Below are 72,089 nucleotides of genomic sequence, written 5' to 3' on the forward strand. Positions count from 1 at the left end.
TGGAGTCAGCCAAGAAACAATTTCTACAGATGCTACCCTTGTGGAAATTAGACTTGGATTTCTGAAGAAGGATGCTGTCAGCTAGGTCTTTATCCCCTATTATTGTGGGAAAACATTGTTTTTAAAGAAGCAGATGGCTGCCAGATAATACATATAGTTTGTTTCTAATAAAAGTCCAAACCATCAAGACCCTAAATGCTGGCTACATGCTGCACCATGAAGAACACTTAGAGATTATAAAGCAACTGAACAAGCCTTAGTTTTCTGCTTCTTGACATCATTCTCTGCACGGTGCATCCCTATCTTAGTTATGTCCCCAAAAGCAAATTCATTGTTTCAGACAATTTTCATAAACTCTGTAATAATTACCAACAAATATGTGCCAAGAGTTGGAGTTATTGTATATTTTATTCAGAAAAATGGCTGAAAATGTGACACACCTTCATCCTGCATAAGCACAAGAAAAAGCAGCAAGGAGTAACTAATTCTGGTATTTCCTAATTCAAAAGTCTAATCATGAAACTGCAGCAAATAACACTTTCCTAGTAAAAAGTGCAGCAGTCAATGCACTGAGCTTTTCCATGCAGTTATCCATCTGACCAGTCTAAAACCCTGGCAAGGTCACAGCTCTGTTACACTAGGCTGGCCTAGTCAGCACTCTGCCCAGAGGGGGTGATTCGGATTACAACTCAGTGATTTATTACCCAAACAACTTTACCTCCAGGCCCTTTAGGACTCAGGTCTGCCCACTTTTTTCCATTCCTCTCAGCTGGTAAGTTCATGCCCTGGAAATAGGCATCAAGAATACACTCCTTTCTTGCATATTCTCTCTTTGGTACCTTTTGCACTCTCTCCAAGGGGAAGCAGAGAATCCACAATCTGAGTTTTAAGACTTCCAATAAAGCAAAACAAAAATAAAATCGCATATGCAAATAGCTAAGCTATGCTAAACAATTCTAATTTGCTTATGTAAGTCTATCCCTACCCCTCTCCAAACAAAAAATTCCAGTCCTTTCTACACACTCCTGACCAGCTAGCACAGACATGCGTACACATCACTATTTTTGATTCCATGAGAAAGAAGACAGAAAGCATACAAGAAACTTTTATTCAAAGCATTACTTGTATCCTTCTAATTTTTAACCTTTACAATCAAATCTGACACTCTCACAGAAAGTACCTGAGCCACCACGAGCAAGATGCGCTTTCCCATTGTGATTGAAGTTCTCCTTATAAAGAAGGACACACATTTACATTACTATCACAACAATTCCCATAAACATATCTGAACTCCTTCTATTCTTCCCAGCTCCAGTGTCACTAGTAGGACAACCACCGAAACTGCAAACTCTAAGCACGTACCAAAAGCTTCCTTGAAGGCTACGTAAACAGCCTTCACAGCTGAGCCTAACTAGGCTGAGCTGTAGTTAATTAGCAGCATGGCAGAAGTGGAGGAGAGAGAAGAGAAGCTGACCTTGTGAGATTATTGAGCAGTTGCTTGGTCTGTTATTTGGCTTCTTTTGGGGATTTTAAAAGCTTGGCATTATTAGTGCCTCATGGAAAAACATTGTTCACCACTTTGCAGGCCAACACGGATGCATTTTTATGGTTGTGCTATCCTTGATCTCCCAGGCAGCCATGAGAGTGTCTTTTGAGCAGATACTACTAACAAGTAGCAGCTGCAGTTGATACAGATGTGACATGCTTAAGAGATACACTGAGCAGTTGGATTTTTTTACAAAGTGCTTAAAATTCCTTTATTTATTGGTACGCACCATAAACATTCCTTTAAACAGCTCAGAACAATGAGTTTTTGCAGATAGACATGTCTTTAAAGGAGGGCAGTGGAGGGCAGTGGAGATATCAAGCAGTGAGGTTCAAGGCAAGGCTTAAATATACAAATAGTAACATGACTGGAAAAACACACTCTGTCTTGGAAAAACTGTCGTGAAACTTACAATGTTCTGTGAAGGAGTCTAAGGCTAGTATGGAAGGAACATGGGGAAAAACCCACCAAACAAATCAGTGAAAGTTTTAGTCAGAACTCAATTAACAAAATTAGTTAGTTTGGTTTTTTAAATCACTATCTTCCTATTATAGCTGAGAAATTAAGACTTCTCAGTTAGATACTTTAAATGCAACAGGGTATGTTGTCGTGAAAGGGTGTATTCCTGGCCTATACTCCCACTGAGGACACCCTCCCTGGCAGACTCCTGTAATCTTCAACAGCTGCATCTGGGCTCATGTTAGGGAGCCACATTAAACAGCATTATATATTATGCTGTGCTTCATAGTATGTGCTGTAGTTCTTTCCTCCTCCTATTTCTTTACTGTTTGGTCTGAGAATTTAAATACGTCAAGGGGAAAAGTGGAAGCGGGAGTATGGCTTTACTGCAGAGGACAGAGCATTATTTGACTCTTAAGTGTAGGTGGGAGTTGAAAAAAAAAATCCTTTTAAGTTTACTTGGTTTTGTATCACCACCCATTTTGACATGTCTGCACTCACTCTAGCATAGCCACAGGCAAAAAGTTATAAGAACAGCTCACCAGAGATTGGCTGAGATTACTGCAATGTGTTCAATTCTACTTAAAAACCCCAGTGTTTCAAACAAAAGCTTACACTTCCTTGGTTGTTACTGTTCAAGGAATTGATACTTCTGCATTAGTCTACAGAATGTTACTACGGAATGATAAATAATGTGATGTTCTCCAGATGGAGAAGTTTCGGGGACTTAATCTTCAGTGAAGTTTGCGAGACCTACACCCAGAAATCATGTTTGCACCTAAGGCAATGACATCTACAGAGATGTCACATACACAGGTATGTGATACCCACAAACACATATAAGGATGATTTTTAGACAATAGATAGAAAACTGTATTCTTAGAAACCAATAGCTTCTCTTCAAATTTTGACCACTGGATAATGGAAAACTATTAGCTGAGGCTACCAGTCTTTTCTTGTGTTTCTAACATGGCTTTACAAGTATTTCTAAAGAATACTCTGAAGCTTTCTCCCCACTCTTTTTCCTTCCTGACAACTATTGCTCTATCCAGAGACTTGCCATGGTTGAGTCAAACCATTGCTATATTTATTGTGCTCAACTTTCCTATTGAGAGATGGAGTAAAATGACAGAATGAAGATTTTAAACTTATGTCAAGGTTTTCAGAGACAATTTGGCCTTGTCTTCTAGGATGTTCTTGGCTTGATCTTGGCCTTTATTGTTTATAAAGAGTTCTACATTCATAAAGAAATCTCAGAGGATACACAAGCTCATACACATGAATGCAGCTGAAATCTTGCTCAGCAAATTATGTCTTTGTGACATAAAGAAAGGACTAAATTACTCACTATTAGTTACTATTCTCTCTTACCATTTTTAAAGGCAGCTTGTCTCTTTATTATGTACTGAAGATGAGGAAAAATAAGTTATCCCCAAGCATCTATGTTTTTTTCTGGTTGCAGTATTTTCACATAAGAAATGATACAAGAATGAATGCTCCCTAATCCTTCTGTTCTAAGATTCTGCAAATTGCAGAGAATATAGAAATAAATAATCCTACATACTATCAGTTAATGTAAAAACAACAACAAAACCAAAATCATGAAAATAATTGAAAAAAGCCAACATAACTCCCTTTCTCCCACTCCCTCTTTTTGTTGTCAGTTGGGTTAGTTCATCTCCTAGGACACCTGGTCTCTACTTCTTCCAGAAAATCTAGATGCTTCCAGATCAGAAATACATTTATAACCAAAATAATTAAGGCAGAAATTGAAAAGTACCTGAAATCTGCTGGAAGTCCTAAAACCAAAGAAATTTTACAGTTGAATCAGCTTTATAGCCTTCTTTAAAAAGAGTTCAGCTAATTTGGTCTAAACAGTAAAATAGCTATCTGCCATGATTTTATGGTGAGGTAAAAACAAGTATTTCAATATCACTAAAAAGCAAACAAGTAAAATGCTTTGCAGGAAACCTCTCACTGGCATTGGAAACTGCTTTTTGATCACCTTGTATGAAGGAAATGTGAAACATTTGCTAACCTTTTAGGGAAATCCAGGTAAAGTTGTAAAGTTTTCAGCATTTAGGTCATGTTTGGCCCCCAGATTTGAGTGTCAGTACCTTTTGGAAAATTCCTACTGGTGCCATATCATTGACATTTCTTATCCGAAGCATATTTTGTGCTCTGAAACACTAATTTCTGAGCTTTGTTTTTCCAGCTGCATGTGTACATCATCTGCTCTAAAAAGTCCTTTTTTTCTTTGATGTCTCCCCACCTGGGTCTGACTTGCTGCATTCATAATTTTTCTTCTGTGCACAGGCAAGTGTGTAACTCTCTTCCACTTTGAAAGTGCCCTAGCCACTCCCAGAAAACTCACTAGAAAGCTTAATAACAATAAAAATCTCCAATAAATTGTTGCACTTCCTTGCTTGCAGTTAGAGGCGTTTATGGTTCCCCATGCAGGCATACTAAATTAGCCTGTATTTATGTATTTTCCATGTAAGATCTGAGCTTGCCTTCCTGTCAACATGTTAAGTGTGAAAAAGCTAGTGAAGCAGTACTAATAGCTGAGCTTCAGAACACGGCAGGCTGGAGTGAAGCGTGAATTAAATGTGTGTTTGTCCACATATGGTTAATGGTTAATTGTTAACGGTTAAAAGGCTTTTAGATTAGAGTTCCTAAGAAAATGCCTTATATTTGCAGGCTACAAAGAAAGGTGGGAAGGGTGGGAATGGTCTAAGTAATATAACAAGAAGATGGATGAGACAGAAAAACAGAAGAGAAGCAACTTGAGTAGACAAAGTAGGAGACTTTCTCTGCAAACTCCTTCCATTCTGTTGGATTTGTTTTAAAGATTGCCAAGACATAGCAAGATTTTCATGTAAGAAAAGTAAAGTAGCAGTACAGGTCTTCAACAGAACTTTCCTTCTTGTGACCTGAGGAGAAGTGAGGCAAAGTCAATTTTCATAATTTTGAACTCTCTTGCCCAGCTGCCAAGGACATCACTGTGCCTGTTTGGCCTGTCTGTAACTTAACAGCCCTGAGGGACACAAACACTGCAGACTTTGTGGCTGGTGTAGAGCAGCCCAGGCAGGCAGAGATAGCAAAGACACAAACAGGGATCCTGCTGTTGACTGCTCCTGACTTTGCCATTTCTTGTAACACCTTTGTCTTCTTGAATAGGTGATAGCTCTGAGAAGAATAATATTGGGTGGATTTGGAATAATACAGGATATCTACTTAGTTGCAGATTTCTTCAGTCCAGTCAAGGAAAATTCTACTTTGTGCAGCATTTATATGATTTGGGAGAACTGTTATTTTTCTCAAAGTAGTTTTGACAATAGCTTTTAACAAAGTTAAGCATCTTTGTCAAGGCACTGCAATGCCATGTACCTTAGATATCCCCTGTATCTCTTGCTTAATTATCCTATAATAATTTAGAATACACCCATAGATGTAACAAAACACTGCTTTGTTTTTCTGCTGGTGTTAGATGAAGATTTACCTTCTATATTAAACCTTTCATATGTTTAATATATCTGTCTTACAGATATATTGAATGATGAGTCCCACTACAATGCAGGGGTTAAAGCTTTAGGTCATTAGAAAGGATGAGGAGCAGATGGTGTGGTCATGGAAAAGAAGCAAGGTCTAATGTTTGTCAGTTGTCCATATTCTGGGTTGATGATGGCTTGGGACACCCTTGACAAGGGGACACCATGGGATGCAGCAGAAAGCACAATGTAGAAACTTTTTATGAATATCAGAGGTAAGCATAAATAAATGTCTGACTCATTTTCTAAAGAGATAGTGACAGAAGTGACTCCTGAAAATTGGTAAGAATGCAAAGTTACAACCTAGGGAGTAAAGTAGTGTATTTGCTTAGCCCATATCCAGGGCTAAACTGAAGCAGTTTACTCTCTCACTAGATGACCCCTCCCCAGATGAGGGCAATCCGAATGGAAGGAGGCACCATGGGTTGAAATACAAACAGATTCAATGAAATACCAGAATCAATACAAACATCAAGAACAAAAGCTTATGCTCAGCCTGGTGCTTGAGGCTGCAGAGGGAACAGCAGGCCAAGAGGGAGGAGCCTCAGGAAACAGAACTGCCTCCCTCAGCCCAGCTCCCCCTTTATAACCAGCATGAGGTGAGTGGTTTGGGACCCTCCTGTGAGGGATCAGAGGGACAGCTGCCCTGGCTGGAGTCACTGGCTCTCTTGGGGTGACTGATGAATGTCCTGCCTGTCACAGCTGGCCTGTGGGGCTGTCCCACTGAAACCAGGACAATTACAGTTCAAGAGGGTCAGGGATTTACTTGAGAGAGTCCAATGGCGGGCTGGCTACAAGGATGATTAAGGGACTGGAACACCTGTCTTACGAGGAAAGGCTGAGAGACCTGGGGCTGTTTATTCTACAGAAGCAAAAGCAAAGGTAAAAAAGCAAAGGTAAAAAGAAAACAGCTAGAACTTGGCACAGGAGCCATCTTAAAATTAGTGGCAAATTGCATTAAATAGGTGGCAGATTGGAAATATGGGATTAAGTGAAGCCATCAAAATAGGAGGTGAGGGAATGAAAGTTAAGAACTCTAGGCACAAAAAAAAAATTCTCTTATGAAATAATACAGGAGAAAGGGGTAAAATCTCAAAGCTGGGTGGAGCAGAGCTTGCAGTTTTGTATCATGGAGGCTGCTGGTCTTATATGGTGGCAGGAGTCAAGGCAGTGAGAATATTTTAAGAGAAATTAAGTAATTAAGTTTGGACTAGTGAAAAAGTATTTAAGAAATGAGGGGGAGAAAGGCAGACATGAACTTGGGTAATGAAAGATCATGGAGAAGTAGCATCTGTTAGTGAGGATAAACAACAAAGCTGGCAACTGTTTTATTTATATTGCATAATGATATAAAACTGAGAAATACTGTAGTATGGTAGTTAATAGTTAATAGCTACTGACTTTTGAAGATTTCTGCAATGCTTAAGCTATACTTTTATTTAAGTCTCTTTTTAGATAAGCCAGACCTTGAATATTTCTATGATCACTTTTGTTAATTACTGACTTTTTATGAAGCTGCAGATGACTGGGGGAAATAATAATGAACCTAGGTCAATTATAAAATGAAAATATTTAAATATTTTCAAGACAACTCTTTCTACCAACTTTAATGAACAAATGCTGCAAATGTGGAAAAAACTATGCAGCTGCTTCACTGAAAAACACTGCACTGGGTCCAAGCGAGTTTACAAGCAGCTAATGTGATTCCAGAAACTGCATGTATACATTAACAAGGGTTATGAAAAAGCTAATGAAACCTCCCTCCTATTGTCTTTATTCTGTGGGTACAGTCCTGCTCTGACATAGCCAAATGGCTTTCAGATCAAAGCTCTCATGTTATTCTGCTCAAAACACTATAATCTGAACTGGCAAGCCACTCTATGTGCCTAAGCGCACAGCCATGCCAGCCAAAAGGATATGGAGAAGGGGAGGACAGCCCAAAGGACTGCCCAGAGAGGTTGGGTGACATTTCAAAAGCAAACAGAACTACCAATTTTAAGCAGAAGAGCTTCATGAATAATACTGGATGAATAAAAGGTTGAGGACCTCTGTAGGGACAGACTAGGATTAAATCCTGGGGTGGAAAGCTGTGTGTGTGCATGTTTGTGTGCAGCAGAGAAAGGAGATGCAAATTAACAGCAATTATTATGAACAGCCTGCTGAGGAAAGGAGAGGAGGCTGCAGTTAGAGGAGACAGAGAGAAGATGGAGCAGTGTGAAAGCTACTGCTTTCACAGCTTCTGCACACTGGGCCTTGTGGAGCTGGATGTTCACCACCATGTTTGGGCAGTTAGGGCTCCACAGAAGTGAGCAGTGGCCTTGGTGATGCACCAGTGCAGCACAGAAGACTGTAGCACACACACCGCCTGGGCATCTTGGAGCACAAAGCAGGGCTTTGTGTTCTCTTCTATAAACTAGAATGGCTCCTTTGTTTTATTTCTTCATTTTTCTTGTGCCTGTCAAGCTTGAGCTTGAGCTGTCTTGTGAACTACTGGACCACTTTACCCTTTGACTTTCATCACTTTTCCTCTCTCTGGCAAGGCAAAATACTTTCCTGCCTCAGTTTTCAAGGCCACTGGAGTATATAATAAGCCTTTCTACTGATACAAGATGTACCAGTGAGAGCTTATATATATATATGCATATGGCATACAGAGTACTGAAGTACTCCTGAAGTACTGAAACCTACAAATCATCACAGGGGAACTCTGCTAAGCAGAAATACACCCCAGAGTTCTGCATGTCTTACGGTTATCTACATTTACTATAGCAGTCCATCAATGAGTGGTATTTAAATTACTTTTATATAATTCATTAGTCAACATAAACTTTCATAATTATCCATAGTGGCAGAACAGGATGAAGCAGCTTTTTCAAACATTCATTTAGACCCTCAGGCACATTAGGTGTCTGCAAAACAATTAAATGTTCTGGAAACTTTCCTTATAAAAAACGATGAATAGCATTCAGATGGCAAAGTTCCATGCAGCTCTAGAATTTTTTATTATTTTTTTTTTATGTTGTTGCTTTTTTCTTGGGAAACAATTTATGTACTACCCTGATAATGTGCAATATATTTTAACGAAGTGACAAATGCAACCATTTCCCACAGATGTGCAGAAGAACTGCTCAGTATAGGCCCTTGCCGCACTGGTGGCAGTGTAAAACCACAGAACAGAATCAGACCATTTGGATACTTAAGATACTTAGCCTCAACTCACAAAAGCCACAACATGTGATTCATGTACAAAAATATATCATCTGGGCCATACACTCCACCTGGAAGTGATGGGCAAAAGAAAAGAGCTTCCTTCAAATCTACTATTTTATAAAGTCCCCAAGCTTTTTTTCTTTCGTGTTTGCTAGCATGAGAATCATAATTAGCTGATTTCCTAAGGTGTTACACAACAGTGTAGGAGGCAATAGCAATAGTAATTAACTGTTGAGCAACACCTGATACTCCCTACTGACTGGCACAAAATATGAGAACTCAGTATTCTTACACCTACTGTTCAGTGTATCTTTTATGCCAGTAAACATGGGCTCCTCAAATTGCTGCATTAATTTTGGCCCGTTTGACACATTCTATCTACAGAAAATAGGGAAGAAGCATATTCACACAAAAACAAAGTAGTCTAGCTGTGGCAGTAATAAGCTCCATAAAGGTGAATTGATGCAGCATCCCAGCAAGGGTAGGCTGGCTTGTGGTAGGGTGGCTCACATAAGCTAGAGTTAATACCTCTGTATTATGCTGCTGTCTATAGAATGGGCATAGCCTAAGTCAGAGGAAAGGATCATCTTTTCTCTCTTTCTTTTTTCAAGGCTACCTCCCTTTTCTTAAAATAGCACTGACAGATTAAAGATCGACCACACAGACCAATATACATTTGTGTGGATGCAAGTAAAACATTGCAGACAGACATTAATAGCTACAGTTCCTTCACAGGCCATCCTGAACTACTAACAGAAAGAACTAGGAGTCAACTTTAAAATTTAAATGCAGCGGAACTTGCTGGCTACCAAATTGAGTTTGTTCTTGCCAATGATCTCCAGCAAGAGCGTATTATATTTCTTCATTTATTATGAGTAAGTTTTTTGAGCTAACTTATCTATAAATATTATTCCAAAGTTTCTTAAAATGTTTTGATCATTCTGTTGGAGGCTTAGGCCTGTAACTAGGAGAAATCAAGTATATTCGAAGGCAATAGAAAAGGAAAGTGCTCAGTCTCTTTCAAAAGCAGCTGCTGAGAAGAGAAAAAAAATGTTTAATAATGCCTTTTCTCTCCTTCGCACCCCCCCTCCCCCCCATGTATTAAACCAAGGCGTATAATTTTTTGTTGCTGAATAGATTACTCCGTTCCTGCTTAAACCTGTTACTCTAGATTGCAAACATATGGCTGTAAAAATAACTAGTTGGACTGATTTAAACTGCTGATTTTAATCTCTGATTTGGCATGAGGAAATTTGCCATAAAACCTGTTCAGGATGGCAGATGCATCTCTGTCCCACAGCTGCAAGAAAAGGGTGGATCTGTAATCTTCCAAGTGTACAGAACTCAGTGACTGACTGAAAGTTTCCTTCTTAGCACAAAGCTGAAATGCATAAGTAAAAATATCCTGGTTTCTTTCTGCCTTAATTTGAAAGCAAATTAACAAAGCAGCATGCCTATGCAATTAAAATATTATTTCATATCTAAATAGGAAACTGCCTTAGTAGCGCCTAAGATATTTTTCCAGTCTCTTGGGTGTGGTGGAATTTGACAGGACTGGGGGTAGTTAAGGGTTGCCAGAGTGGCAGATGACATCAGTTAGTTGTCATCTGGGCAGAATGTGTGAGCTGGTGGGTAAGGCTGACTATACAGAACAGAGGTATTATAAGAAGAGAAGAAGCTGTGGAGATAGTTAGACACCTGCCTGAATTCCTGGCCAGTCACTCATCCCTTTTTATTCTCCATTCCTACTGTTTTTATAAAATAGACTAAAAGAAAACAAAAGAAAGGGAGGATGGAAGAAAGCATGTCCATTGCATAATTCAGTTTTAACCACATCAAAGGATTTTATTGATATGTTTTATATACTTCTGTTTAGCTGGGTCATTAAGTGCTGTCCTCTGAAACCAATATACTGCTTTTAAGAACATCTCTCAGGTCTTAAAACTTCAGCATATATCTTGATGGCTAAGCACGTGACCAATACTAAAGCTCTCTTTCTTTATAGACTACTTAAACCATGGCAGTTCCTACTTTTTACATGTTAAAAACGTGTATCTGGACAGTTCACATGGATTAGCTGATATGCCCATAATTTGGACTACGTATCTGAAACTTTACTTGTACTAAGGTAACAGTAGGCTTACCTGCTCACTGTGGCAGGTCCTACGCCAATGTGCAACAAAGAGCTCACAATTCTCAACTGTGTACACTAGATGTTTACCTGCATTAAAAAAAGAAAACTGAGAACAATCCTCTTAACTGTTCCAAAGAACTGATATTTCAAATATGTTTATACATTGTGTGGATATGTATGTATGTGTCTGTATACATATATATTTCCATTCAAGGCTTAAGGAGTGTAACATAAGGGTAAACATAAGGGGGAAAATAACCCAAAGCAGTTTATAGATATTCTCAAATCCAAGATATTTTAATCTTTACAATGACAGGGATCTTGAATTCTGGGCCCTAAGCTGACTGAGCATTAAAGGAACCTGTTCTTCATTAAAAAAAATAAAAATCAAAACCAACCAACCAACAAAAAAAACCCCAACCCAAACAAAAACTAAACAAAAAACTCCAAACAAACAAGAAACCAGACTTCTTGTGCAGCAAGAAGCCTGGCCTGACTACAGATCCAAACAGTGCAAAAAAAGGTGGCAAATAAATCCCTACGTTTTTTCATTTTTTCAGCCTGTGTGTAAGCATGAGTACATCACGGATAGAGAAAAGGGCAAAGGGAGGTAAGCACATTGTTAACTTGTTCCTCCCAATACTTTTGAATTCACCATATTTAAATGCTCATGTGCTAATGCTTCCTTTCAGGTCTATGCACATGAAGAAAAAGAAGCAGGTTTTTGCTCCTATGTCTCAATACCAGGTTCTTCTGAGCATAATAAATGAGACATGAACAGTCAGAATCCTATCTCACTCTGGCTACAGAGCTCAACATTCTTTCAAGCTGAAGGAGGCTTTTCTTAGGCTCCTTTTAATTCTTCAACTGGGCTGGCTGAGCTTGACTGCCACCTTGTTTCCTTAGCTAGAAAGGAAATTCTTTGGTCTTTTGCAAGAATAAATCCTTTTACCTCTTTCGGTACCTGCTGCATCAAGCTCAAGCAAAAATCTCTGCCTAGGCAGGCAAAGCAAGCCTCCTAAGCAAGAGTCAGTTCCTAGAATGGCCTGGAAAGAAGAAAGCACTTCTCTACATGTTCTGATACAAAGTATGACTACTAAATCCCAGCACTGCTACTGCTATGAGAGTGCAATCTACTCCAGTTTAAATTCTTTAATCTCTTAACCTTCTTACTGCTTTTAACAGAAACTTAGAATCCAGCTCTTTCCTCTCAGGTGAATAACACATCATTTCCACACAAACACAGCACCCTTTTGACACCTGGCCAGATTATCAAATCTGGTTTGTTTGTTTGTTTTGGTTTTGTTGTTTTTTCTGACTGACATAAGGATGAAAAATGCAATTAAGTCTATACTACTTCCACTTGCTGCATTTCTGTTATAAGCATAGAAGCAGAATAGGCATAAATTAAGGGGAAGACTCAGATTTAATTATCACACTTAACTCACAAGTAAGTGATGCACAGCTGCAACTGAGAGTTGGCTTAGTACTTGGTTCTTTCCAGTGAGAAATAAAATACAGTAGATCTTCCCTGTGTTTTAAAATTTTCATTTTGAAGATAACATCACTTAGTTATTAAATACATCCACCTTAAGAACGAAGCAGAAAGAAAATAAAAATTACCTTTCCTTCTAGAAAAAACGTAAGTTTGCACATCTACAGAAAAAGAGAAGTACTGAAGGAAATAATAACACATATAACATTATTCAAAGTACAATTTTTACACAGATCTTTTTAACTTCTTCTCACAAGAAACACCACTCCCTCCAGCAGAGGACAACAGTCAAGTGGGAGAATTACACCATCAACTGATACCAGAAGAGAATTTGGAAAGATTCCAGTACATAAGGTACTAGCTCTCAGTAGGAGCAGTAACACTGCAAGGCAAGTAACTTCTGGTTTTGGCTGTTTGGAACAGCTTCAGACACTAAACTGACAGATAAATGGGTGGACAGATACTTAGGCAAATAATCCCCAGCCTACCTCTTCCTGAGCTGAATCCCACACTGCATTCATGGTGCAACTTAGGCAAAAGTGATATGCAAAAGTTATTTAGCAACAGTATGGAAATGAGCCACATAGAAGTATAAAGGAAAGTTTCCACATATCCCGATAGATTCCTATTCAAAATTCTATGGAATATGGTGCTGTTGAGGAGGAGGCTTGGAGAGCTGGTTGATTTTCAAGGATGGCTCCTCCTCACACACAGAAGATAAAGCAAAGGTGGAAGGACATCTGCATGCACAAAAAGGGAACTCCTGACAAAACTCATGATGAAAAAGGAAGCATACAATGGGTGAAAGCAGAGAAGAATACAGACAAACTGTCTTAGCATGCAGACAGGGCTAGGAAAACCAAAACCAAATCTGTCAAGGAATATGAAAACCAAAGCTAAATTCTACAGGTATATTATAAGCAAAAGGAAGACTAAGGAAAATGTGGGTCCACTGTTAAAAGGGGCACAGGAACTGGAGACAAAGGACACACAAAAGGTTGAGGTACTCTATGCTTCTTCAGTGTTAAGACTCGACTTTAGCAATCCCAGGTCCTTGAGATCACTAGAAAAATCTGGAGCAAGGAAGACATACCCTTGGTGGATCAGTTAGGGAAAACTTACACAAGATGGACATGCACAAGGCTGTGGTGTTGGACTGGATGCACCTGCAACTGGTTGATGCATTTGCAAGACCATTCTCCATTATCTTGGAAAGGTTTTGCAAGCAGAAGAGGTTTCTGAGGATTGGAAGAAAGACAAGGTCACCCATGTCTTCAAGATGAGGATCCAGAATATACAAGTCAGTCAAGCTCACCTCTATCTCTGAGGTGGAGCAAATAATCCTGGAAACCACTTCCAAACATATAATGGACAATAAGGCAGCAGTCAGCACAGATTTATGAATGGCAGATCATGCCTGACCAACCTGAGAGCCTTCCACAATAGTGTCTAGCTTGGAGGATGAGGGGAAAACTGTGAGTGATGTCAGCCTTTACTTCAGCAAGGCTCTTGACAGTCTCCCAAAACACCCTTAAAGATAAGCTGATGAAGTACACACTAGGTAAGTGGACTGTGAGACTGAAAAACAGCCAAGCCCAGAGGGTTGTGATCAGTGGCATAAACTCCAGTTGGAGGCTGGTCACTAGTGGTGTACTGCAGGGTTGATAGTGGGGACAGTACTGTTTAATATCTTCATTAATGACATTGCAGATAGAACAGAATCAAAGAAATAGGCAAAAAGGAAACATATTATGTTCAATAAAGGTAAATGCCTCATCCTGCACCCAGGGAGGAAAAAGTAAATGGAAAAAAGAGGCCTGGGAACAACCTGGTGGAAAGCAGCTTTGTGGAAGAGGACCTAATGCTCCTGGTAGACATTGAAGTGACCAGAAGTCAGGAACATGCCCTTGCAGTAAAGAAGGCCAACAGCATTGTGGACTGTGTTAGGTAGAGTGCTGTCAGCAGGCTGAGGGACGTGATCCTTACAGAAGATGCTGAAAGAGCTGGAACTATTCTGCCTGAAGATGAAAAGGCTCAGGAGGTTCTCACCAATGTGTAGAAATATCTGATAGAGCCATAGAAAAGGAGAGTAAAGAAGATGGAAGTCAGACTCTTCTCAGTGATATCTAGTGATGAGGTAAGATGCAACGGGTACAAACTGAAATAGAGAAAACTCCTTTCAAATATAAAGATGAAACTTCTGCTCCAACAATGTTTGAACACTGAAACAGGTTTGTAGGTTGCAGAGATACTCAAAGCCCAACTGGACACAAGCCCAAGCAACCTGCATTAGGTGAACAGGGTTTAAGCTGGGAGGTTGCACGAGATTATCTCCTTTGTTCCCTTCCAATCTCAATAACTGTGTGCTCAAAACACAGGAAAAGGCTCTGTTCCTTTTGTTCTCCTTTTGAGAAAGGCTATTTCAAAAAAAGAGAATTGATGCAATATTTTTATTTATTAGTTTAGTTGTTATGATTCATCACCTTTTTAAAATAAACATAACTTTTCTACCTCTTCCATTTTATACACCATTCTCAGTCCATTGTACAGCTGATGGGCTTTTCAGTGGGTTTTTTGTTTGTTTTAAAAATCAACACCATTTATAGTCACATTAGAGATAAGTGAAAATGGGTTTTTAAAAAGGCATTTATTCTTTAATAACTAGCTCTACGATTTAGTGAGCACATTTTTAGAAATTCCATGCATCCCAGTTGGCATATACAAACAATTGTAACTTGCAAAAGAGTTATCCTCTTCAAGATAAAAATCAAAATGTGTTATCTTTCTTCAAATTTGTTCCCTAGTTTTTCCAATTTTAGAGGGAACTGCCACCATTGCTAATGAAAAATATAATTTCAAAAAGTAGAAAATTCACTTCTCTGTTCCTGTAAAGTGACAGTGTGAGGCTGGTCCTTAACTTCAGCCAATAGTGCACTTTAACTTTTGTGTCTCTCCCAGTAAATGTGCACTACATATGAAGCTTGTTTACTTACAACATTCTCTTGATATGCCCATTTGCTATTGTTTTACAATACTAGACTCTAGACTGGTATAAAAAGTGACAGCCTGTATCTTGTACAGATATTAAAGTATCAAAGCACAGTGAATGAATTCTAAAATGCATACTAATCACAGAAATAATGCACACTATAAAACAATTAAAATTTTATATTTCATTTATTTGTACTTTTTTCCTTTCATTGAAATTTGTGGTTCTAATACCTGCTTTGTTTTGGAAGGATCTGCATCTACATCTGATCAGAACCTCTAACTCAGGTCTCAGAATGGTTGGATACACTATGTCTGAAGCATAAACTGGTGATTGAGACAAGAAAATAACCCCACAAATCTCCTCCCTTTCAAAACAAATCAGGCATTAACACCACAAATTCAGATGAAAACAGCTTAAAGGACTATACTTGATAGTTCTAACTTGAATCATGATCCACTTTCTGCCTTGTACGGTACCTCAAGCCTGTTTCTGTACAGCAATTCTTCACACTGGTTAGAGAAGTGAGAGAAATTCATACATAGAAGACTGACCTTAAAAACCTACTAACAAGAGAAACAAAAATTCAGATTAAACTATTTTCTATTCTTAACCTTCTAAGACAGATTCAGATACTAGTTGATGGCATCACTATGTATATACTTGAATAGATGGTCGCAGCTATACCTCTGAGCTGAACACTACATTTATGCAGAAACAAGCGAGGTTGAAAATGCAAAAGAACAGGCACAAAATCCCACTTACTTCCACAGCACATAAGCACTTGAAAATTGACACAGTCTGCTCCATCTAGGCAATGATAAAACTAAGCTGGAGATATCCCTGAGCTAGCCCTCCTTCAGTCAAAATCTTGTGTATCATGTCTTGGAAACACAGGGATTATCTTGTTATGTATTAGTAATACCAGAAACAATGCAATATTAACTGGTCCCAAGAGCTTTTATTTCTCCTTTATCAGCTGTTCAACACTGAATAAAGTATACCAATACATAAAGTTAAGTATAAAAGTCAGTAGGTATGAAGAAGTAATCCTTTACATTTAACAGTGAAGAAATAACACAGAAAACAGTGAAAACTTATTTCTGAAAAACTTTGCTCTAACAGAACTGTACCAAAAATCCAGTCAGAAAAAATCTAACAATATCCAATTCTGTGGGTGAAGTCCATGAACACAGTGTTTGAATATCAGTTTTATATCAGCACATAACTGAAATTCAGCCTTCATCATCACTGCTGCTCCATGCATCTTCATATGCTGGATTTAAATGCTGTTGAGACTAAAGAAAATTAAAATTGTCTCAGTTATTTGCTTAATTAAAAACACTAAAATAATATAATGGCAATGCTAAAGGCAACTTTTAAATTACTAGATATAGACAAGCTATTGTGTCTCTCATGAGTCCTGTATTTTTTTAAACCACTTCTTTGGCCATTCCACTGATTAGAGTCAAGGTAAATTATGAAAATAAATCGTACTCTATTTAATAACATCCAGTTTCAACAAAAATACATTTGGAGCACCGACTGGAAGTTTTACAAATATGTGGTATAAAATACAGCATACAGATATTACTATCTTTGTTTTGAGTCACTGGTTTTATGTTGTAATTTCCCTGGCCCAGCATAACTGACCACTACTGTCTCAAGAAGTAGTCCTGTCCTCTATCCATATTCAACAACAGTTTCTCAGAAGCAACAGGCAATTCGCCTTGTAATTAGGAATTGTTACAAATTTTGATGGTGAAACACATACTTAATATTTCATTTCCACATCACCCCTTCAAGTATAAAGGCCATAAAAAAGTATTTCAAACTCACATTCATTACCTTTTCAGAAATATCATCAGGAACTGGCTCTCGAAGAGCTGGTATCCATGCAAGGATATTGCAATCTTTGCTACCACTGTAAAGTTCCTTAAGGAAAGAAAGCAAAAATTATTTTAACTCAAATTTACTGAACAGTGACATAGATAGAATGTTAGGGAAAACAAGTGTATGAAATATTTTTAAATAAATACACATTTTCTAATTCGTAATAAATTTTTCCCCAAACTGCTCACCAAAACAGCACTACCCACATTTAAATGAACTTCATTGCTTAAATGCTCTTTTCTTCCATCTCTCTTGTGACCTGAAAATACATCTATTTTAACAGTTAGGAAGCTTATGAAATAAATGACTTTTTTTAGTGGAGAAATAAGGAAAAAAAAAGAGGGTTTTATAATAACTAAAAAATATGAATCAACTCAAAAGCATCTACTAGTACCTGTTAGAAGACTACCTAAGTATGGAATAAAGTATTAAGTAAATGTAGTTTCATTATGCCTAGGGAAGGAAAAGAACAAATAAAGAACAATTTGAAGCTGTATCCTGTTACAAAGGCAGAGGTAAGAAAGACCAATTTATTTTTTTTAATATAAATAACTATTTCTTATGGTAACGACTAAGGACTGAGATCCCATTGTGCAAGGCACTCTGCAAACACAGGGAAGCAAACAGTCTCTACACCAAACATCTGATAGTAAAATACAGCTTAGCCTTAGTTCTTTTAATACAGTGAATACAGAATTCTGTCATGTTAAACTGAGGAAATTTTGCTGATGAGAAATATTGCACCATCTTTGCAGTAAATTTGACAATAACAATGCTTCTATTTTCCAAAGTGCTATTTAAATGAACACATACGAAGAAGCTCTCATATGCCTTCAATCTTGAATCATACTCCTGCATATATATATATGTGATGTCCAACATCACTTGAATATTTCCATGCATTTTAACTGCCTGAGTGAAACATATAAAATATGTTTTCTGTATTCAGGCCAACAGTATGAAAGCCTTGCTTTACTCAGGTTAGCCTTTACACTTCAACTAGCAACTCTGTGTATATATGTGCACATTTTTCATACACTGATTCAACGTAAGTTAAAAAAATAATACAATTCTGTCTTTGCAGAAAGTCTCCTATATTATGCATACCTAATTCTAGAACTACATAAACTAGGCTGAGAGTTAGTGCAGGAACTTAATACCTAACTCCTACAAATGAGCATTTATGAGGGCAATTCTATTTAGGAGAGCTGACATACTTTTGTAAAAACTGGTCCCATTCATAAAGTTATTAATGAATGAAACACATACAAGATTAGAGTTTATAATTTCATGAGACAGAAACATCCTACTTATCTTGCTTAAAAGAAGACAGATCAAAGTCACACCAAGGTGTAGGTCACATCCCACTTTATCCTGTCAGCAGTACTCTACTCAGGCCCCCTGTCTTTTACAGGATACAGAATATTACTAGAACTCTTCATATGCCAAAATCTCTCTTTGTGAATAATGCCACAGTAACATCAGCATACTTCCATTTAACCTTTATTACCACTTGTCTTACTTTCTGATGCTGGTCTAGTAAGATCTTCAGTTAATATCCACTGCATCGAGTAATTCTTACAATTAATTATTATAACCTGAAAGGGTGACTTCTATCTTAAGTCAGTCAAAAGAGGAGCCAGTGAGCTCCATGCACGTTTATGATACAGTATAGGACTTACACATGTATCATACTATAAACATGCTCCATGCATATTTAGGGTGCAATATATGGAAATATTATGCTTTAAGACTCTGAGGAAAGACTGCAATTAAGATCTAATCTAACTTCAGTTACATTGACTTATTAGCCTAACACTGGATAGGTCAGATACCTTTGTAGATGTCTCTGGCATTTCCTGAACAACAGTAGTATAATTTAAATCAAAATTGTTTCCCAATGCATATCTAATATTTCATGGTATGCTAACTCACGCATAGTGCTTTAATCCATTCCTTGTTCAGAAAACGTATGTCTTATTTGTTTACTTAAGTTATTTTAAGCAGCTAGTATGACACAATATTACCTAGCATATTAGATCCAACAGTAAATATCATCTAAGAGATTGCACAGTGCAGATTTCCTCTTCCACACCACCCTTGAAATTGTCAACATCCTATGAAATTATTGTATCTTATTAAAGGGCTAAATTCTGCAATTCTTATTAAGCAAACATCTTCTTACCTTTACAGAGACATTTATGTAATTACATTTTAGACCAATAATAATTTAGTGGATTTTATGGCTCTGTTCCCAGGTCCTCAAAATACATGCACACTAACTACATTCACACTACTCTGAAGACAGCTCCACACAATATCTCAAACACAAGAGGCATTCCATACAAACCTGCTAATTAATTTGGAACTCATAAGAAGAGATAAAGACAAATAGCACTGGATTGCAAACAGCTAGTTGATTTGGTATGAGTGATCTGATTTGATTATAATGGCTCTGAGCAAACAGGAGACACCTCAAATACCTAATTAGAATACTGAGGTTCCTTTTAGAACCTGTTCCAGATACATGGTAAAACAAAGACAGTTGATTAAAATACAGCTAATTAACAGAAAGAATGTGAGGGGCTGGCAACACTCAATACCAATCCAAAGTCTTGAACACAGAGTTAAGATACAGGAATATAAACAACACTGGCCAACACTGTTTGCAACAAAGCAAGTTTTGTCAAATAAAAGTGATTTTCTTTAGAACTAGTAACTGAAAATAGAAATGCACTGCTGTGAATAACTTTGTAACACCTTGATTTACTATTTCTTGCAAAAGTAAAACAGGTAACTATACATTTTACAAATTATTTCATTCTCAGAAAACAAGCTTTAACTGGGAAATCATCATTTCTATTGGAATTATATGAAGACTGATGAATGTATTTAATTGTCTCAAGACAGAAGAGCTTTTTGGAAATACAGATGTGAACACAGTTAAAATAACACTACCAGTACATCTGGTGTTGACACACCGACTACAGTAATATTATTTCTTCGAAGTAAGAATTTAACACAATTAAAAGCAGAGCATCTAAAGAAAAAGAAAATCCAGTCACATTTCCAGAATATAGAACTGACCTCTGGAAACGGGTGATTCTGAAACAATTAGGAATCACAACAGATAAACAAATTAAGTTGTTGCCAACATAAATCTATAGCTATAGTGATGGATACGGTTCTTGTGCATGTGCTTACACAAGTGTTCCTAGGCTAAGGATCTTGAAAGCTACACTAGAAACACTCTAAATAGATGTACATTTCCAGGGCTGAAAAATATGATTTATAATGAGATTTCGTGAGTCTTGTGTCTTCAGCTTATCAAAAAGAACACTAAAGATTACTTAATATAAACAAACCAGCTCTTTTGTTGGGAAACTATTCTCAAAAACACAAAGAGCTTTTTAAGCTAATCAAGAACAGTCCAAAAACTAGGTGCCTTAGCTATAACGTTAATATTTCACCTTTCAGTGGCTTTAGTGTATCACTGTCTATTCCAGAACTGCTTTTCAGGTCTAGCAAACCTTACTAGCTTGGGCTCTACTGCCTCACCTGTTAAGTGTCCAAAATTTTAACTGAATCCATCTCAGTGATAGCGAAACATTGTTTCAGTCAAAGGTACTGGACTTAAAGCAAGAGTTATCAGATTAACTTCTAGGATGTGTATTGTACAAGAAGTCATTAAAAGATATCCCTGTGCCCTTTCTGCCTCAGAGATTTCTGCCTGGTATTTTGGAAACAACAGATGAGAAATGAAGAGCTGGAACATAAAGTACAATCCTCAACATCTGAGGGCAAATATGTACCAGCCTTAAAATCCATACAACGACTCTGCTCTTGCCACACCACAAGCCATAAGAACAACCTGTTTTGAAGTATCTCATAACAAATTAAGCTTTGTTATCCATTGGAGCAAGATCACCTTAGCAAAGTACTTCAGAGGTTTCTCAGAACCAAGAGCAGTAATAATGCACTTCTCTGAAAAGCACTTCACATTCTTACTGTGACTAGTCTTGGGTATCTCAGAGAAAGACAAGTGCCTCCTCTTCAGTCTTACAGGAAACAGGCAAAAGCTTTAATGCATACAATTTATTAACAACTATATATATATATATATATATCTATAAAAGTTACCTATGTGAGACAAATTCAAAGTGCAAGGAAACCAATATAGAAAGGACCAACCCAAGAATTTAACGAAACTTTCCTTGTTTGATACATAGGTCATGGAACTGCCACTTATGTCAAGATCTCTGAACACATCCCTGAGAAGTTTTGTGCAAATGGTTTGGCAATCTGCAAAAGTATCCCAGGTTGTCTGGAATATTGTTTGTACTTCACTTACCTGAAAACTAGGTTGAAATACACAGCAGTCAACTGTATTATAATGTCCTCTAAGCATAGTTATCAGTTCTCCTGTGAAAATTGTATAAACCGCAATGGTACTACCATATGGTACAAAGGCAAACTCTGGACTGCAGCCACAAGAGGTGGTGAATTTGAGTCCTTTCCTACTTTCATTACAGACTTTACCATAATTCACCTGTAAAATGAAGGATTATGCAGTTAGCTATTAACTAAAACTACAGGAAATAACTTCACTTGAAAAGTTAATTTTAATTTCTTCTTTAATACCCAATAAAATGAATTTTAAGCTTTACAATGTTAATACAATTATAGATTTCCAATTAAAGATGTCTATCAAGAGCATAAATTTGTGTCCATTAAAGTTCACTCTTCTTAATATCAACTTAAAGAAAAAGAAAGACATGCCTAAAAATCAGCAGTTCCACATTTAGAAATTGAAATTGCACAGGCTGTTACATGCCAGACCTACAATGAGCACATAAAGTGAAATTAGAACTAGTCATGGAATTACCACCTTAAACATTTTCCTGTATGATCCTACATAATAGTTTTCTCTCAGATACCAAACCTATTAAAAGAAGTCCCTATGCATAATGGTATACAGTTTGATTTGAAAAAGCATCTAGTCCAACTGCCCCTGCAAAGAGCAGTGACATATTCAGCTATATCAGGTTGCTCAGAGTTCCACTCAACCTGGCCTTGAATGGTTTAGGAACGGGGCACCTGTCACCACTATGTGCAACCTGTGCCAGTTTTTCACCACCCTCATCGTAAAAAATTTCTTCCTTATATCTAGTCTTAATCAACCCTCCTTTAGTTTGAAACTATTACATCTCATCCTATTGTAACAGGCCCTACTAAAAAGTCTGAAAGGCCAAATAAGGTTTCCATGGAGCCTTTTCTTCTACCGGCTGAACAACCCCAACTCTCTCAGCCTTTCCTCACGGGGGAGGTGCTCCAGCCCTCTGATCACTTTTGTATCCCTTCTCCAGACTCACTCCAACACATCCACATCTTTTCTGTGCTGAGGGTTCCAGAACTGAACACATCACTCCAGGTGGGGTCTCACCGGAGAAAAGTAGAGGGGCAGAATAACTTCCCTTTACCTGCTGCCCATGCTTCCTTCAACACAGTTCAGGACAGAGTTTGCCTTGTGGGATGCGAGTGCACACTGCTGGTTCATGTCTTGCTTTTCATCTGCCAGTAACCCCAAGTTCCTCTCTGCAGGGCTGCCTTCAATCCCTTCATTCCCCAGCCTATACTCATACTGGGGGATGCCCCAACTCAGGTGCAGCAGCTTGCACTTGTCCTAGCTGAACTTGCTGAGGTTCATATGAGCCCACTTCTCAAGCTTGTCCAGGTCCCTCTGGATGGTGTCTAGTACCTCAGGTATGTCAACCACACCACTCACATTGGTGTCATCTGCAAAATTGCAGAGGGTGTATTTGATCCCACTGTCTATGGAATCGATGAAGATATTAAACAGTACTGGTGCCAATACTCCAAGAATCTACAGATTGAAGAAAAATTGATCCACACTACCTTCTACCTGATAAGTGCCCTTTGATTATTGGTGTTGACTGATATCACAGAAAAGCTAGATTTCTGAAGTGCATATCCCACTAGGATGAAAAAGAACAGAAGCATTAGCCTTGACAATGCAAGAACTAGACCTAAGGATTTGTCAGCAAGTCATCCCTTGCTTGGGGAAGGAGGAGGAACTCAGGAAGAGAGGAACAACATTTGTAATGTAGAGAAAAAATCTGCATCTCTCCCTCCTGAGTTACCAAGAAACAGTAGGACATTAATAGGCAGAATGAGAACAACTGAAGGGCAAGCAGAAGGATGGTCTAAGCAAAGGGCAAAGTAAAGGGATTACAAGAGTCTCATGAAGGAAAAACAAATGAGGAATAACTGCTCAATTATTATGGACTAGTTAAAGAGTGATAAAAAAAGACAATTTTCTAACCAAAACTAAATCACCAGTGACAAACTCAATACTCTTCCCTGTAAGGGCAGCTGAGATAGGAGAAAATGCTGTATTTCTAAGAACTGGCTTGTGAGGTGTATGGGAAGCCTTACAAATGAATCTAATATAAGAAATACAGCTAGTGCCATTTCAAACTTCTGTCAAGCCCTATACAGAAAAACATATCACCAAGGGCTGAAAGTGGAAAGTTTCCAAACTTGTTAGGAATATACCATTTGCATATATCAGTCTAATTATGTTCTCTGAGACATGAAAAGTGTATTCATGATAAAATACAATGAAAACAGCATAGCTTACCTTTAGAAAAACCTTCATTAAAAAAAAATAATTAGAATTTGGACAAATAAAACATAGATGTTGGGTTTTTTTTCACGAAGAGGGAGAAGTTCACTAGGAACACCTGAAGTTCACACATTATTTTATAATTTAATATATTTTTTCTAATAAGAGTATCAGTACTTTAAATTTAAACTCATTGGTATTGCATATAGTTATATCTAAAGTACTTGGTTTTCAAATTGTATTCTAGAACTTACATGATTCATTTCTGCTGAAAAACAGAGATTTACTTACATGTATAACACTAGCAAAGCTATCTGGGTTAATTTAAAAGCTCCCTACCTAAACACTTTATGGCTTATAGTTAAAAAAACCAAACAAATCCTACATGTGAAATCTTTTAACTATGACTCTGGATGGTGTCTAGTACCTCAGGTATGTCAACCACACCACTCACATTGGTGTCATCTGCAAAATTGCAGAGGGTGTATTTGATCCCACTGTCTATGGAATCGATGAAGATATTAAACAGTACTGGTGCCAATACTCCAAGAATCTACAGATTGAAGAAAAATTGATCCACACTACCTTCTACCTGATAAGTGCCCTTTGATTATTGGTGTTGACTGATATCACAGAAAAGCTAGATTTCTGAAGTGCATATCCCACTAGGATGAAAAAGAACAGAAGCATTAGCCTTGACAATGCAAGAACTAGACCTAAGGATTTGTCAGCAAGTCATCCCTTGCTTGGGGAAGGAGGAGGAACTCAGGAAGAGAGGAACAACATTTGTAATGTAGAGAAAAAATCTGCATCTCTCCCTCCTGAGTTACCAAGAAACAGTAGGACATTAATAGGCAGAATGAGAACAACTGAAGGGCAAGCAGAAGGATGGTCTAAGCAAAGGGCAAAGTAAAGGGATTACAAGAGTCTCATGAAGGAAAAACAAATGAGGAATAACTGCTCAATTATTATGGACTAGTTAAAGAGTGATAAAAAAAGACAATTTTCTAACCAAAACTAAATCACCAGTGACAAACTCAATACTCTTCCCTGTAAGGGCAGCTGAGATAGGAGAAAATGCTGTATTTCTAAGAACTGGCTTGTGAGGTGTATGGGAAGCCTTACAAATGAATCTAATATAAGAAATACAGCTAGTGCCATTTCAAACTTCTGTCAAGCCCTATACAGAAAAACATATCACCAAGGGCTGAAAGTGGAAAGTTTCCAAACTTGTTAGGAATATACCATTTGCATATATCAGTCTAATTATGTTCTCTGAGACATGAAAAGTGTATTCATGATAAAATACAATGAAAACAGCATAGCTTACCTTTAGAAAAACCTTCATTAAAAAAAAATAATTAGAATTTGGACAAATAAAACATAGATGTTGGGTTTTTTTTCACGAAGAGGGAGAAGTTCACTAGGAACACCTGAAGTTCACACATTATTTTATAATTTAATATATTTTTTCTAATAAGAGTATCAGTACTTTAAATTTAAACTCATTGGTATTGCATATAGTTATATCTAAAGTACTTGGTTTTCAAATTGTATTCTAGAACTTACATGATTCATTTCTGCTGAAAAACAGAGATTTACTTACATGTATAACACTAGCAAAGCTATCTGGGTTAATTTAAAAGCTCCCTACCTAAACACTTTATGGCTTATAGTTAAAAAAACCAAACAAATCCTACATGTGAAATCTTTTAACTATGAAATAACGGAATTGTAAAATTCATCAGTAAATATTCTAATAAAAATATCTTGCTTTTCACAGGTGCTTGATCCATACTACATCAATTGCCTGAGTCCAAAGTTTGAGGCAAATGTAAGCATCAGTCAGCATGACCCAGGCAAGGAAGATTACTTGTTGCTCTATTTTTGAAGTATGCTATTTCATATCAAAGAGCACTTACATAAGAGAAGTTTAACAAACAACAAAAAAAAAAGAGTCCTGAGAAAATCTCTCTTAATCATCATAAAAATGTTGACTAAGAGTGTTTGATTATCACACAAGTAGGCTGGTATTTTTTCATATTGAGAGGATATTTTCATGAGATGTGGAGCTTATGTCATATCCTTTCTGGATATTACTGCTCATTTTGTAAAGACAGCATTTATAAATATTGACGGTGTTAAGACTTGTTAATGTTAGTAATTTTAAGAGGCATATCTGCTGATAAAGAGCAATTAAACTAATTTACACAGCATGTGAGCTGTGACAGCAACAGTTCCCAAGACACAGCACTACTCATAACAACAGCATGTATAATAGAAGGAAGGAGTGGAGGATGAGAAAATTAAATTATACGGATATAGTCAGTGCAAATGTTCCTGCTTGACAGAGGAGTAATAGAAAGGAAAGAATGCTGCCAAAACTGAAGAAACTTCCTAAAAACTGGCTTTGTTCTTTGAACACACAGACAAACAGAAAACCTACTTCCTTCTGTTTGATTCTTCATATACTTAGTGAATCAGGACCTTCTATTCCTTTTTATGACAAAGGATGTACATAAGATGTGTACAACTCCAGTATTCATTTATTTTACTAACTGAAACAATCCACTAGGCCCTGAATTTGGCTTATTTCTCAAACAGGTAATATGCATGACTTAATTTCTGAATCTTTTGAAAGGTACATTAAAAAGTATGAAGATCAAAAGGAGTAGATAGCCAGGGAAATAAAGTGACTATGATGTGAACTTGTACTACCTGTACATGAATTTATTTGTCTGCTGGTGCCCTAAAATTATTTGAAGCAGTATCTCTGGGCAGTGTGTGAAACTATAGCACCCTGGATAGTATAATGCTGGACTTGAAAAAGGAAGTCAGGATCAAGCTATTCCACACCAAATAAGAACATTGTAAAATAGCCTATGAAACACCAACAAACTCACAGGCACAAAATCTGAAAAAATAGTGATTCAGCTGCCTTACTATTACCTATTCCTATTACTACCTAATATACTACCTATTCCAGCGCCTTACTACCCTCACGGTGAACAACGTAAAGCTACCCTCTCTCCATTTAAAACCATTACCCCTTGTCCTTTCACTGCTCTCTCTGGTGAAAAACTCCTCCCCAGCTTTCCTGAAGTCCCACTCCGGCTACTGGAAGACTGCTCTCCATGGAGCCTTCTATTCTTCAGGCTGAGCAATCCCAGTTCTCTCAGCCTGTCTTCATAGCAGGGGTGCTCCAGCCCTTTGATTTCATCAGTGATCCAAGACAAAAATATGTCTTGAAGTGCTGAGAACAATCTGGAAAATGTGGGTAGCATGGTGATATAAAAGTCCTTTTATTTAAATGTCTATAAGGAATTATTTTTGCTGTGCTATGAAACTAGGCAGCAGAAGTAAACCATTTCTATAGTAGAATAAAATTTCTTCCTTTCTTGATAGCACTGACAGACCATAATTACAACTGGCTAAAATCCTATGGAAACTGACTTACCTAGTATGTCTTTCACAATAAACATAGGAAACTATTTTCTTTACTGAAACAAAAATTTTAAGAGGAACCAGCAGCAACACAGATTTAATTGCTTGTTCTACCCAATTTGGTTGCAACACAAATATAGAGAGACAGGTATTTTTAACACTGCTATACAGCTCCACAAGAAAGATTCTACAAAAACACAAAGAAGTGTGCAAGAAGGCCAGGCAGTCAATCAGTGAAACTCTAAGGTATAGACAACTGTGGTAGGTATGCTGACAACTAATAATTAAAAAAAAAATATTAAAAATTCCTACCAACAGCCACTGCATATTAGGGCCTTTACTACCACCTGAAGTGTTTTCAGCTGTGCTTAGAAATAAGAACCCCAAAGTTACTAAATTCAATCTTTTAGTAAATTCAGGCTTCTTCATACCCTGCTTTTTTGTAATAAGTAGAATAAGAAAAGAGATCTGTAAAAAAAGTGCTCACAAAATCTTCAAAGCATTAGATTAAGCAGCTATAACCTTTCTGAAAATGCATAAATATCCAGTTGTAATGACAATTGCAGATTATAAATCTTCTAAAGGTAAGTAGAAATATAAACTAAGATTCTTGAAAACTTACTAATGTGTTTTCTCCCGTGGAGCTGTTCCAGAGTCGCATCCGATCATCTGTACCAACAGTCAACAGGTGAAGCCCATCACTTGTATAGCATAAACCATTAACTCTCCCATTGTGAGCACTGTTTGCTGTCATGAAAAATAGCTGGTTCAGATTTCTACAGAAGAACTATTTTGTATAGGTATTTTTATTTCAATGTACAGTACTGAAAGTGCTGTTTAAATGGTAACATATAAGAAAACTAATAATTTAATGATTGGTTTATAAAAGCATCTGGCTGGGAACCAGCCACCAGTGGTGTTCCTTGGGGTTCAGTTCTAGGGCCGGTCCTGTTCAATAATCTATCAGTGATCTGGATGCAGAAGTTGAATGCACCATTACCAAGTCTGCTGTTGATACCAAACTTGGGAGGTGCTGTTGAGTCTTTTTAGGTCTTGTACAGGGCACCAAATAAGAACATTGTAAAATAGCCTATGAAACACCAACAAACTCACAGGCACAAAATCTGAAAAAATAGTGATTCAGCTGCCTTACTATTACCTATTCCTATTACTACCTAATATACTACCTATTCCAGCGCCTTACTACCCTCACGGTGAACAACGTAAAGCTACCCTCTCTCCATTTAAAACCATTACCCCTTGTCCTTTCACTGCTCTCTCTGGTGAAAAACTCCTCCCCAGCTTTCCTGAAGTCCCACTCCGGCTACTGGAAGACTGCTCTCCATGGAGCCTTCTATTCTTCAGGCTGAGCAATCCCAGTTCTCTCAGCCTGTCTTCATAGCAGGGGTGCTCCAGCCCTTTGATTTCATCAGTGATCCAAGACAAAAATATGTCTTGAAGTGCTGAGAACAATCTGGAAAATGTGGGTAGCATGGTGATATAAAAGTCCTTTTATTTAAATGTCTATAAGGAATTATTTTTGCTGTGCTATGAAACTAGGCAGCAGAAGTAAACCATTTCTATAGTAGAATAAAATTTCTTCCTTTCTTGATAGCACTGACAGACCATAATTACAACTGGCTAAAATCCTATGGAAACTGACTTACCTAGTATGTCTTTCACAATAAACATAGGAAACTATTTTCTTTACTGAAACAAAAATTTTAAGAGGAACCAGCAGCAACACAGATTTAATTGCTTGTTCTACCCAATTTGGTTGCAACACAAATATAGAGAGACAGGTATTTTTAACACTGCTATACAGCTCCACAAGAAAGATTCTACAAAAACACAAAGAAGTGTGCAAGAAGGCCAGGCAGTCAATCAGTGAAACTCTAAGGTATAGACAACTGTGGTAGGTATGCTGACAACTAATAATTAAAAAAAAAATATTAAAAATTCCTACCAACAGCCACTGCATATTAGGGCCTTTACTACCACCTGAAGTGTTTTCAGCTGTGCTTAGAAATAAGAACCCCAAAGTTACTAAATTCAATCTTTTAGTAAATTCAGGCTTCTTCATACCCTGCTTTTTTGTAATAAGTAGAATAAGAAAAGAGATCTGTAAAAAAAGTGCTCACAAAATCTTCAAAGCATTAGATTAAGCAGCTATAACCTTTCTGAAAATGCATAAATATCCAGTTGTAATGACAATTGCAGATTATAAATCTTCTAAAGGTAAGTAGAAATATAAACTAAGATTCTTGAAAACTTACTAATGTGTTTTCTCCCGTGGAGCTGTTCCAGAGTCGCATCCGATCATCTGTACCAACAGTCAACAGGTGAAGCCCATCACTTGTATAGCATAAACCATTAACTCTCCCATTGTGAGCACTGTTTGCTGTCATGAAAAATAGCTGGTTCAGATTTCTACAGAAGAACTATTTTGTATAGGTATTTTTATTTCAATGTACAGTACTGAAAGTGCTGTTTAAATGGTAACATATAAGAAAACTAATAATTTAATGATTGGTTTATAAAAGCATCTGGCTGGGAACCAGCCACCAGTGGTGTTCCTTGGGGTTCAGTTCTAGGGCCGGTCCTGTTCAATAATCTATCAGTGATCTGGATGCAGAAGTTGAATGCACCATTACCAAGTCTGCTGTTGATACCAAACTTGGGAGGTGCTGTTGAGTCTTTTTAGGTCTTGTACAGGGATTTAGATAGACTGCAGCATCAGTCAATGAAACTTAATAACTTGCATACTGCACCCAGGACAGAGTATAAACTGGAAGAGCAGTGGCTGGAGAGCAGCCCTGCAGAAAGGGATGTGGGGTGCTGGTTGGCAGCAGCTCAGTCTGAGCCAGCCGTGCGCCCTGGCAGCCAGGAGGGCAAACTGCATCCTGGGGAGCATCAGACACAACGTGACCAGCCAGTCAAAAGAGGTGGTGATCCTGCTATATTTAGGGTTGGTGTGACCTGACCTCGAGCACTGTGTGCAGCTCTGGGCCCCACCATTTAAGAACAATGTGAAGGTCCTTGAATGCATCCAGAGAAGACCAGAAAAACTGGTGAAAGGGCTTGAAGGCATGTCCTGTGAGGAGTGGCTGAGGACTCTGGGTTCCTCTAGTTTGAAGAGAAGGAGGCTGAGGTGTGACCTCACTGTTCTCTACAGCTTCCTCAAAAGAGGAAGTGGAGAGCGAGGTGCTGAGCTCTTCTCAGTGGTATCCAGCAATAGGATATGTGGGAATTGTTCAAAGCTGCACCAGGGGAGGTTCAGACTAGACATTAGGAACCAGTTCTTTACCAAGAGGGTCATCAAACCCTGGAACAGGCTTCTTAGAGAGGTGGTCGATGCCCCAAAGCCTGTCAGTGTTTAAGGGACATTTGGACAATACCCTTAATACCATGACTGAAACTTTTGGTCAGGCTAACTGGTCAGGCAGTGGAACTAGGTGATCACTGTAGGTCCTTTCCAATTTAATATTCTATTCTATATTGTTTATAAAGTATTATAAATTAATTCCATCGAGTTCACCCTGCAATACTGCACATTCTTAGGTATGTTAAAGTAGCTACAATCCAACTCAGTGCTACCACAGCAAACCTAATTATGGTGGCCATAAATTAACCCACTGAAAAATAGATAGTGTCTCTGTGTTACCTGTTTTTCAGAGATTTTAGGAAAAAAGTCAGCTGCATTCGGTTTAGTTCAGCTATATTTCAATATATTTAATATCCTAGTCTATCTGATTGCCATATGATTATCAAAAAATCACCTTGAATCTTTCAGAGAAATAAAGTTGAAAAGAAAGTTGTCGTGTCTGAGCAAAACAACATGTTATTTAAAGGAGTGTATAAAATGGCACTAATTATCTTGGGAGTTAAAAATCTTTAACAAAATAAAATTTGTCCAAATTTTTCTTTTTTCTTACATCTTAGACTTCTTTATAGCATTTTCATCTCAGTAATTTATTAAATTTCAACTACATTTAAAACCAAGCATCTGGATTATTACATTAGAATTTACATAGCAGAGTGCCTGGTTATTGAAAAAGATATTTATTGCAACTTCATAATCTCTAGCTGTACATTTTGGATAATATATTTGACTTTATAGGGATTTGCATGTATTTTGCTACTTGCAACTTTAGTTGCACATAAGAAGTCTGACTGACTTGCAACTTTATTCACTTCTGAGTTAATTCCAAATACTATCTATTTCTACCTCAGAGCAGCATCTGTTCCAAGTACTTTTTTGGCTTGCCAAAATTAAATATTTGACCAGAATTCATTAACTATAACTGAAAGTTCAGAAGCTTTCTTTTAATTTAGTTGGCTTTGGTTTGTTGCTTTTTTTAGTTATGGAAACATGACCTGAAGATAGATAAAAATGTTAAAGCTAATAGCAATTGCTACAAGGCATTATTAACACATTTGACTGCACTGAAACAAGTGTAATTTACCTTACTGTAAAATTTAACATAATAAGAAATGTATACTCTGTTGTGCACTTTAGGCAGTATAAAAGGAATAACTGATTTTACAGCACCACATATGAGAAAATATTCTAGAGGATAGATTTGGAAGCAAGACTAATTTAAACAGGAAAAGGGATGTGCTTTTGAGGGTTCTGTTCATGTTATCTTTGTTTTCAAAGGAACTTGACCTTAACTACTGGAACAGCTTATGAAGTATGAAGTGATTACTGTTTCTATGAAACCTAATCTGCAACAGGAATAATTATTGTGCTCATAAAATAGATGGTAAAATTTCCTGGGTTAGGGGGAAAAATGTTTAGAACAGATACAATGCTGTTGCCAAGATAATCTCAAAACAAGATCCCCAACCACAAACACTGTCTCTTTAAGAGAGGTAACTAAATAAAATTCAGTGGCCTGTGTTATGCATAGGTAAGAACTGGATTATCACTACACTCCTTGCTGGTCTTTGTGTTCAACACATTTATGAAATATAAGAATGCTTCTAATTACACATGGGTTACCATGTTATACTCTGCATTACCTGCCTCAGAAGATGCTTTGGACTTTTCTCCATTGTACTGATCGAGTGTGGTCAGACATCCAGATGCTCTCCTCACATCCCACAGTTTTACTTTACTGTCAGCACTAAGAAAAACAGAATTGCATACTTTAGAGAAACTGTGTGCACCCTGGATTGATAACTGTCTTTAGTCAACTCACCTGACACACCCTGGTCCAGCAACTATTCTGAACGACTTATCATGCAATCATACTCAAGCCAAAAGAACTTCGTGAACAGATTTTTAAGGCAGACTTCCAACATTCATTTACATGTATTAATAAATATAGCTGGTACTACACAGGCACAAAAGAGTGATTCTTTGTCTACAACACATTTGCCTCTTTGTCTACAATATAACACCCTTGCACACACGCATAGACCACAAATAACCATGCCAATTATTCTGCTGATTAAACTGCAGCTACAGTCTCCAGCATTGTCTGTAACTGTTGCCTTGGAACTCAGGCTCTTGCTATCACAGATCTACAGTATGACTGGTATACAGGTTGGCTACATACACTTAGGCTGGATAGGTCTATATGTTGTGCTGTCATGCAGTGCTATGGCAGAGAAACACTCCAAACTTGTTCTGTAGGAACTCGATGGCTTTGTCTACATTGCCATGGTGGCACAAGAATGGAAAGAACAAGGTTCACGTTGCTGTGATTGATTCTGGTTCACAGGTTGCATGCGCATGCTTTGGACACACTGTGTCTCTGCCAGCAACAAAAGCTATGGTAATGTTGGTACTAAGTACAACACTTAGACTGCAAAACTGCAGGCAGTGCACTTTGTATGGCACCTTGACATGTAGCTTGATTTAAGCATTCCAGTATTATACTTGTGTGCACCACAAGACTCCCAGGTATATTTGGGAGGTAAATTCATAGAAAAGACCACTTCCATGCACTAAACCACCAGTGTACATGTATCTACTGAAACCGGTAACTCCCAACATCTTAACTGTTCTTTTGGAGAAAAAACCCCACCAAAACAGAAAACACTTTTCATCTCAGCTAAACAAAAGCAACTGCACCTCTTTGATCTATGTCTGGAAAATACACCAAATCAAACTGCTTCATAGATAAGTAGTCTTTTAATGAAGTACCACATGCTTTTCCTGTGTGTTCTCAAGTTAAATCAGTGCATTAACATTAGGAATATATATATATTATATCAACTGACCAAAGCAAACCCACCCGTTACTCTTTATCTGTTCTATATCTGATAAAGCAAATGGTTTGATTAGATTGATTCTGTTAAGCTCCCAGTAATATTCCAACTGAATATGCTGACAACACATTACTTTGCTGCAAAAAAATATTCTAAGGCTTTGAATACAGATACCACTGAGGTTTGAACTAACTGTGCAGTGAGCAACAAACTGTGAGTAGTTCATTGAAAAATAATAAGGAAGCTCTATGCCTTTTTTAAGAATAAAAACCTACAGTTGTCAGTTGTCCATTTTTGAAGGTGGATTTTCACTAACATTTTCTAGCTCTAAAGAGGGCTTTAAACTAGAGTTACTAGGGGAGGGGATGCTCCATCCATCTCACTGCCAGCACTTTGAGGCCACTGCCAGTACTAGTCCTCAAGAAGGACCACAGGCCAGCAGAAGAGCACCTGAAACGCAGAACATGACCCCAGGGAGCAAGGCAACTTCAATGGGGGCCCAGCTTAAATGTCTCTATGCAAACACACTCAACAAGGGGAACAAACAAGGAGTCAGAGACATGAGTGTGCCTGCAGGTTTATGATATCATTGGCATCACTGAGACATGGTGGGATGACTCACACAACTGGATCATGGGAATGGATGGATACAGGCTCTTTAGAAAGGACAAGCAGGGAAGAAGAGGAGGGAGTCTCACCCTGTACATCAGAGACTATCTGGTGTCCAGTCCATGAAGCTCCACCTGGGCATGGAGGAGGAGCTGACAGAGCTTATGGTTCAAGGTTAAAGGGAAGACAGGGCAGGTGCTACCCTAATGGGAGTCTGCTACAGACCACCCAACCAGGAAGACTGAGTTTGTGAGGCCCTCTATAGACAGATCGGAGCAGCTTGGTATTCACAAGCCCCTCGTGGTGGATTTCAAACACAACATCTTAACTGTTCTTTTGGAGAAAAAACCCCACCAAAACAGAAAACACTTTTCATCTCAGCTAAACAAAAGCAACTGCACCTCTTTGATCTATGTCTGGAAAATACACCAAATCAAACTGCTTCATAGATAAGTAGTCTTTTAATGAAGTACCACATGCTTTTCCTGTGTGTTCTCAAGTTAAATCAGTGCATTAACATTAGGAATATATATATATTATATCAACTGACCAAAGCAAACCCACCCGTTACTCTTTATCTGTTCTATATCTGATAAAGCAAATGGTTTGATTAGATTGATTCTGTTAAGCTCCCAGTAATATTCCAACTGAATATGCTGACAACACATTACTTTGCTGCAAAAAAATATTCTAAGGCTTTGAATACAGATACCACTGAGGTTTGAACTAACTGTGCAGTGAGCAACAAACTGTGAGTAGTTCATTGAAAAATAATAAGGAAGCTCTATGCCTTTTTTAAGAATAAAAACCTACAGTTGTCAGTTGTCCATTTTTGAAGGTGGATTTTCACTAACATTTTCTAGCTCTAAAGAGGGCTTTAAACTAGAGTTACTAGGGGAGGGGATGCTCCATCCATCTCACTGCCAGCACTTTGAGGCCACTGCCAGTACTAGTCCTCAAGAAGGACCACAGGCCAGCAGAAGAGCACCTGAAACGCAGAACATGACCCCAGGGAGCAAGGCAACTTCAATGGGGGCCCAGCTTAAATGTCTCTATGCAAACACACTCAACAAGGGGAACAAACAAGGAGTCAGAGACATGAGTGTGCCTGCAGGTTTATGATATCATTGGCATCACTGAGACATGGTGGGATGACTCACACAACTGGATCATGGGAATGGATGGATACAGGCTCTTTAGAAAGGACAAGCAGGGAAGAAGAGGAGGGAGTCTCACCCTGTACATCAGAGACTATCTGGTGTCCAGTCCATGAAGCTCCACCTGGGCATGGAGGAGGAGCTGACAGAGCTTATGGTTCAAGGTTAAAGGGAAGACAGGGCAGGTGCTACCCTAATGGGAGTCTGCTACAGACCACCCAACCAGGAAGACTGAGTTTGTGAGGCCCTCTATAGACAGATCGGAGCAGCTTGGTATTCACAAGCCCCTCGTGGTGGATTTCAAACACCCCAGTATCTGTTGGAGTTCTTGGAATGCACTGATGACAATAGCCTTCTCCAAGTGGTGGAGGAACTGAGAGAAATGGCACTATGCTGGATATTTTTTCTCACCAACAAGGATGGGTTGATGGACAACATGAAGCTTAAGATCAGCCTTGGCTGCAGTGACCACAAAATGGTAGAATCCAGGTTCCTTAGGGTGACAAGCAGGACACTGCTTGTGAGCAGGAAAGCTCACTACCCAGACTTCAGGAGAGCAGACTTTGACCTTGTCAGGGATCTGCTTGGAAGGGTACCATGGAATAAAGCCCTGGAGGGGAGAGGAGCCCAAGAAAGCTGGTCAACGTCCAAGCATCACCTCCTCCAAACCCAGGAGCTAAGTGTCCCAACAAAGATGAAATCACAAAAGAATGCCAGGAGACCTGCAAGGATGAACAAGGGGCACTTGGAGACACTTAGATATAAAAAGAAAGTCTACAAAGGGTGAAAGCAAGGATGGGCAGCCTGGGAGGAGTACAAAGAAGTTGCCCAAGCAGCCAGGGATCAGGCTAGGAAAACTAAAGCCCAAATAGATTTTAAAGTACAGTTTTTCTAGGCAAGACTGACAAAAGTGTGAAGAGGCTAAAGTTAACTACCAAGTTTATCTTTAAAAGTACATTTGAATTGTAAAAAAAAATAATGCATGTTTTAAATTTTACCATCTGACATTTTTAGTGCATATAACAGTCCAGCAACACCTCTACCTTGCCGTTGCCAAAATATACTCGTGACGTGGTGACCAAGACACTGCCAGTACTTCTTGCCTGTGACCTAAAAATTATATTAAAAAGCTTACATGATTTTCTAAAAAATATTTATACAACATTGTATGTATACATAACTAATAGTAAATGTAAATACTAAATTCTGAGCAATCCAAAACGATAATCTGAATTGTAATAGGAAATTTGAATTTTGTGAAAATATATTATTTTGGGCTAGAGTTTACTTGTACTTCTTCCTTTTGCTTGAGTAGGACTGCAATGAGCTGAAATTGATACATGGCATATTACATGTGTGTAAGTTTGGATAACAAAGATGGTTTTACCTATGCAAAACTCATTCTAATGCAGTCACAGCTGCTGAGTTCAGCTTTAATACTGCTATTGAGTTTTGTATTAGCACTGGTATTCTCATATGAAGGAAGAATTTTCCATTTGTTTTTCTTCAAGTCCTTTAAAAATGTTTAATAAAAAGTATATTTACCTTAAGGTTAAAAATGTATTAAGCTTATCCTCAAATACTCTTGTCCTGAATTTGGAATATTTGTCCTCTAATTAGGTCTGAAATACTAAGATATTAAGAAAAATGTCTTCTTAGCAATGCCATGCAGCTTAGTAGCAAGTAATACAAATATATATATATATCTACACACACAAACACACCCTTTAAAATTTGGACAGTTTAAAAAATGTTGGACAAATACAGATAACAGGAATTGTAAGTGTCCTAAATGGAAAAACTGCAATCACACTTCATGTAATAACAGAAACATGTTGGTGAAAAACAAAGTTAATTTTGCTAATGCAGTTTAGAGCTATGTGAATCACCTTGTTTCTGGTACACCTTCTAGTAGTCAGTTTTCCACTACTTGAAGTAATTAAAGCTCTGTGATGTCCAGGATAATGGAAAAAATCTCCACAACACAGGTAATACAGGATATACTTGGAAAGCATGGGACAGACACATTTATTTGGATACATTAAGCAAAATACAGTCAAGCACTTAGCTCCATTTCAGCTGCTAGAGTTAGCCTATGTGAAAAATACTTATATTTCGTTTAAAGGCATCGAGTGTTTCAAAGTTCCATAAAATATGATTAGGCTATGTTTAGTGGAGGACACAACCTGCTTCCACTTGTTCCTCTGACATTGCACTTGAGTTAACTGTACTAGGCTGTGAATGAAGACACAATTTGCTTGTGCCTGAAAAGCAGTTACTCTTCAGTAAAAATTCAGAAACCCTGCTGAAACCAAACTGATTATCAAGAGAACTATTTTTGTGTGTGCATTCTCTGGCAGTCTTAGCTCTAGAAACAGAACATTGAGATGCCCATTGTGGCTGACTCAGTCCAGCAGGATTTACCAGCTTAAGATCTGAATCACACAAAAGCACGTAGGCTGATTTTAAAGCCGGCCAGTAAAGAAACAGAGGGTCTGAGCTAACACTTCCCTACAGTTTCTAAATCAGATCTAACTCTTGCCCTACTGGTTTGAAGAGTGCAGATTTACCTTGTAACTGCCTTCCTTGAGCATGTACATATATGCTCATATTCCAAAAAGTAAACATTAGAAAAGAGACATTAAGGGCAAACTGTCTTTAAGTGCAAAAATGTAATGGATTATGCAACAATAAACCCCTGTGTTCACTGAATTAGGTAAATGTAAATTATTAGATACCACCTGTCTATGTGATATCACAGGATATTTTATTAAAAATAATATAGTTGTTTGGCGTTTTGTGTTTTTTTTTGGCATTGGGGTTTTTTGTTGCTGTTGTTTTGGTAGGGTTTTTCGCATTTTTTTTAATTTTTTAAAAAGCAGCAATCCCACATTGAATTTCCATTAAAACAAAACCAATGCCTACATTTCACCATATAATAAACAGTAATCACTATTGATTAGGTCAGGAAAATGCCCAAACACCTGCAGTAACTGTTCATTAATTAATAGTTGTGTTTTCCAATTCATTAGCAGTAGGCTACCAACCAGAAGAACTTTGTGCCACTGTGTAACTTTCACAATTGCAACAAATAAATTAGTCATGTTACTTATAAAGACTATATTGTATACAGTGTTTCTTTAAAGGACTCCTTTTACTCAAAGTAGTTATTGTTTAACACTTATGTTTCAGACTAAAAAGTACCCTGGAGAATGTGAGAACAGGATCCAGACTTCAAATCACAGAGCTGTACTTTGGGGCTTCTGGTACCAACTGTAACAACAGAAACAAAGACAGCTAAAAAGAAAACACCCCAGTATCTGAGAGAACAACCAGAAAAAAATCTTAGCAGTGACAAAGAAACAGAAGGAAAATGTTAGCTGTGTAACAGTTCATTCAGCCAGAACAATGCATTTTATTAACAGATTAACATTTTTAATCCAAGCAAATTTACTAGATAACAAAAAAAATATAGAAACTGGGACTAAACAGAACAGTACTCAGGAAACTTAAAAAAAAAAAGGAAAAAGATAATTTAAAAGTAAAATTATCTCCTCTTTAAATACTTTTTTTTTTTTGTAAATATAGCTAAATTGTGTACATGTAGGCAATGCACACACTCCTATTTATACAATTTGCTATGTCTGGATATAACAGTTAAATGCTAACTTCTGTAACAAAAACCTGATTATCCTAAAATTATTTAAAAATAAAACATGGAAGGGATAAAAACCCTTGAGTATTACTTTCTTTTTACTATAACCTGAAGATACATAGGCCATTTCTTAAAAAACACATACATACCTGCTATTAAACAATGCTTTGTGGCAACTGGAGACATATGATGGCTATAGACTGTTCCTTCAAAGTGAAATACATCTGCAGGCTGATCATAAAAAGATTGAATTAATCACAGAGCCTGGTATGTTATCAGAACATAAAACATCATTATTACGTATTTTTCAAATAATTGCTACAAATGAGACCAATAAGAATATTACTATTTACATAGTAACAATAACTGTCCAGGTCAGAAAGCAGGTCACACAAATATTGTGAAGTAAGGAAGTCTGTTTCCAACATCAGAACAACTTTTCCAGAGCTCAGAGATGACCCAAAGAAAAGACAAAAAACCCCTGGCTAATCAAAAGCATGAACTGAAATTATTTCAGAAGCATGAAAAATTAAAATAGTAGCAAAAAAAACCAGCAAACAGGAGGGTCATAATATGGAGACAGAAGAACACAGGAAAGAGGTACTTAGACTACATTTAGAAGCACTTTGTCTTTCACAAACACCAAATACTATCTTTAATTCCTCAGAAAACCCCCAAACCACACAAAATTATTAGCTACCTTATAACTGTTTAAAATAACTGAAATATAACATTTGCTTTAATAATAAAATTTAATAATAATAAAATAAAATTACTTTCAGGCACAATAACTTTTTTTTTTTTCTCATTCTAAAATATCGTTATTTACAAAAAACACCTCCACAACTTAGAACTCAGCAGTTTGTGTTTTCAACTACACCATTTGGTGGCAGAACCGGTCAACAATCTTCACATAACTATTGTAGCTTTTAAGTAATTCTCACACAACTACCTGGAAAGTAAATCGAACTTTGTGTTTATGAGAAGCTTTAATAATTGCAAACACAGATTCATATTTCACAAAGAGGTAAACATTTATTCTTTATTGTGTCCCCAGGATGATAGACCTCTTGTTTTAAAAGACATTATTTCACTGTGCATGAAACAACATAAATAACATCAGTATCAATCCATTAATACATGTACACTGGGAACAGGATAAACTGCCATCCAGAATTCATAGTTCAACAATTAGACTAAAGAGTCAAAGCAACATAAATTCCTATACAAACTGTTTAATGAAGCATTGGTTATTTTCCTCATCCTCCACCAATTTTTAGAAATGGTGTCTATAGTGCTCAGGACAGCATAATTTTGCACCTAGTGATCCTGAATGTCAAGATTAAAAGTTCTTCAAAAGCAGTATTTAGGCCTTAGTTATTAAAGATAATTAGCCCGAGTGCACACTATCATTGCACTCAACAATCTCCAAGAATGAACTTCAGACTAGTTCTTGGTGGATGAATTTACACAGCATCAATTCAACCAGCTGTATTCCTGTTCGCAACAAAAGCAGAAAAGAACTGCCCTAAGGGTTCCAGGTGATTGTGTAGTTTAGACACTCAGGACATCAGAAACAGACAGGTACACACCAAGGTATGTGTGAATACCAGAACCATGCTACTCTGATGCTGTACCCACTGTTCTAACAATTAGCTGGTTTTCATCCTTCTGGATGCTTGGTCCTGTTGAGCTCTGGGTGAACTGCAGATGCAGAATGACTAACATGTATACAAAGAAGCCTGCAAGCTATAGAAATTCTATCTTACTTGTAAAGTATTTGTATCCCATATTTTCAAGGTTTTGTCAAATGAGCTTGATGTAAACATGCCAGTGTCATGAGGGTACCACTGAACTGTCTCCACACTGTATTTGTGTACATCAGGATGGCTCCTAAAATCAAGGGAAATATTCCAGTTGGTTAGAGCCTTGACAATCAAAATTGCTTTGTTACTTGATGGCAAGTTGAAAACAAACTTTTTTTCCTAATTTGTACTGAAGACAGTACAGTATTTGTACTTTTCAAGATGAACTAGTTGTTTTGGTGCCTCAGGTTTCAATCAACCAATGCTAATTACTTTGATAAGCCTACATTTAAAAAAAAAAGTTTGTTTACCTTTTAAAAATATAGTATCTGTAGCATATCTCAAGTTAAGACAGTCTGAGGAATAAAAGACACTTACGTCTTTTGAAACTTTTACATTATAATGTTTAGAGATCTAATGTTTAAAGTGAGGACCTAACACTACAAACCATTTATGCCTGTGAAATCCCCCTGCCTTAGAAATGGATCCACTGAAAAATAGAATCACATACACATTAAAAAATCCCAATTATTATCAGTTTAATATTTACAACTACAGAGTTTTTGGAAATTCATATATACTGAAGTCACCAGATAGCAGCAGACTGAATTAATTATTTTTACATTCAGAAATGAAAGAGAAAGAACGTGAAACTTTCAATTAAGCCAAGCACAGTAATGTAATATAATTAATGACACATTAACAGTGGTGGGAAGAATGGACACCAGAGCCAATCTTGACAGCTCCAGGTTATGATTCAACTGATCAGGCTCTAAACAATACAAGTCTTTTCACATACCTGCTAGGTCATTTCTATTTGACCTGGATCCACACGGATCCAGAAGGGCTCAAAACCATGCTTCCAGACTCAGAAGCGCCATGTTGTTGCAGGCTAACCCTAGGGACCTAAGCACCAACACAGCCACTGCAGTGGGTTGGAGAGAACCCTCCAAAGGTGAAAAAACTTGTGGGTTAAGGTAAGACATTTTAATAAGTAAAAGGAAACAAAAAAACCCATTGCAAAAGCAATCCCTCACCACAGGTTGATGGATGCTGAGCCAGATCATGAGAAATGGCTGCCCCAGTTTTATTGCTGCACATGACATTGGATGGTATGGAGTATCAATATACCTTCAGTCAATTCAAGTCAGGTGTCCCCAGCTGTGTTCCCTCCCAGCCTCTTCTCCAGACCCAGACTACTTACTAAGGGAGCAGCGTGAACAGAGAACAGCTTGATATTATGCAAGCACTGTTCAGCAATAGCTAAAACATCCATTTGTCCTACAGGCTGGTCACAAATCCCAAACACAGCATCATAAAAGCTATTATGAAGAAAATTACCTCCATCCCATGCAGAGGTAGCACACATGCTAAAATAGCACAGCTGGCTCCATCTGCTGCTACTGAAGGGCTCACAAGATTTCTTCACCCAGCTCTTTGAATTGCTCTCTCAAGTGTCCTGGCCTTCAAAGCAACACCTATTGCAGGCCTATCATTGTGTAAACACAGATGCAGATCTTCTGTATAGAATTGGCATTGTATCTAAGCTAGTAAAACTTCCTGTTCACTTAAGCTGCTAGAAAGCACAAAAGACAGCACTGGCAACACCAGGCGTGATCTATTGTACAACCGTTGAGCTTAGTTGAGTAACTCCTGCATTGCTTACCTCTGAAACATACCCTAGAACAGCCTGTTACTTTGCCACCATGCTAAAAAACAACAGATTTTGGGCACTTACTCTATAGAAGGGTCAAGGTAAAAATCTTCAGTGTCTGAAGTGCCAGGAAGCATAACTCAGCATGAATTTAATCCTGCAGAGGCATTTGTGTGCACTGCACAGAAAAATCTAAACTCAAGGAACTAGTTGAAATAAATGTACAATAAAGGTACAGTGCACAACACTGGACTGTGTTCAGCACTCAGAGCAACCAATTCTCCCACATTCCAGAAGGCAGAGGAATGATCTAGAAATTCTCAGGTAGCTCTTCAGGAATCACCTTTCATCTGGCTAGGCTTAGTAGTAGACACATGCCACTCACTCTGACTTCCTGTCTCAGGGCTGTGTTATTCTCACTTTATATACAGTATTTCCCCCGTTACTCAGAATATCCCAACCATTTCTGCCAAAGGAAAAGTACTTCCTGGACAGGTTTTGATTAGGCTATCTTACAGACAAGCATCAACTACAGATTATCTAGAAGCTGGTAGTTTGTTTACTCTCAAGTGCCAGGTTTTGCCATAGGGACAGCATGGATAATATGAAACCATCTAAAGTTGTGTGTGCTGACTCCCAGTAGAACAAGGGAAGTTCTTGTTTTTTGCAACAGTGGTCTCACATTTTAGAGGAGAAACATGGGTACACCACAGCCCACCATCAGAAATTATTTCCTCTGTTATACTAAACTACTGGATCCCTAGCAGGCACATTTCAGATTTTACTCAGAAACAGCTCCAACAGGCCTTTACCAAGAGCCTGTTATTTTAACAACTACTGAGATGAGAGCTGCACTGTGCCCCATAAACTTGGAACACAGGCAACTTTTGAACGTGACATTATCATCTTCAAGGACAGGAGCAAGACACACGGAAAGTGTTTCTTACTGGTAATTAATAAATTAATTTATCATGTCAGGAATCCTGCATGAATAAATCCACTGTCTGAAGCTACAGTTGTGGCTAACTAGCTACAGTATGTTTTAAAGCATACTAGGAAGCTACATGAATGCTGGAAACAAATAATTTAGGCCAAAAACCTACCATGGTTACTTTAAGCGATAACAATAGTTAGCCTACGTTTTAGAACATTGTGTCACACAAAATCAGATTCCAGTAGCACAATTTATGCCTTTTCTTAACTGACAAGAACTGAAACAGCTAGTCAGGAAACCAACTACCAGCTCAACGTGCTCATAACGGAATTTTCAAGTATGGAAATATTTACTGACGTAATTGAAGTTAACAACAGCATGATTTTAGCACAGATTTGCCAGTTTTCATGCTGTGTCTTCTCAGCATGTATTTCTTCAGTTTGCTGCATCTGTTTAAGAATGAATTTCAGTTTTGAGACTGTGGGATGTATAGTCATTACTTGTTAATTACAATTTTAATTTATTTTGTTCAAGAAGTCCCAGTCACCAACACTTACCAAATGTAGCTTACTGTAGTTCCTACCCATCTGTTTTGCTGCATGTTCTATTACCCTTTTTCTTTCTTATGGTCTAAGATACCATTTAGGCCTCTTATTGTTACAAATTTATTATGTTCTTTTTGATCTTATTTCTGAAGCTCTTAGTCTTTGAACAATTTGAAGACTGGGAAAGATTAAGAGGAAAATGTAGCTATTAATCTTTTACATAGTAGATTGTATCAAATTATGAGCCCCAGATAAAGTCGTAACCTGCTAGATAACCTTACGGTGAAAACACAAGGAAAAACTTTTTGCTTTCATTAGAAGACTTGATGCCCATAATGGACAAATTTATACTGCCTGCATGGAAAGCCTGACAAATGAAAAACGGATTTGAGTCTTTGTATAGATTACATAAAGCATTATACCACCCTGCTCCTCAGAAAAATATGTCCCATTTTTGTCAGTAACATATCTGTCCTCATGCAAACATGTTCTTCAGTAGTTTTGTATTAATTACTTCCATACCTGGACAACACTTGGTAAACTTAAAATAGCTATTAGTAAATCTAGGAGCAAAGACAATTTTCCTACTACTTAAACACATAATTATTTGAAGAAACACATAATATATACATTTAAGGGATCCAGAGAGTATTTCTACAACTGTTAAAAAATTACTTTCTCGTAGTCACTAGCACAGAGACAGCAAATGTCAATGTAAAACAATAGGAAAACTCACAGGACTAACTAACTTTTTTCTGGGGTCTACAGCAATACAAAGCCTCTCTACTATAGTATTCATATGAGTACATTTTCAGTACAGTTTTCACATGACTACAGTTACCGCTCTCCATTTTAACTTTTGAACCGCCACAAATCTACTCAAATATCAGAGAGTCACTATACATACATGGCAACTGTTATAGTGCAGAAATAAAGAAAAACCAATTAGCTCCTGCTGCTTAATCTTCACAAAGTTTCTTGCTTTTTTTTTGCATGCCAAAGACCATAATGCATCGTGCTAGCCTTCAGAGATTTCTGGCACTATTGTCTACAGTCTTTTCATCCTAGTAATAAGAACAAATATTAAGTTGTGTTTTTTATGCTAGTCACTTAATAGATATCGATACAAACTGTTAAGACATTTTTTTTTAGTACCTACCTTCCCACAGAACAAAGTGCTTTACATGTGTAAGTTGGTTTTCTGCTCAAGTTTTCAAGGTCATAAAGTACGATAACACCATCTGACCCACCGGATAACATGCTGAAATCATAAAGCACACAGGTTTCAATAGTGGTGATCTCAGTATGCTCAATATAATTGAGTGCTCAGCAAGAAAATAAATCCATAGAGCCACAACAGAGTGAAGTTCTCATGCACAATTTTTCCAGTGAAAGTATATACTTACTATCTTCCTTCAACTGGTTCAATATCAAGGGTGTTGACACCACTGCCATGTATTCTTTCCACATCTCTATCCTTATTTAATTCCAAACTTAGAACTCTTAAAACAAAACAAAAACAAAAACGACAAACAAAACCATAGACATGAAAACATAATTGTAGAATGTTACTATGTAACACTGAATAGTTAAAAATGTAGTTTCATGCTTCCTCAATGTATTAAACTCATCCCTCTTTTTTTGCAAAACTAGACTTAAGGCATGATATGAAGTAACTGTTGCCACTACTTTGGAAAAACAAGAAAGCATGAAATTGTCAGAAAAACTACTACTTTTGTCTTGAAGGCAACAGAGAAAAATACATGCAAAATAGGCTCTGAGAAGGAGTAAAACTGTATTTGGGGTTGAACACAGGAAACAAAAAAAGGAATGTGATTTGAAAACACTGGGCAAAAGAAAGAAAGTAGTGGCAACAATTACTTTCATCCTACTGGGAACTACAGACACCTAGTGGACAGATTAATTCAGTTTAGCAAGTACACATTGTTTCCATTGTTTTCTGTAACATGAAAATAAAACTATGCTAACCACATGATGAAGCCTCCACAACCTGTTCTGAGCTGCAGTCAGCAACTTGTACTACTTACTAGTAGCCTGCACCTTCAAATTATAGACGTAATTCAAAGCACACACACAAAAAAATCTACTTCCTTAAACCATACTACCTGATATAAAATTAGCTTTGCAAGATTGATCAGTACTTCCTACAGCACTATTTTGTAAAAAACACTATCAACAAACACATAACTAAGTAGACAACTGAAAAGCTGAAAGGCTGAGTGCCCCTACTCAGCTTCAGCTTGAGTGGCAACAAACTTGATGTGAGAAGCTTAGGCTGACCCTACAGGCAGCCCCCCAACAGCATGTCTGTAGGCATGCTTCAGAAGCAGCAAGTAATTTAAGCTCTTTAAAAAAAAAAAAAAAAAAAAGTGAAACATGCAAGAATTCACCAACAAGAATCTTAACATATACAAGATGTCTAGTTTAAAACTTTCGAGCTCAAGATGGAGTTTTGGTGAAGCAATAAACCCCCTTAGGAAATTCTTAAAACCATGACTTTAAAAGGTAGTTGCAAATACAGTCTACCAAAGACTATAGATTATTTCTTTTTGAATCGAAAATTCCAATATTTAGGAAATGAAATGTTAGGTAGACAGTCATCCACATAACATAAATTCTGCCCACTGCACTTCCATTCTTAACACCGATTCCTACATGAGTGCTGAGGGCACAGAAAAGACTTCTGTTATCAAAGTGCACACAGGAAGGAGCTATCAGGACTCAAAAGATTCTTCTCCTCCAAACTACCTTCCAGCAGATCCACCCCTAACCTATATTTGTGCTTGGGGTTCTTCCTTCCCAGGTGCAGGACCCTGCACTTGCTCTTATTGAGCCTCATAAGGTTCTTCTCTGCCCAACTCTCCAGCCTGTCCAGGTCACACTGGTTGGCAGCACAACCCTCTGGAGTGTCAGCCACCCCTCTCAGTTTGGGATCATCACTGACCTTGCTGAGGATACACTCCGTCCCCTTGTCCAGGTCATTGGTGAATATGTTGAACAAGTCCAGACTGAGTATTGGCATCTGGGGGACACCACTGGTTACAGGCTCCAACTCGACCCTGCTCCATTGGTCATAGCACCCTTGGTACCAGATAAAAGCAGATACATGAAGAGAAGGGGGAGCTCTGGACTAACATGTTTGCAAAACCCGTTACATTTACAAAAGGCAATGCACCACAATGACAATGATGTGGGTTTCACTGATTAAACTCTGGGGCATGCACTTCCTGTGTCAAAAGCTACGGTCTTGTCCTAGCCCTTGTCTTAACAGAATTCAAGCAACAAATAGTAACACTGACCACACAGTTTTCTCTGGGCTGAGACTTTGGGCATGCTGATGAAATGTTGTGGAGAAACTTGCACCGCTTCTATTCACTGGGGATCAGGAGAGTCCCCATCTTCCAAGGTGGTCCAGCCAGATTTTTTTCAATGAATTTCTGCTATCTACAATCTGCATCATAATGCAAAGAATAATGAGGAAGCAACACCTCTACTTGCAAAACTAAAGATCTCACACACAATGGAGACAGAAAATAAGCTTGCTGTTATTGCTGTATAGTTAATTTATGTCCTGTAGTATTTCGAATGGATGAGCTCTAACTGCAAGTTCTTCGGGATGCCACTGCACTAAAATATGCGCATGCAACAACATGAGTGTGCTGAAAAGTGTGATAGGAGGGGCTGTGCTGCTCAGGATTCAAGGTGCAGCAACCTGGAAGCTATCAGATCCAAAGCTGGAGGGCAGTGGTGTTTGTGCTCCTCCAGGAGTGGAAGTGGGTGGTTCCAGTTAACTTGCTGTCCTGTGGATTGTTTCGTGGAGCTGTGAAATGAGACTCTGCTGCAGCACCAATCAACCAGGCAGTGCCGTGGTGAGATTTGACAGGGATTGCACATCAGAGCCCTGAATTATTAAAGTCAGTTGATGTATTCTGTCTTACAAACAACGGTGTTGATCTTTCTGTGGGGGGTCTCACCATCATTATGCTGAGAATATCGACAGTATCTGCATGGGGTGAGAGTACAGCTGGGGATAATATAGTGCAAGGACTACAGTATTTGTCACCAAGAAGGCCAGTGGAATCCTGGGGTGCATAAGGACTGTATAGACTCAGTTCTAATGGGATATTTTAAGTGTTTCTCTTTCAGGAGTCTTTTCGGCGGGAGAGGAGGCAGCGTCAGCGGTGTGACTCCTCTTGACAGTTCAGAGCTCTTCTGCCTGTGTTGTTACGTGCGCTCCTCTGTCCTCGATCGCGGCACTTCTGAGGAAAATCAGTTTTCCGGGTGTGTGCCTGTGCGCTCTTGCAGCGCGTCCCCGCGTGGTTCCCTGCGGGTGCTGTGCTTATCCTGCGCTGCTCTGTGCAGTTCACTGAACGCAGCTTCCCTGAAGGTTTCTGAGTGCACACGCTGCAATAATACACATTCCTGTTTCGTCTCCCTGAAGAGGCCTCTTTCTCTCCTTGCTGTACTCCGTGCGTTTTGTACCACTCCCATCAGCTAGAGCACCTCCAGGCTGTGGAGACTTTCTACTTGATATTCTTCGGAGTACAAGGAGAAGCAGGAGCTCTGAGGCTGTGCAGCCCACCCGAGTCAGTAACCTTCCTAAAAGGGAGGGAAGAGAAGGGCACACACCTTCCCTTCACAAACGTGTAACGTTGTCTGGAGTTACTTTGCCTTCAGAGCAGTTCCCTTGACCCGTTCTGCTGTGCAACAATAAGCAACTGGTTTTGACTTAAGGCAGGTCTGCTCAGACGAGTGTTTGGGAAGCTGATGTGCACACCCGTTTGTCAGCACCATGTTTTTCCTCTGGGTTAATGGGACAGTGCAACACCAAGGATTTCTGCATCTTGCTTTCAGCTTTTGGTCTGCTCACTCTTGAGGTTCATGGTGCCTTTGAGGGTTGTACAAAAAAATTCTTGCATGTGATTATTGCAGTACCAGTTCTTACTTAGCAATAAGAATTACTTGTTTTATCAGAAATACAGTCTTTTAGTCGATATTTTAATTTATGCTGGCCTGCCTTTGACACTGAAAGCCCTCTTCTGGAAATTTAAGACTGTTTTCTTTGTACAAAACTTAATTATAGTTGTAGTGCCAGTAAGATGGCAGGGAAGCTGGAACATAGCTATTGAACTCAGCCCAAGCACATTGTGAGAGGCTTTTAAAGTAAGTATCAAATTGAAACAGTTGTATCTAAGAACTCATAATAATTGTTTCCCAGTTTTTTTCAGGTGAACTGTGGGAATACTGAGTGTGACACTTCAGAAGTAAAGTTGCACTGATTTTGCTTTGAGCAGGGAGGCCTGGCCTTTAAATTCTTAGCAGTTCCAACCCTGGCTGATGCGAGTGAGAACAGCACTTCTATAAATCTTAAGACTCTTGCACATTGAGTTTGTTTTAGTCATACAGATGACACCGTGCAGGTCTACTGAGTTACCAGTACTCATCTGTTACTTGATTTTCCTCTGTCTTCCTTTCACTTGTCTTACTGTCTTTGTCTTGATCTGTTGAAAATTGCACACCCACCATGTTGCACTGATACAATGTTTTCCTGCTACCAGAAGGTAGAGACCTCTTCCCCCCCCCCCTTTTTTTTTTTTTTTTTTCCTCTGCTGCTGGATTTTCAGCAAGTTAATTGTAAGCTACAACTGGAATGTAGAGAATGAGGTAGTATAAGGTTATTAATGAAGAAGTTTGAAAAAATGGTTTGGAAAAGGGAATTTAATTTAGCCTGTGGAAAAAAAAATGTGCAAAAGATTTCTGAATTTCAGTTTTTAAATAAGTTAGGAATTTTATAGTGTGGAGGATAGCCATTTTGAAAGAGTGCTTACTTTTTAAGTGTTTGAGAGAATTACTTGTACATTAGATAACCTGCAATATATATAATTTATATCTTACCCTATATGCTAGCAATATAGAAACCCATGCAGGATGGGAACAGCACTGGAAAGAAGATCAATTGTAGAGGAAATTCTAGAGATATTTGGCTGTTGTGTTGTGACCACTACATGGTCACTGCAATGTGTTTGCATCATGCTATACTGGCCTTTGGTTTTGGAGAGGACTGATGGATCCCAGCACTGTGCCAATACAGGTGTCCTTTATCTTTGTACTGTATTTGCAAAAAAAAAAAAGAGTGTAGAACAGACAGGTGCTGCTTTCTCTTTCGTGTCTCAGCTACGGTAGGTCTGTCAGGACCCCAAACTGGGGCTGGGCTTTCAGACAAGCAGGGAGATCCTGCTTTCAGGAAGAGGGTTGAATGTATAGTGCAGGTGGTATCTATAACTTCTTGTGCTTCAAGCAAAAGCTGGCTGCTGGCTTTCTTTTTGCCTACCCTGCCTGGTCCCTGACAAGGGTGTGTGGAGCCTATGGGGCAAAGAATTAATGTTTGGTTCCCATCATTTGTGAATTGCTCTCTATTACACTGAGTCCAGTGTCTAGGAGGTTCTTGGACCCTGGGACCTTGTGTACATTAGTAAGGAATGGTAGGAGCAGATCAGTCGATCTGAATAGTTGATGTTGAGTTTCCTCACAACTTCATCACGTTATTCAGTTTACTTCAGGTTAAATTTAGTATGATTACCAGGACTGAATGTTTGCAATACATGTAGTTTGAAGTTCTCAAAAAGGTAAAAAATTGTTAGGTAGATGCTGCAGGTGTGGCCTTTACCTTGGCACCTAGGATCCTATTAATTTTTTTCATGTTTTGTAAGTGAGGTGTTCTTAAAAAAAGCAAGTTGTACACACAGAAACTACTTTTAGATCCAAATCAGTATGCGGTAATTACAGGATCTTAGGGGTTGGAAGGGGCCTAAAAAGATCATCTAGTCTAACCCCCCCTGCCAGAGCAGGGTCACCCAGAGCATATCACACAGGAACGTGTCCAGGCGGGTTTTGAATCTCTCCAATGAAGGAGACTCCACAACCTCTCTGGGCAGCTTGTTCCAGTGCTCTGTCACTCACCCAGAAAACAAGTTTTTTCTGATATTTATGTAGAACCTCCTGTGTTCCAGTTTGTACCCATTGCCCCTTGTCCTATCACTAGACATCACTGATAAAAAGCCTAACTCCATCCTCCTGACACTCACCCTTAACAAATTTATAAACATTGATGAGGTTGCCTCTCAGTCTCATCTTCTCCAAGCTAAAGAGATCCAGCTCCCTCAGCCTTTCCTCATAAGGGAGATGTTCCACTCCCTTAATCACCTTTGTGGCTCTGTACTGGACTCTTGCAGTTCCCTGTCTTTCTTGAACTGAGGGTCCCAGAACTGGACACAATATGCCAGACACAGCCTCATCAGGGCAGAATAGAGGGGGAGGAGAACCTCTCTTGACCTACTAACCACACCCTTTCTAGCACACGTCAGGATGCCACTGGCCTTCTTGGCTACAAGGGCACATTGCTGGCTCATGGTCATCCTCCTGTCCACCAGGACCCCCAGGTCCCTTTCTCCTACACTGCTCTCCAGCAGGTCAGCCCCCAACCTGTACTGGTACATGGGGTTGTTCTTCCCCAGATGCAAGACTCTACACTTGCCCTTGTTGAATTTCATCAAGTTTCTCTCTGCCCAGCTCTCCAGCCTATCCAGGTCTTGCTGAATGGCACAGCCTTCTGGTGTGTCAGCCACTCCTCCCAGTTTAGTGTCATCAGCAAACTTGCTGAGGGCACACTCTGTTCCCTTATCCAGGTCGTTGATGAAGATACAGCCATAATTGCTGCCAGTGACATGAAAGATGCTGATATTAACCGGTGTTTTGCCTTATTTTAAAAAGGTCTAATGAGGAATGGCAAAAAAATGGAGTTTGCAAAAGGATTGTATTTCTGCTGTGAATATAGAAAGGATTGGCAGTTTAGAGAGGAAATGTAGAACTGATCTGCTTCTGTCTGGTTGCATTTCTCTTGAAAAGAGAGAAAGTGAACACTCTAAGTCCTTAGTCTGCTAAAATAAGAATTTAGTAGATTTGGTTGGCAAACTAATTGCTAGAAAGAGATAATAATTTAAGACATGGTGGGACAGAAGGTACACTATGTAACATTTATTAGGGACTCTTTTTTTCAAGTTGGAAGAAACTGCCAAGTCAAGAGTAAAACCTCCTGCACTGTGGTGAGGCAGACTCACTTGGGAAAAAAAGATGAGTCTGTATTAAATTACATTCTGCAAGTGGTATTATTTACAAGATTGCATTTAACTGGTGACAGTGATTAGCCAGTATAACTGCACCGTGCTTGTCAGGATGGGTCCAAGCATAACTCATTAACTCTGAGATGACTCCTCAGTTGCCAGGCCCAATACTGAATGTGACAGAAGATGGAAGGCTGTTGAGTAGTGGTGACTGATGGCTCATTTCAGTATGTCAGACAAGTATTTCACTAAACAGACTAGATTTATCAATGCTTTGTTTTTCTCATTCTATAACATGCTATCAGGGTATTACCATAGCTTTGCTACATGGTGAATTGGTTTTGCTGCAGAACACTAAGCATGATACTAGAAAAGGTTCATGTATTTTTAATTACAAAACAAATTCCTCATACAGTTTGTGCATTTATTACAACACAATATATTTTACAGGCAATAACTGATTCCATTTTCCATTGAAAATAATTTATAAAGATTCTTTGTAACCATTATGTTGAATACAGGAAGGAAAGAGGCACTAAATATTTAAGATTTAGTATGTATTTTTCATCTTTTCTGAAGGCTGATTAATAGGCAATTTATATTTAAACTTTTTCAGCATCTTTGTTTGTACTGTCATCTGTTGAAATGAGAGTTTAAAAAGGTGCTCTGTGAATGCCAGCATTTGCAGACTTTATAAGAACAATAGACCAAAAAGAATGTGGTTTCTTTAAAAGATGATCAGTGCTGAAAGCATGACTCAAGTTGTAAGGTTCCCCTTGGGGAAAACAGCAGACTTAGGTTTGACTTGGTCTGAAGCTGCAGCCAACCAAGAACAGCTAGAAAAAGCCCAGAGCTTTCTGTATCCACAGGTTTTTTGTATGTTGCAAAAACTTTGTGTTGCAGGGTATATGTGGCTTGAACTTGTGATACCAGCTTTTAAGAAGAAAACTGGCAAGCTAAACATGTTTCTCTGTATTCTTGTAGATACTATCTCAAACAAAAGTGGCATTATCAAGTTTCAGATGTAAATTTTCTTGCTTACAATTGAGTGTAAGCATGGACTTCTGTGAGAAACCTTTTGTTCATGTGGAATGCCCACTCAGGTTTACATAAAATACCTTTATCTTGTGGATTCTTTTTCTCCACAAAGCAGAAATGTGTAAATAATAATGTGTGTAAGGAAAAGGTGCTCATTGCTCAATTACAGGAAACACAGGATGTCCTAAATTTTAGTGAATCCAGACTTGAGTAGAAAGAGATACGTATTTTTAATAGATGTTAGAAAAATGTACAATTCTGTTGAGATAAAAGAATCCTTTGTTATTGTTTTTGTAGCTGCTTGTTTTCTGTTTTAGATAATGACATTTTGCCTACCTGTGCAGCACAAGTGTGAAGTAGAATGTCCTTTCTTTTTCCTTTTTCAAAAGTTGCTATAGAATACAGTTATATGTTGGAGCCTAGAGTGAATAATTCCTTTAATGCTTTATAGTGAATAGGATAGAGTGGAAGGAACACATTGCCTCCAAAACTTTTCTACTGAGGTTAGAGCTGTTGCTTTCATTTGTCTTTGAATGTTACCATTCTTACAGGAATGAAGTCTGAATAATAGACAGAAACAAATTCTGATTGTATGAAGCATTTGTAAACTGATAATAAAGTGTTGCAGATAATTCTACAGAGTATTGGTAAACATGGAAAGAACAGTTTTGCAAACTAGTTTTTCAAGTGATGGTGGCAAGCTAATAAACTAAGATTTACATGTCTAATTTTAATATACTAAGGAAATAGAATTTTACTTTTGGTTAATGAGTATGTAACCAAATTGTAAAATATGTAGTTGTTTCAGAAATAAGTGTATTGAGAAAGTGGGGGTTTTGCGCAGGGAGTTTTTGTCCAAACGCATGCCCTCACATCCAGTAATAGCTGGCGGTTACAGGTTTGTCCAGGTGGTGGCAATGTAGTTTCAGAAACAGTGCCTATTGACAGCTCATTGTATGTTCCTTTGGGTGAGAATAACTAACAGAGAAACCTAGCTCTGAAATAATTGTGTGTATGTGTGTTTGTACAGAAATAAAACTTGGAATGCAAACTGCCAGCTTCTAGTGCAGTAATTCTGGAATGACAAAATAGCTTTTCAGTCTGGGTGATACATTATGCAGCAAAGCAATTACACTATTTAGACCTCAATGTAGGTTATAAAAGCATTATTATTTGAAAGAACAGTGTTTGGGTGCAGTGCTGTTTTTCTCTTCAGCTGCCAGAATTGAATTGACAACAAGCATGGTATGTTATTCTTGCTGAGTGTAAAACCAGGAATAGCAGTAAGTAATCATATGGATGGACAGTAACTTGCATGCCAACTCTTGCTATGGCCAGGTTTGATCTTGAATATGTGCATTGATATTTAACTGAAATGCTAATCTCATTGAATTTTGCCTGCCAGTATTAAGTTTTGTATGCTGTACATTTGTTTCTTTTAATTGTTGTGGTTTTGGATTGAGAAGCTGTTTTGATTCTTTCAGTAGAGGTGTGTGGGGAGGGTGAAATGATTTTGTTTTTTTCTGAAATCTGTTTTATAGTAAGATTGTATTTATTTTTTAATTTCCTTGTGTTAATGGCTTTCTTTTTCCTGTATATGGAGAAAGAAACAGTAAAGTGTTGGACAAATGTGTTTTTAATAGCTGGAAAAATCTTACTTGATTTTGTTAACCTTGCTGACTTAAACAGCTGCTGTCTCCTGGGTTCAGAATAGCAGCCCTTTTCATGATTGTTAGACAAGTGTTTCATTAGTCATGTCTCTTCTAAAAGTTAAAATTACTGTAATGTACCCGTGCTGTCAAGATATTCCTACCTGTATATTGCAAAGTGATGTGACTCAATGCTACATTATTCCACTGTAAGTTAGCACAGGTGAGCCTGTTGCAGGTTCACAGTGGTGGGAGAAAGACAGCTGTCCCAGAAATAGAGCTTATGAAACTATGAGCAACCTTGTTCATATTTCATCATTAGAACATGATCACTAGCTATAAGCATTGCAGACACGATCACTGTATCGATCAGGATTGCCAGCATATCGTCATGCCTGCCTTATGGCTAAATTCCATGGCTTTTGGTTTCATTATCTTGAAATACAAGTTGAATTTCCAAATACTTTAATTGTAAATTGTAAATACTTTAATTGTAATTGTGGTATGAAAATTTCCAGTTTCCATTTTATTACTGTAAAATAATATTAGAAAGGGCTGCATTAATATTTTGAAAAAGAAGATAGAGTAAAGAGCAGAACCAAAGAGTACAGTTGAGAAGCTGTAATAAAAGAGAAGTTAAAAAAATAAGTTGAGGAAAGCTGGCATGCTATACTCTGGGCCACTGTAATGTTTTCAGTTTCTCCTGAAGAACAGCAAAGGTGGTAAGGAATTAGATATAACTTCTGGTTTTTACAATAAGTTTTTTTGTGTTCTTTATAGATCTTTAAAATACCAAATAAAATGTCTGTCGTAAGAGGCTTCATTCTTTTAAGGTCAGAGTTACAGAAATAGGAAGTGCTTTGTTTTGATGAGAGAGAAGAATCAGGTTCATGCTCTGCTTATGGATACAGGAGTTGCACAGGAAAGGGAAACACTCAAAAATGAGCATGACAGGTTGAGGAAATGGAAATGATGAAATAGGTAGGTAAGATCTTGTTTTCTATGTATCCATTATTTATGGTCATGTGCATATGAAGCACAAGGTCTTAGCATTTCACCCTTCTTGAAAGTGAAGGACTAATTTGACTAGCCTCCTCTGTCTAGATGCTGTGGAGGCACCATCAAGGGGAACTGCAATCAGTATGAAATTGGCTGCTGATCAGGAGAGGCTAAAGAAATGATACATTCTGGCAGAGTTCTGCAGTGGGTAGTCAGTCCTGTAGGAATTGAAAATGTCATTTTGGAACTCATGAAGCACATGGACTGACTGATGTTTGTACCTGTAAGAGGGACATTGAACTCAGGGATAAGGAGAATTTAATCCACAGAACTACAACCAGAAGGGTGGAATGAAAAGATATATAGCATCATGCAGCAAGATGACCACTGACAAGCACCCTGAGGATACTAACCACAGCAGAGTTTAGTCTGGCAGAACTAATCTCCTTGAAAGGAGGTAACCTCCAGTCACTGATATTTGGTGAGGAAGTGAAAGTGGGTGTCAGTGAGAGTGGCATCACCTCAGCCAGAAATATTGTTATAGTTAATAGTGAGAATGGGGGAGAACAGTTATGTAAGGATCCATTGCTTGCATGTTGTTAGTATTTGTATGGAGCATCCTGCTACATTGTGCAGGAGTGTTGTTTGGAAGCATATTGGAAGAGAATGCCTGTTCAGAAAATAGGTGCTTCTTCATCTAGAAGCCTGTGTACAGGGCCTTAAGTTTTATTTCAGCCTTGCAGCAGACCTTCCTAGAATGCAGGATTTCCAAACACTGTAGTTTCCTAAGCAACTTGAGACTTCCTACACCCCCAATAGTTGTTATGCTTTTCTGGAAGAAAATGACGAAGAAGTCTAGGGCAAAAGTTGAGGCTTTTCTTCCAGTGCTATGGACTAATTGTTTCTTTTCTACTGAGGAATCTTAAATTTAGACAGGCTAATGAGGCAGCTTAGAATAGCATAACCCTTAGTATTTCCCAGCCTCACAGTCCTGCCTACTCTTTTTTCAGCCTCATCTGTAAACTATCCTTTTTCTTTCCCTCTTTTTGCTTAGTGTATAGCAGTGACTCCTAAGTATGGTCAAGAATGCTCATATTTAACAGTTGTAACAGGAGACACTATGTAGTGAAGAAATTAAGATTAAAATATTGAGCTCAATTGCTCCTTAATGTTGGGGTTTTTTTGTAGAAAATTAAACATGTCTCAATGCTGTTAGGTTGCTGTCTGGATTAGGATGCACTGCCTCAAAGGCTGACAGAACCCAAGGTGAGGTTCTGTCTGAAGCAAGCAAGGAATTTCTTCAGGAGCACAGTTCATGTTAGATCAGTATAAAGCTTAATCATGTAGATTGATGATGAAATCTACTCCTGCACTGTTAAGTGAGTTGAATTGTTGCTATTGTTTGTCTGAATGCATAAGAGAGCATAAGAGAGGAGCCAAACATCTTTTTAGTTCAGCATGATCAGTACAATAATTTGGCATTCAGAGAAGACATCCTTTTATAGCCTTCTGGCTGCTTCTGCACTTTGAGGAACCAAGCAGAGGGGAAATGAAGTTCCCAGTTATGCAACATGGCAAAATCTGTGGCTTCCAGTAGGACTGCAGGCAGTTACCTCGAGCATATGTATCCAGCAACAGGGTACTAAGGGAACATTTGTTTTGCTCCTGTGACTAGACTGATCATTGAAGGCTTAGGTGTTTTTATTTAAAGAATGGCAAGAAACTTGGAAGGCACAGCTTGCAGTAGCAATGCATGTGGAAAAACCATGAGCAATTTAAAAAGGCATTGTCATTTAAAATATTTTGAAGCACGATTTTTAAAGATAAGCCACATTTTTTTGTCGTTCTTATGAAGATGTCATACCGTGATTCTGTGTGTTTGGTCCCTGGATCAGTACATCACTTTAGATCATCTTGCATCAGGCATTGCCTCAGTGACTATCCTGTGCCCTTACACAAGCTGGTCCTTGCTGCTACTTCAGACCAGCATGGGGCCAGGGCACAGTGAGTTGAGTTTTAGCTTAATTTGTATAGTCATCACAGTACTGAAACCGCTAAACACTATTTTAAACTTAGGATGCACTTGTATAAACTTTAAAAAGTTTGTCCTAGTGTAAACAATTTATAATTGTGGGACTATGAATGTTTCTATCAGTGATAGGACTTTCATAAGCAAATGCAATACATTTTTTTCTATTTTTAGTCAGTCAAAGAATGTTAGTGATGATGATGTGATTTTGGCCAGACACACCTGTTATGCTTTAATTTTTACTGCCTTAGATTTTTAAATAACATACTTTGAGGTTTTTTCCTTAAGAAATGAGAAGAAGTTGATTCTGTTGAAGTTAAAGATGGAATGACTGCTGTCTTCTAGAATTTCACCTTCTAGCCATTCTTGCAAAATACCTACTGAGAGAGTTCTGTATGTGAATGTGTTTAATGCGTGTGCCAGCATTTAAACTGATTTAAAAACACAAGCTGTAATCTTTGCTAATGTTTGACTTGCCTTTGGCTGGAATGAAGATATGTGTGGTCTGCACAGATCCTGTATGATGTTAAGGTAATGCTTCTGAGAAGCTCCTTGGCAGTGCTTGGTCAGGGCTTTCCTCTGAGAGGGGAAAGGAAGTACAAAGGCCCAGTTTCTTTAGGGATCATATTAATTTTTAGACTTTTGCAGCAGCCACAGCATTCCCAAGGGTGATTAATTCTGTCCTCTAAAACTGGAATATAGACACGCTCTCAGAGAGGAGTTATTGACTGTCTGGTTTCCGCTGTTCCAATGTGCAACAAGGCAGTTCAGTACAGTCTGTAACTCTGACCTAGTATCTTCTGTGTCCTTTGGGTGTTCACATCTTCACCCTAGTAAAAGAAAAGTGGCTATTCCAAACCAGAGTTAAAGACCTTGGATGCCTAACCACAACAGCCTACCAAAATAGCCTCAATATACCAGAAAACCAGCAAGAAATGTGATAGTTGTGTAAGTCACATAGTTGCATGGCCAGTTGTTCTGTATTTGGTATTTTACTTTAATAAGATTGAGGCAGCTGGTGAGCAGACAGTTCAAATAAGGAAGAAACATGGGCCACCCAAGCGCCTTGAGGCCAGTTACTCTCATGCCTATGAAATAAAGAAAGCTTCAGCCAGTAACACATCTGACCTGCCTCCTGTGTGACAGCTGTGCATGGAATGGCTATCTGGTTTTTATGAATTGTGACTCTGTGTATCTCTAAGCTTGTAGTATGCTTGTGTGTAAGTAAACTTTGGATGAAGAAGTATCAAAGTGTCTTGTAGTCATGTATTTGTACATTACTGAAGTGCATAAGAAATTTTAATACTTAAAATAAGAATTAGTCTCGTGACCCAAAAATGCTTTTATTGAGTTTTATCTCACAGTTTCATAGCTATAAATATTGTTACTTTAGCATGGGAGTCACCTTATAACAAATACTCTAATTCTGAGGGAAGGATGGAAAGGGACAAACATCCGTATTGTATTACCCAAGGGAAGATGTATATGTCTGAGTTACTGCTGTATTGGTTGTTCATTCTAAAGAATGATCCAAGTTTTTACCCTGGAGGCTGCTATGAAAATCTTGCTGCATTGGATGATGCGCTTTACCGTGAAAGAACAGTTGGGAGGCACAGCTGCATTTTCCCACCTGGCCACCCTCTCAGATAAGGAGAATAGTGAATCAGATGGTGTATGAAAGTGGGAACTGATTGTCATGACTTTGTGTTAATTACTCGTTGCCAAAATTTATCAATTTGTTCTGATGGAAAACATGATGAATTTTTTGACTCAAGTTTATATATAAATTGATAGTTTCAAACAGCTTACCAACATCCACGTATTTTTACTGACCATGCAAGTTTAATATATTCAGTAATCTGGCTTGGAGCAAATTTTTACAAAGACAAGCTCTTTTATCTTGATTACCAGAGGCAGTGCCTAAATTATATCACTTTGCAGACTCTGGCCTCTTTGAGATGAATGGAACTGGGGTATCTTCCTCAAGTGTTTCTGAATCTGTTGGATATATTGTGCTTGGTGCAGAATTAATGAAGTAAATCTTTCTGTAGTAGGAACTACTTCACTATATAACATGAAGTAGAAGTACAGCTAACTAAATGTAAAGGGAGAATAAAGTGGAAATAAATTTTGTGAGCTAGAAGAGAAGAAACTGATAATCTGTGGTAGTTGCACGGTGGAAGCCAAAGGCAAATTCAGTGTGATACCAGGCAAATTCAATGTGATGCCTTGCTCTGTTCAGATATGTAAAGTGAAAATGTGCACCCTCTTTATAGATGACTGAGGGAAGGAAAGAAATTTTACCTACTTTCTTTAAAAACGTTTTTTGTTTTTCCTCTCTTGGCAGATATATCCTGACACCAGTTATGGCTTCAGTGGCTGGTTTCCTGGCTCACTTGGCACAATAGATATGTTAAACAGTATTTTTTTAGCAAAAATAGTTAGGCATTAATAATGCTAAAATTACAGCTACCAGGCTGTATTTTCTGCATATCCATCAGGTGTGGATTTCTATAGGCTGCTAAGTGGATTGTACGTGTCTTTACTCCATCACTTATTGCAATAGGAGTGCTGAATTTCTGATCATGGATTCTGGCAGCCATCTTTACTGTTATCTTTCTTCTTTAAAGTGTTTTAAAAAAGGCTAGGAAATCTCAGATATTTAATTTCCTCCTTCCTGCGGTTTTATTATCAATTAATGCATCTCCTCCCTGTCTTCTAGTTCATATGGCTGTATATCCATGGAACAGCTAGTTCCACTGCTGAACACTGAAGGTGTTGAGCACCTCAACCTTTTCCTCATCCTTTCTAAGATTCCCTTCATATCCAATAAGGATGGAGACTTTCCCTAAGCCTCCTTTTGCTGTTAATGAACTTACAGAAATATTTTTTATTATCCCTAACAGCTGTAGATAGTTTGGGCTCTAGCTGTGCTTTGGCTCTCCTAATTTTCACCCTGTATAGGTTCACTTCGTCTTTATAGACTTCATGAGTGACCTGTGCCCTCTTCCAAAGGTCATACACTCTCTTTTTGTTCTGAAGTTCCAGCCAAAGGTCCCTATTTAGTCAGGCTGGTCTCCTACCCCACTTACTGGTTTTCCAGCACACCAGGACAGCAGCTCCTGTGCCTTTGAAACTTCTTTCTTGAAGTGTGTCCAGCCTTCCTGGACTCCTTTATCCTTCAAGGCAGCCTCCCAAGGGACTTTGTCAATCAGTCTACTGAGCAGGTCAAAGTTTGCCCTTGGTGGCAGTTTTACTAACCCCTCTCCTTGTTTCTCCAAGGATCAAAAACTCAATCATCTCATGATCACTGTGCCCTAGATGGCCTCCAACCTTTACTTCCCCCCCAAGATCTTCCCTGCTCACCAGAAGCAGGTCCAGGAGGGCGACTTCCCTGGTTGCCTCACTGTGTGAGGAAGTTCTCTTCCACACATTCCAGGAACCTCTTGGAATGTTTCCTCTCTGCTGTGTTGTATTCCCAGCAGTTGACTGGGAGGTTAAAGTCCCACACAAGAACAAAGCAAGTGACTGGGAGATTTCTCCCAGCTGCTTATAGAAAGCTTCATCCACCTCACTGCTTTGGCTGGGAGGTCTATAGCAGACTCCCACAGCAATATCAGTTTATTGGCCCCTAACCTAATCCAGACACTCTCAACCTCACCATTACTATACTTGATTTCCAAGTTCTCCTAGCATTCTCTAACATACAGGGTCACTCCACCCCCTCTCCTTCCCTTTTTCTCCCTCCTGAAGAGCTTGTAGCCATCAATTGTGACACTCCAGTCGTGTGATGCATCCCACCACGTTTCTGTGAGAACCACTATGTCATAGTTTTCCTGGTGTACCACAGCTTCAAGCTTCCCCTGTTTGTTGCTCATACTGTGTGCATGGGTACAGATGCACTTCAGATGAGCTGATGATTCCAACACCTTTTTTCCACTGTGGGCTGCATTTCCTACTGGGCCCTTCTCAGGTGCTTCCATGATTTCTAAACATCGATCCTTTCTCTCAAATGAAACAACAGAGTGAGAATCCTCCCTAGTCCACCATCCTTTAAGCCCACCATCTTGGGCTTGTCCCTAAAAGACCCAGTTATCTCCCTTTCCCCCTTCATATCTAGTTTAAAGCCCTGTCAATGAGCCCTGCTAACTCCTGCCCCAAAAGCCTTTTCCCCCTCTGGAACAGGTGCATCCCACCTGCCACCAGCAGGCCAGGTGTCTCGTATAGCAATCAAAAAGCCAAAAGCCCTGCCTATGGCACCAGTCACGTAGCCATGCATTGATCTGCAGACTCCTCCTGTTTATCTCTTCATCCTTTCTTGCAACAGGGATGGAGGCAAACACTACTTGTGCTCCAGCTAACCAGCCGTCCCAGGGCCCTGAAGTCTCTCTTTATTGCCCTTGGACTCCTTATAACAATTTCATCACTGCCAACTTGAAAATCCAGCAGTGGATAGTAGTCAGAGGTCTGCACCAGATCAGAGAATTTTCTTTTAAAATCTCTAATCCAAGCCCCAGGGAGGCAACAGATTCCCTGTGGGATGGGTCTGATTCAGAAGGGCATCACCCACCACAGTTACTCTCCTTTTCTTCTTAGTTGAAGAAGTCCTAAGGCATGGGGTGAGTGACAAGCCCAAGGTGATTCACTAGATCGATCTACCTCTCCACCTTCATTTGCCTGGCCCTGAAATTCCAAAGCTTCATACCTATTTTTCAAGGGCAACTGGGAGGGTGGGGGGGACCTGTGAAGCTTTTTGCTTGGCTCTAGGAGGAGGAACCTCCCTCCATTCCTCCCTGTCCTGTGAGTTCCCACCTCTTGTCTGATGATAGGAGGGGAGCTTTGAAGAGTATAGCAACCACTGTACTTAGTTTTAGTAACAGTTCACGAGTAGCAATAACATTTTACCCCTTTACCAATACCCTGCTCTTCTGTAGCTGGCATGCTGATGAATTAGCTGCATGTGCTCCTTTTTCTCAGGGTAGCTTCCCAAAGCATCTTCAGTGGCTGACCTGGTGTCATACTGAAGGAGCTCACAGATGATGAAGATGGTATTTCTGTGAATTTAGGAAAATTTTACATTCTTCCATCAAATTTTTAATGTATTGAACTTTGATTTATTGTGAGCCTTTTCAAAAGAGGTTTGAATTTATTTCTAAAGAGTTACTGGCAGACTGAAACTTTTGCCTTACATTACTGTAGTTAGAGTTTGCACAGTAGATTAAATGAAAATATCACTATTTGATATTTTTTAAGTGTTAGCACTTTAAAATTCTCATGTTACCGTGACATCTTATGTAGTAAAAGACCTTGTACCTGCTAGGTGAAACTGAAACTGTTTTATATGAGGTAATTCCTGGGCACGATGAAGATGACAAGCACTTGTACTGACACTGGCATAGTGGATTTTGATGTATTTTTTAAGTGAGGGAGTGAGGATTGAGTGAAGTGTTTCTGTAATGTATTGAGCCATTTCAACTGCTTTCTCTGAAATTCTGTGAGATGAAGTTCAGTAATGCAATTACTATTTTTGAGCCTGTAATGATATATACACCTGTAGTCCAACTAGATGAACTAGACTGGGGAAGAAAGGAGGGTAATAAGGTGATGAGTGAGCTGAGTAAAAATGGTGATACTGCTAATTAGGAAAATGTATAGTGTTAAGAAAGTTGCCCAAAATATAAATAAGAACCTGGAGCTGGCTCAAAAGAAGAGGTGCAGGTGGGTGCATCTGAAGATTGACATAAGTGTAGATGAGTAATAAATTGCTGAAGATGAGTGAGAATGTAAGTACAGTAACTCTCTGTAGAGAAAAAGAACCTGCAACTTGTTACAAAATAGTAGAGTGGATGCAAAACACATGTAAAATATACAATAGAAACTGCATGTTGAAATATTGGGACTAGTTGAGTCCCAAACATTAAAGACCTAGCATCTGACAAGCAGCAAAATAATGGACTAAAGGGAACATAATTGGTAGATTCCTCTCTATCAGTATTGGTAAGTATTTGGATAATACAGTAGATGTTTTAATAGGTGCTAAAGAAAATAGAATGGAGAAAAAAGCATTAGAAGGCACCTTGTCCAGTGGATTTATGTGTTGTGATGACAGATGAGTGACATTTCAGTTACAACTCTATTATACATGGGACATCTGGATGTGAAATGTTTGTATAACTATCCTTTTCGTGGCCAGTTTCCAAAACAGAAGGTGCGTTTCCCATCCTTCCCTCTTCTGCTATTCCCAAGGCCTAGAAAACCTTGTATGGTAGAATCCACACAAGTCAGTCCTAGATTCCTGTTTTCCTTTCCAGAGCTCTCCTTTCTATTTATTTTTTCATCAGGGCAGTACTCTGACCCTGCTGTTTGTTATGCAGATTACAATTTAGAGGGTCTATAACTTTTTTGTTATTGTTGACTGCCAAATTCTATGAGACTCATGCACCTGAAGGAGGGAGGTTTGTGTAGAGGAGAAGGCACTACCATTTGAAGCAATTGTGGAATAGCTTTCCATTGTTCCTGATGGTGGTTTGTTGGGTTTTTCATTCCTTAAGAGAAAATACAAGAATAATAGAAGTGTGTTGGGGGTTAACCTTTGAAGTAGCAAGTGAAAGAAAGGCAGGTTTATGAAACAACCGTTGAAACTTGTGCTGCTTTTATGAGGGACAAGGAATGCAAGCTGTTGCAGGAATATGCACATATATTATACTGAGAACTGGTTCTGAGAGACTGGAGATTGACCATGTTTACTTTAAAAGAAACTTTGTTCATATTGGAGAGATGCAATGTTATTATAGATTACATTTTCCAAGCAATGTTTGTAGAATTCTAGAAATGTTTCAGTCTTTTCCTGAGGGATAAAATAAGCATTTCTGTTCACTTTTTAATTTCACTAGGGCTGTACTTCGTTAGTATGACAATTTCTCTATACATCCAACAGAAGCACTCTGATTTTTTTTCCTCCTCCACCATGAGCAACAGAGGAGAGGCCATTGAAAAAAAGAAAACACAAGGACATAAGAAACAAAGGATGGATCATTTTTAAGTTGTAATGTTTTCTCCATTCTTGATAATGTCCAAGAGCTTTTGTGCAATCTTTTTGTGAGATCCTTGGAAGTACAAGGATTTCCCATGGGACAACTTGCTGCTGTGGCAGTGTTTAGCTGTTCTCCACTAATCACTTCAGTTTTTCCTTGTTAACATGCCATAAATGATAGAGACCACGTAGAAAGCTAATGTTCCCAGAGAGAGCACATCTTATATGCAGTCTTCTGAATTAACTGACAGTCCTACAAATATTGTAGTTTAACCACCGTATTTTTTCTGTTTCAAAAACTTTATTATTTGCATTTCAATGATTGTTATCATTGACATTGTTATGTCTATTTTTAAGAAGACATTTTTTCAGTTTTGAAAGTGGAATTACTAGCTTACTTAGAGATTGTTATGTTACAAAATACCCTTGATGAGAAAGTAATTGCCAGTTAAATAAACAACGAACAAAATCAAGCTTTTTAATTTTTATTATTCACTTAATCTTTAGCTTTGTCTGCTTGTAATACTGTCAATGATTGTGCGATATTTTAAAATGAAATTAAGATTCACAGAGTGGTAGTGCTACCGACCTTTCTGAGTAGAACTTTGTTACTTGTCTTGCCATTTACAAACTTTTCCAGTTTCCTTAGGAAGAAGGTGGGCACAAGGGAATTTTAATGAACTTCTGCGCATGCAGGTGCAGGAAATGTTGTTAAATTAAAGGCACAGGTAAATAAACTGTTTAATTTTGTTAGCTGTTGAGAGGAAAGCTGATGAAAATATCGTAGAATCACAGAACGTTAGGGGTTGGAAGGGATCTCTGAAGATCTAGTCCAGCCTCTGACCACTATTATGGTGATGTGTTAGCCATGATAGTTAGAAGAGATGAGCAAGGCAAGGTTTGTAGATAGAAGGCAGTATTTTTATCAAAACAACAAATTCTATTTTCAGAAAAAACAATAAACAGACTGACTTTCTGTCTGTCTTCAGTTCTGAGTCATAAGCTGAGTATTTAGGTAATAACTATGTGAGTCTGAGGGCATCTGAAAGGTGGCCAATAAAATTTGCAAGTGTTGTTCCTTAATGCCATAAAAGTTTCAGTTTTTCTTCATTTGTAGGACTTGTGAGACCCTGCTAACATATAAGTTTGGAGTAATCTTAGGCTTACCTGATCTGTGACGTCTACTTGATGCATTTTTTTATTTTCACAGATGACTAAATTCCCCTAGTCATACAACTTTTTACATAATGAAATTCTAAAAATGTTTCTCTAAAGATTAAGGCTCTTTTAAAGTTCAAAAGCTTACTGTTCTTTTTAAACACATGTATGTAACTGATATGCTAATGACTTTCAAGATAATATTGGAAGGAAAAAATAAATCACACTTGTTTAGTAGCTGTAGCTCTAGTGCCAGAAGGTGGCACTGAAGAAGTGTGAAGCACATCTTAGATTCTGTGGGATTACACTTACTGGATTTGTATTACAGTGAGTTTTATTTTGTGCACTTTGTATTTTATTAATACTGTTTTCAATTTTCATTTTGCTACCTAAGTTTTAAAATACTTTGGTGTTTTCTGTTTTGGTAGGAAGCTTGGAAGTTAGCATATTGAAGTCCACACAGAAATTAGAAAATTCTGTGCTTTTTGTGTTAGGTGACAGTTTAATCAGCTCCCTGTGGATCAACACTTTGCTCTTTAATGAAGCATCATAGCCTAGGACTTCAAAGAGATGGATAATTGCTTTAGAGAAATAGAGCAGAGGTTTTTAAATAATCTGAGACAAAGCTGACTCCTAAAACTGAACAGGAAGAAGTGCCCAATTATGATGTATTAATAAAGTAAGAATGGATTCCTAGTGCTTGCCTTTCACATATATCAAAGTGAGCTCTATCAATAGCACTCTGGATATTTTGAGAAACAGAACCAGATTTTCTTTCTATGCCTCTCTTCCTTTCTGGTAGGCTCCACAGACAAATATAACCAAATAATGCAATGTTCTAGAACCTGTTATAATGAAAACTATTCTAAAACAATCTTGCCATCTGTCCCAGCAGAATCTGTAGCTGTACTCAGGTGCTAAAACTTGTGACTGGAAACTATGTGTGAGTTGCAGAACACCTGCTTTACTATATAAAATCACTGGTATTAGAGTTGAGATTGGTGTGTGCTTTTGTTTTGCTGCTAACTCTAACAAATGTATGAACATGTGAAATGAAGTCGCAGCATTATTTGATCTGAGATTTTGTGACTCGAAGTAAAACAGAGATGTGTTGAAATAATGATTTGAGCAAAGTTGTTTTGTTGGTGTTTTTTCTCATGCTGAGCAGAGAACTTGCTTTCTAATAATAGCAAGTTTGTAAGGGTCAGTTTAATAAGCATGATTTAAAAGGGAGTTCAGTATTTTTCTGTGAGTGACTTGCCCCTCTGACCTCCTTGTTTGCAGGAGCATAACGTTTCACCTAACTGGTCTAAGTCCCTTCTGCAGCTGCATGCCACCATCCTCTCCTTGGGCCTTCTTTTGAGACAAACCGCATTTTCTATATTTCTCTCCTTCGGTGTTGTTTTTTATTTGTTCGTTGTTCTGTTTTTAGTAAGTCATACGTTAGCTTAATAAATCAGTCAGGGAAATAGTATCTCAGGTCATTTTAGTTCACATGAAAGAGGACAAGTACAAGTACAAGTAACCAGGAGGGGATGGGAGTCTTAACCGAAGAAATGCTGTAGTGACATATTAAGAGTGCTGAAACCTCAGTACCTTGAAAGTCTCTGGTAAGAGAATTTATATGTAGCTGCTCATTTTTAGGTTTCTTTCCTCATTCTGAGAATTAACTGAGGGTTTTGTATATAGAAAGAAGAAGATGACCCCACTGAGTTTGTCTGTGAACTGGACGTCAGTCTTGTATTTTGGATTATGGCATTTGTGTTGAAACATCTGCAATAGAATAATTATTTTCAGTGTTAGCAAAGTACATTCAGTAAACCCACACCCACCCCACCACACTTATTTATCCCTGGAGAGAAAACAAATAGAAAACCAGTCAGTTCTTAACTACATTAATAGATAAATTGTCTTTTCAGCGAGTTTCTCTTTGTGATTTTTATATATATATATATATAGATGAAGGGATAAGAATATGTAAAACACAGACCATTTAGCTTGCTTGCAAATAGGAAATGTAGTAATATTTCATGTTAGTGTCTAGAGAAGAGAGAAACAAATACTCTTCTACAGCAAAATACTTGAGCTGCTAAAGTACCTGATAGGCAGTGTGTGGTCTGTAAGAAGCAGTAGTTGAATCTGAAACTGTATTTTGATTTACTGTATTCAGAGAATAGAAAACTTCAAAACTGTACTAAGTTTCAATTTTAGTAATTTCTGTATATAATTTCTCTTTTTCCATTTAAAGTAAATAAGAGATTCAGAAGAAATAACTATCTCTGAACTGAACTTGTTCTCCTTGAATGTTGCACCGTTTTAACACTATAGGAAATTCTTAAAGTTTCATTGCAGCTATTTATCCTGTCAAATGAATATTAGGTTCAAATAACTGATTTGAGAGAATTTCGAATATATTTAAGGCCTTCCTATTTTACTACTAGAAAAAATAAAACATGTAATTTAATTCTTTATGTAAGAGGGAAAAAGAAGTAATTTTTCATGGGTAATTACTTAACCCTTTCAATGTTAGAGAGATAATGAGGGAGAAAAACTACTTGTCTCAAGTTGGTAGGCACTGTATCTGGGCTAGCTCTATTTTAGTGCATCTTGAATTCTAACATGAGAAAATTACAGAAATTTACAATGCAAAGTGTGTTTAATCAGTGAGAAATCCACAGATTGTTTTGACACTCAGTTAGAAATTCAGCATGAAGATGGACATCTCATGAAATTTGCAGCTGCTGATTGAATTTATATTCCAATAAAGGCCATCAACAGTAGCAGCCTGCAAGGGTAGTGGGGGAAAAATGACAAAAATTGTGAGGCTAGTATTTTTTCCTCAGTCTTATAGTAGCAAATTACTTGTAATAAGGTCCTACACTAACATGGATTAAAGAAAAATGTAGGCAGCCAGAAGGGAATGATTTTTCAGTTTAATTGATTTGAGCTAAAAATATCAAACTTTGATATTTATATATATGTATAGTCATCTCTAGAGTATGTGAAATGCAACTGCAAATCAAAAGTCTCCTTAAGCTGAAAAATAAGACTCTTACTGGTAATTACAGAAGGTTTATCACACAGGTAATTTGATTTTATAATAAAATCCCAGGATAGAAAATGAGTGACACCAAAATGTGCAGAATTAGGTTGTCTTTATTAGAGGTGAAAAACTCATCACTGGCAGTGCTTCCTCATTCATTCACACACAGAGATAGGAGAGAATGTGTATGATTTGCATTTATTTTTCTGAGTAACAAATCTTATTATGTTGATAATTTAAAAAGCAAACATGCATTCCTCCCAAAAAAGTCCATGTTGTAAAAGTAATTAGTAAGTAATGTTATTGAGACAAATGCTGTAATAAAATATAACAATTTAATATTTTGTTTATAAGGTTTTATACATTAATATCTAGTTATGTTTTAATGGAAAGAATAGGGTGGGAAGGAGAAGATTAACATTTTTTTTTAAGTTACCTTCTTTTTTGGTAGAAGCAGAATCATTATTATCATCCTTGAGAGACTGTAACTCCATTGACACCTTTGTTTCATAATACCTGTGTATCTGAAAACTATGGGAAGGTATAATACGTAGGAGTTTTCTTTCATCTTGGTGTTAGAGGTTTATGCATGCAACTCTCAATGCATAGCAAGGTGGCTATACCCACTGAGTTCTATTTAGAAGCCTTTTCCTCAGAGTTAGTTGTCTGCATCTGTGCCATCCTATGCTGCAGTTCTATCGTGTCTTGCAAGCTGAGGAAGGTCAAGAAAATTAAATCTTGAGGTCAGCAGAAACCTGAACATTCCAGAAACTGCTACGGGAGTTTTCCATGGCTGAACAGCCTAGAGCTGTGCTTTGGTATAAGGAGATACACGTCATGTGTACTCTTGGTGTCAGTAGGGTTTCTTAGTACATGGAGACCCTGAAGAATGGAAGAGTTTATGTTGGATCTTAATATAGAAACATAGTGATCTCATAACTGCTCAAACCTAAAAGAAATTAGTTAGATTTTTAACGACATTAGTTGAATAACTTTGTAATATTGCAAATTTCTATGAATGTCATTGCTTGTCAGCAAGCCAAAAGAGTCCTGATCCTGCATTCTTGTGAACATCTGAGATTCATTCAATTTGAATGAGAATTGTGAATTGTTCTTTTAACTAGGTAGCTCCATGTGCACATGTGTGTGAGAATGTGATTCTGATTCTGTCTGCTGGCTGCAAAACATACTGGCATTTCCTAGCTGGCAGGGGCTCTTGCTCAGTTTAGGTGCCAAAAATATCTAGTTCCTTTTTGATGGGCCCATTTCTTCTCTTGTTGATCATGTGTGCCTTAGGTTGTTCTAGCTGTACACATTAGACAAATATTCTTGGAGGTTAATGGAGAATTCTGTTTCAAGTAACATATTTCTAAACAGTGAAAATCCATCTAGGGCTGCTGAAGAACTTTAAAATTGTGTGTTTATATATTTTATCTCTCTCATTATATATATAAATGGGAAGAATAATGATTTGGTTATAGAACAGAGGTTTGGGATTATTCATTATTTAACTGTAGTTTGATTGGGACAGTTCTTCAATGGGTTTTCCTTAGTGCAGATGTGGATATATCAGATTTAGTGACTGCAGTGGGAACAACTATAATGTTTTATCCACGGAAGGGAGGCTGTTCCTTAGAAGTATCAGAAAAAATTAAATATGAATTTTATAACATCTGTGTATATATGGAAGTATAACTTGGTTTCTAGGCTTCATATTCTATAGATGGGGATGCAGAAATTCAGAAAATAATACATGAAGTCATTTAATAGCCTGTCACATTTCACTTAGTATTTCCCTTGCTTGATTTTTCCTACCTCTTTCTCATGCAGACAGGCTGCCCAAATTCTGTTAAACACTTTTGGTTTCAGGCTTTTATACAAACTCACTTCAGTCATCACACATTAACTTTGGAATAGACTGGGAAGAAAGACTTAGAGAAAAATACGTACAGTAAGAAAATATATAAGACTAAAATGTGTAAATTCTGTATCACTGCTGAAAGATCTGTTCATCACTTAGACTTCTTGGCCATTTTGCCTGCTTTTAACTTCTGCAAAGTTGCAAATCTTGGCTAATTCAGTGTTTTGTGTAAATTATATCTGTGTATTCTATGAAAGTAATCTGTACATCTGTTAAATTCTTGTTGAAGTAATTCACTTCTTGTTTTATTAGTATAAGCTATTATTCTTTGAATTTGTTATGTTCTATATAATCCCACCTCGCAGTATTTTTTCAAAGATCCGGTGGTCAAAGTAAAATAATATTAAATTTAAGGTTTAAACTGTAAATAGTGGTTCTTACATTGCAATTTGTAATTGCTTCATATGCATACACTTACAAGTGAAGTTTGCAGTAGCAAAACGCACAGTATTTATTTGAAAATGTGGGAGTGAATTAATATAAGGAAAGTAGTCAATATTGTTAGTATGAAAAAACATTTTTCTAGGCTATAAAAGGCTTTAATTACCTCTGAAGTGGCCGAGTGTGGTCTGCAATAGATAAGTCTATGTAAATTAATTGTCAGTGGTGGTCTGCCAAAAGAAACCTAGGGGACAAGGCAAATCAGACAGTTGAAGTTAATTAGTGTTGCATGTGCATCACAAATGCAGAGAGGCTTAAAAGCCATTAGCACTACTGTGTGAAGATTCTTCAAAATAACATTCTTGAGAAAAACAATGCTGAGTTTGGTTCTATGATGTGATCTGATTGTGTGATCTGCAGAATGAATTTTTCACATGTCTCTTATAAAAGCTTTTAGCAGAATAAAAGTGGTGAATTTTGTTAAAAGTAGATTAGTTGAAAACATTTTCTTAGAGAATCAATAAAGATCTAACAATCACAGGCTGTGGTAGCAGGGAGAAAAATATACTTCTCTTTGGTTTAATCAGACTGTTATGTCTATGTAGGACTCAGTTTATGGACAGTTTTTTAAAAGGTGCTGTGCTAACAGTAAAATCTAATGAATTTTCAACAGTGGAACAGAGTGTAAATTCTGAGACCTAACTAGGATCAGACCTAATTAGATAGGTCTTCAGCTTTTCTGGAAATCTTCT

General features: G+C 38.0%; 1 protein-coding gene across 2 annotated transcripts; it reads right to left on the minus strand.

The window, feature by feature from the left end:
• Window positions 1–16,494: 16,494 nt before the first annotated feature.
• On the minus strand, window positions 16,495–45,440 carry ERCC8 (excision repair cross-complementation group 8). 2 transcript variants are annotated; one of them, XM_010005354.1, is made up of 11 exons: window positions 45,352–45,440; window positions 45,105–45,206; window positions 40,777–40,900; window positions 39,157–39,238; window positions 38,557–38,625; window positions 36,396–36,462; window positions 32,393–32,496; window positions 29,644–29,768; window positions 21,629–21,826; window positions 17,233–17,319; window positions 16,495–16,682 (listed from the first exon to the last, which is right to left on the minus strand). In XM_010005354.1, exons 2-11 carry the CDS (start codon window positions 45,203–45,205, stop codon window positions 16,620–16,622), a joined length of 1,020 nt encoding a protein of 339 aa, XP_010003656.1. In that variant the 5' UTR covers window position 45,206; window positions 45,352–45,440; the 3' UTR covers window positions 16,495–16,619. The 2 variants fall into 2 exon arrangements, with proteins under 2 accessions (XP_010003656.1, XP_010003657.1); XM_010005355.1 differs by lacking the exons at window positions 39,157–39,238; window positions 45,105–45,206; window positions 45,352–45,440 and having other exon boundaries at window positions 16,620–16,682; window positions 40,777–40,798.
• Between the last annotated feature and the right edge of the window lie 26,649 nt (window positions 45,441–72,089).

The sequence above is a fragment of the Chaetura pelagica genome, unplaced genomic scaffold (assembly GCF_000747805.2).
Source record: "Chaetura pelagica isolate M959 unplaced genomic scaffold, ChaPel_1.0 scaffold37, whole genome shotgun sequence".
Classification (NCBI taxonomy): Eukaryota; Metazoa; Chordata; class Aves; order Apodiformes; family Apodidae; genus Chaetura; species Chaetura pelagica.

Bases quoted from the DNA above. Each gene is read 5' to 3' on its own strand.
- ERCC8 (XM_010005354.1), bottom strand. From the start codon at position 45,205: ATGTTATCCGGTGGGTCAGATGGTGTTATCGTACTTTATGACCTTGAA. The intron at 38,626-39,156 runs GTATGTATGTGT...CTGTTGTTACAG, and splicing joins AAAGCATTGTTTAATAGCAG to TTGGTACCAGAAGCCCCAAA. The intron at 17,320-21,628 runs GTAAGTGAAGTA...TCTTTCCTTAAG, and splicing joins TATTTCAACCTAGTTTTCAG to GAACTTTACAGTGGTAGCAA.